This window comes from Phyllobates terribilis, unplaced genomic scaffold, assembly GCF_046119375.1.
Source record: "Phyllobates terribilis strain yellow unplaced genomic scaffold, ASM4611937v1 Scaffold_2__4_contigs__length_985480577, whole genome shotgun sequence".
NCBI classification, from domain to species: domain Eukaryota; kingdom Metazoa; phylum Chordata; class Amphibia; order Anura; family Dendrobatidae; genus Phyllobates; species Phyllobates terribilis.
Window position 1 is genome coordinate 254,937,628 of NW_027362762.1, and position 72,089 is coordinate 255,009,716.

The following is a 72,089-nucleotide window of genomic DNA, read 5'->3' on the forward strand; positions in this document are numbered from 1 at the left end:
CCACTGCTTCTGCCTCCTCAACCTCCTCTCGGTCTTCCACCTGCACCCAAAGCCTGTCTGGTCATGCCACAAGCTTTCTAACTGCGCAGAAGGGATCCTGCACACCTCCTTACTATTCTGGCAGTAGGGCTCAACGTCATCAGGCGGTTTTTACTTTGAAATGTCTGGGAAATGTGAGTCACACAGCTGAGGAGTTGTGGTCAGCTCTGGAGAACCAATTTCATGAATGGTTGTCTCCACTGGACCAGAAACCAGGGAAGGCCGTGTGCGACAATGCTGCAAACCTGGGTGCGGCCCTTCGCCGGGGCAATGTCACACACGTGCCTTGTATGGCTCACGTGTTGAACCTGGTTGACCAGCAATTTTTAGCCCACTATCCCAGACTAGATGGCCTTCTGCAGAGGGCACGGTCGCTGTGTGCTCACTTCCGCCGTTCGCATCCCGCAGCTCAGCGATTTACATCTCTACAGAAGTCGTTGGGCCTGCCACTTCACCGGCTAAAATGCGATGTGCCTACCCGGTGGAATTCAACTCTGCACATGTTGCAGTGACTGTGGCAGCACCGACAAGCCCTGGTGCAATGCTTTCTGATGTATAGCCTGGGCCAACGAGATCCAGAGGTGGGGCAAATCACGCTGGAGGAGTGGTCTCAGATCAGGGACCTATGCACCCTTCTGCACAGTTTTGAAATGGCGACGAAGATGTTTAGTGCTGACGATGCCATTATCAGCATGACTATTCCGGTGACTTACATGCTGGAGCACATGTTAAACAGAATTCGGAGTCAGGTGGTGGCACAAGAGGAGGTGGAGGAAGTAGAGGAGGAGGAGTTGTATGCGGAAGGGCTAACATCTGCAAGGTCCAGACGGTCGGCAGCACCAAGGCGGCAGGCATGTGAGGGTGGGGGAGATGGTTTTACCAGGGCGCATGGTAGCAGCCAAACTAGTGAGGAAGGTGCGGGAGCCCAGGAAGAAGTGGAGGACGAACTGATGGAAGACTCATCAGATGAGGGAGACCTTGATCACATTTCTGTTGTGCGAGGTTGAGGGGAGAGGACAGAGGAAATAATCATGATTGTTACCTCGCCACCAACACAACAGGGACTTGGTGCTCCTGGATGCGCAACACACATGAGTGCCTTCTTGCTGCACTACCTGCAACATGACCCTCGAATTGTGAGAATTAGAAATAATCCTGACTACTGGGTTGCCACACTGTTAGATCCCCGGTACAAAAGTAAATTTGCAGAAATTATTCCTGCCATAGAAAGGGATGCACGCATGCAGGAGTATCAGCAGAGACTGTTGCAGAATCTTACATGTGCTTTTCCACAAAACACCAGTGGTGCACGTAGTGAATCTCACAGTTCCAACTTGCCAACCATGGGACCGTGAAGTGTTCAGCACTCAAACCATAACAGAACCACAGTATCTGCTGGTAACATCAATTTTGCGGAATCATTTCACCACTTTTTTAGCCCATCCTTTGCAAGGCCACAGGAGACAAGAAGTTTGACACATAGTCAACGCCTAGAGACGATGGTACAGGAGTATCTCCAAGTAAACATTGAAGCCATGACTGTGTCACTGGACCCTTGCTCTTTTTGGGCTTCCAATCTGGATAAATGGCCGGAGCTAGCCACTTACGCCTTGGAGATCTTGTCATGCCCCGCAGTCAGCGTTCTGTCTGAACGTGTGTTCAGCGCTGCTGGTGGTGTGCTGACAGATATGCGCACGCGGCTCTCCACTGATAATGTAGACAGACTCACGTTCATAAAGATGAACAAATCATGGATCCGAAACGACTCTTCTACCCCTGTGTCATCCTGGGGAGAGTAAAAGCTTGATGATTGGTTAAAATCACCCTACCAACCGTTTTAAGCTTTCAAATTACTAATCATGTTTATCTGTATCTTGGATGGAAAATAATTTGGGCTTTGTAGCAGTGTGCAGCACTGATTCTATTAGGCCATCTATAATAAGCTCCACCAGATTTAAAATTACTAATCATGTTTATCTGTATCTTGGCTGGAAAATAATTTGGGCTTTGTAGCAGTGTGCAGCACTGATCCTATTAGGCCATCTATACTAAGCTCCACCAGATTTAAAATTTATAATAATTTTTAGCTGCATCTAGCCCGGAAAATAATTATGGGGCTCCGAGATGCGCAAGACACATAAGTGCCTTCTTGCTGCACTACCTGCAACATGACCCTCATATTGTCAGAATTCGAAGTAATCATGACTACTGGGTTGCCACACTCTTAGATCCCCCAAACTTTTCGATCAACCTTTTCATTTTAATAAAGACCAAAAAAATGGTCATTTTTGAAATTATAAGCATTAGCAGGTTATTAGAAACTGAAATCAAACAGTTTTCAACTCAAAACTTTATTCTAGGTGATGTTACATTTTCACATAGGACCCCTTGTTCGAAAGGAGCTTCTGAACTCTATCGTCCATTGAATTTGTCAGGTTTTGGATGGTTTCTGCTTCAATTGTTTTGCATGAGGACAGAATACCCTCCCAGAGGTGTTGCTTAGATGTGAATTGCCTCCCGCCATCATAGACACTCCTTTTGATGATGCTCCAGAGGTTCTGAATGGGGTAGAGGTCAAGGGAGCATGGGGGTCACACCATAAGTTTGTCCCCTTTTATGCCCATATCAGCCAGAGATGCAGATGTTTTATGTGCAGCATGAGATGGTGCATTATCATGCAAAAAAATGATCTTGCTGTGAAATACACGGTTCTTCTTCTTGAACCATGGCAGGAAGTGCTGTTTGAGAAAATCCACATACATTATGGAGTTCATCTTTAGCGCCTTCAGGGTTCCTAAAGGGGCCGACAATCTCTCTCCCCATGATTACAGCCCAAAACATTACTCCACCTCCTCCTTGTTGGCGCTGTAGCCGTGTTTGCGTGGGGTGTCCATCAACCAGCCATCCTCCACTCCATCCATCTGGACCATCGAGCGCTGCACGGCACTCATCCGTGAACAAAACAGTTTTGAAATCAGTCTTCATGTAATGTTTAGCCCACTGGAGCCGTTTCTGCTTGTGTGAAGTGGATAGAGGAGGTCGACAGGATGGCGTATGCACAGCTGCAAACCTCTGAAGGACCCTGCATCTTGTTGTTTGGGTGACGTTGGAGGCACCAGCAGCTTCAAAAACTTGTCTGCTGCTATGACAAGGCTTTTTTGCCGCTGGTCTTTTAACCTGACGTAATTGCCTGTAGGAAAGAGTCCTCAATTTGCCCTTATCAGCACGCACACGTGTGTACTGTGAATCAGCTACATACTTCTTGATTTGATTGCCAAGACACTTCATCCTGATCATCGCACAATGTTGATTGTAGTCATGCCTTGACCTAAACACTCCACAATTTGTTGCTTCTCAGCAGCCGACACATCCTTTTTCTTTCCCATTTTGGCAGAAAATGTAGGCTGCTTAATAATGTGAGACAGCCTTCTTAAGTAGTCTTGCCTTTCATTGGACACACCTGCCAAACTAATTAGCACAGGTGTCTGCAATTGCTTACAGTGATATAAAGAGCCCTGACACACATCACCATCAATGAGTTTAACTGACAAACAAACAAATTCTTCCCTTATCACTCCTAAGCACTTTTTGCATAATAATTTGGAACACAGTGTACATGTGCTTTTCCACAAAACACCAGTGGTTCACGTAGTGAATCTTACAGTTCTAACTTGCCAACCGTGGTCTGTATGGAGTTGTTCAATAAAGGGCCCAAAATTAAGATAACATAGATGGGAGAGGTCTCTATGAATAGGAATTCCTAAGTATTTGATACCCTGTGAGGGCCAGGCAAAGGGAAAGTTGGACTGGATGGAATCCTATATGGATTTGGGGAGGGAGACATCGAGGGCCTCAGACTTCGCTGCATTGATTTTAAAATTTGACCATGTAACAAAGTGATCTATTTCAGCCATAACAGCATGGATGGATATATGTGATTCAGTGATATATACTAGGACATCATCAGCAAATAGAAAGCACTTGTACTCGGTGCCTCCCACCTCAATCCACCTAATATTGGGGTTATGGCGAATTGATGAGAGCAGGTGCTCCGTCACTAGGATGTATAAGAGAGGGGAAAGAGGACATCCCTGCCTTGTCCCATTGGTGATTGTGAAAGGTGATGAAAATGTTCTGATGCACCCCCTGGGCCTTGGGACACCAGGAGCCGGACCCTTTTTGGTGGATGCTGGTGGTTGTAGTCTTCGTGGCGGCGACCCGGTTCCGTGGCTCAGGGTGGTCAAACCAGTGGCGGAACTATTTATGTGGTTTTGATGTTTAAATGTCCGACTACGCCACCCGTGGATTGCGGTCAGAGTGAACCACCGCTGCAGGGCAGACCGCTGAGGCTGGTGTTGTGGGTGCAGCAGAGCGTAGCATAACTCCCCACGGGAGGAGTATAGCCTCAGGGCAGTGTATGCGGAGGATGGGGGTGATGGTGCAGGGCAGCAGCAGTAATGACACGGAGTCAGTGATGCAGTCCAGGGCCTTTACTCACAGTTCTTATTATCCAGACCACGTCTGCAGGTAACGGCTGCCCACGTCGTACTGTGCTCACCAGGTGAGGGGCTCAGACAACTCCCAGATAACTTTGGAGCGCTTCACAGGACCCCCTTTGTGTGTCCTTTGTCTGGCCTTTCTTACCAACCCTTCTGTCCGGCTGCCTCGGGCCTCCTCTTGGTAAACTTGGCGCCAGTTTCCCTGACCCTATGTGGTGCCTTCCTAGCGGGTGTAGCGAGGGGCTGCGCCACATAAAATGTCAGAGCCTCCGGTTTCTAGCTGAGGGTCGTTTCCTGCCTCCACTAGTTTCGGGGACCGGTCTCCCCCTTTGGCCTGACCCCTCCACGCATGTGGATTTGGGCGTGCGGTGGCGACTCGCCCGTCCGCACCCCTGGGATCCCTTCATTCCTCGTTCCTGGAGCCTTCTCCGCTCCTCTTCCTTCCTTCTCCCTCTTCCAGGCCTGGGCCTCTGTTACTAGGCCCGCCTCCGGAGCAGAGCTCATGCAGAGCCCCTGCTCCCTGCTACTTCTGCTCAGACTTCTCTGCACTGAACTAAGATGGTGCCCACCTTTTATACTCCCTTCTCAATGCACCCAGGAACTGCTTCCTCCCTGCTCCTGCACTACGGGGTTCCCCTCCTCAGTGTTCCCTCCCCCCACTCCAGCCAGGGACAGGGACTGTCATGCCCATCTCAGAGGCATATTGGTCGCCCTGCCCCACGGCAATGTGGTGTAATGCATGCAGGTGTCGGGTCCTGATCCACACTCCATCCTTACCTGAGAGTGAGATATCACACCTCTGGGTGAGGTGCAATACCTCTGTAGCAACGGAGTCCTCAGGGTGCTACAGTTCCATTTATCTTCAGCCTAGGTGACGTATTGTGATACAGGGCCGTGATTTTGGCTATAAAAGGGTCCCCTAGACCCCTACCCCAAGCTTTTTATGAGAATCATATATGGCGTGCCAGGAGACTCTATGGAATGCTTTCTCAGCATCCAACGAGAGTATCTGATTACAAATTTTTAACTGCATCTAGCCCAGGAAATACTTTGTGCCTAGTAGCAGTGTCTGCTAGTCAGCGGATTATCCTGGCTGTTAAGCAAGCTACACCACCTGTAGTTTGGACACTTATTTTTTTCAAAGGAAATGCTTCGGGACCACGGGATACTCAGTGAAGAGCATCAGGAGGCACCCCAAGGCATAGGGGCTGGGACTGGCAGTAGGATGCCTTGCGGTGGACAGCCGAGCTCGATCCTTATAAAAGCTATTTAACTGCAGCAGCTTTAGTGGACGCTACTGGAGCTGGAATTACGCGGCTGCTGGCATGAGACTTGCCCTCCAATAGATCCTTGTAAATGGATTTAAAGTGTATTCATTCAAATTAGAGAGACAATTTAAATTAAAAAGCTTAGAGCTGCCTCCACCACAGGGGGGCTCGCTCGACCCACCAGCGAACAGGCACCAGTATTGGGAGAGGGGGCTGGCCGTCAGGGTTCACCGCGGCTCTGGCACAAACCCGGCGACACGGAGGTGACACGGGCAGGAGCGGACTGAACGTGTCGGCTTCTCACTTTTTGGATTTTAGAAGGGCATGACATGCCTATATTTGTGTCTCCCCCTCCTTTCACTCCTCTGCCTCTTTTCTTTTCGCATGACTATATGTACTTGTCACTTTTCCATGTGTCTGTTGTGTCTTCTGAGCAGTTTGTCAGCTTTTGGACACCTTTGAAGGTGTTTTCTATGTGTTTCTATGTGTTTTTGTTTGCCTGCCATTGGTTTTAACGGTGTTCGAAGGTGTTCGACGAACAGTTTGACGAACAGTTCGGCGAACACATGGGTGTTCGACGAACCGAACCGAACTCGAACACTACGGAGGTGGCTCAACACTAGTCCTGATCTGAACCTGACCATTCCAAAACACGTGTGGGGAATTCTGAAGAGACAAGTTGAGCATCATTCTCCATCCAGCAAAGGGGCTTAAGACAATATTGACTGTCAGTTTACTGCATTTAAATACATAACTTTAAAGGGGTTTTGCATGTAGTCTTAACTCAGATTGGCAAAGATTTTATTGTCAAAGTAACACATTTTATTTTAGTGCTTCTTTAAGTTTAAGCTCTTTTGTCGCAACACTTTCAGCATAGAAGTCAACCTTGTAACTAACTTGAGAAAAATCTATAAAATCAGACAATTAGGCGTTATCTAGACTTTTACACAATGGGAATATTTTTTTAACTGTATATGCATCTGATAACCTTTTTATTTTGCATATACAAAGAAAACAAATCCTCAAAGGAGACATATAGCACAATATTTTGTTCTCTTTAATGTTGACCTTTTCCTCTTCATTGGTTAAATATGTAAAACTGGCAATCTTTTTTATGTAAAACAAGTAATTATTTGTTGGCCATAAGCTTACTATAAATAACTGTAAAGGTTACCTGCATTGAAATCAGACATTTATAAAAATGTGTTGATTTTTCTTTTTCCTGGCTTTATTTCCTTTTAATTGCTGCTGTAAAAATAGCAAACGTGCTTAAGATTCTGGTCAGAATTCACTGAGAATGTTCACAAACACAGAGCTTAAATGAGTTGTCCGGTATAAATTGATAAGTCTGCAGTCACTCAGTGTGACTGCAGACTTATGAATCTCCCAATGCATGCACTGTGTGCTGCGAGGATTTGCCAGTTTCTGAGCCTGGACCTGCTGGTAAGTATGAGTTATGCATACTCCCGGCCAGAGACCATCTAGTGTGCATGGCCTTGCTCCATACACTTTTATTGAGGAAGGCCGTGCCGATTGGACGGCAGTGTCACTAGATGGGGCAGGGTCTCACTTAATATAAGTGTATGGAGCAAGGCCGAACCCACTAAACCCACTAGAGCATACATACCCACAAGTGCTGGCTCAGAAGATGGCGAATCCTTGCAGCACACAGTGCGTTCACTGGAGGGATTCATAAGTCTGTAGTCACATAGAGTGATTGCCAACTTATCAATTTATATCGTACAACATTTTTAAACCAACAGTTTGCAAAGGTGTGAATTTGGTGTGAATTAAAATACCTATTGTTGGTTGACTTTATGTTTATTTTCCTTCTGACTTGCAGTATTATTATTGAAACAAATTGCAACTTGTGAATTCTGTTTCAGAGACCAGAGACCAAAAAGCAAGATCCTGTAGAAATAAAGGATTGCCTTCTGTCCACATTAGTCCACTTAAAAAGGCGTTTAGTGCACTACGCAAAGCAGTAGTCCAAACGTTTCCTACTGCCTGCTACCAAGCACGCACCAGCCCATTTCCCTCGCTGTTCTTTTGATGACAGCCAGCTTTCTGTTCACATTAGTCCACTTAAAAAGGCATTTAGTGCACTACACAAAGCAGTAGTCCAAACATTTCCTACTGCCTGCTACCAAGCATGCACAAGGCCATTTTCCCTGCTTTTTTTTTGGTGACAGCCTGCCTTCTGTCCACATTAGTACACTTAAAAAGGCATTTAGTGCCCAACGCAAAGCAGTAGTCCAAACATTTCCTACTGCCTGCTACCAAGCATGCACCAGCCCATTTCCCCCTGCTATTTTTGAGGTAACAACCTGCTTTCTGTCCACATTAGTGCACTTAAAAAGGGGTTTAGTGCACTATGCAAAGCAGTAGTCCAAACATTTCCTACTGACTGCTACCTAGCACGCACCAGGCCATTTTCCCTGCTGTTTTTGGGGTGACAGCCTGCCTTCTGTCAACATTAGTCCACTTAAAAAGGCGTTTAGTGCACTACGCAAAGTAGTAGTCCAAACATTTCCTACTGCCTGCTACCAAGCACGCACCAGCCCATTTTCCCCGCTGTTTTTGGGGTGACAGCCTGCCTTCTGTCCACATTAGTCAATTTAAAAAGGTGTTTAGTGAACAACGCAAAGCAGTAGTCCAAACATTTCCTACTGCTAGCTACAAAGCTCGCACCAGGCCATTTTCCCCGCTGTTTTTGGGGTGACAGCCTGCCTTCTGTCCACATTAGTACACTTAAAAAGGCATTTAGTGCACTACGCAAAGCAGTAGTCTAAACATTTCCTTCTTCCTGCTACCAAGCATGCACCAGGCCATTTTACCCACTATTTTGACTGTTACAGCTAGCTTGGCTTGTGCCATCAACATCTGAAAATCTGTCAACAAAACCCAAAATGCCAAAAAAGCCTGTTGTTAAGGGATGTGGACGTGGACATGGTGTTGTCAGTGGTACGCGAGAAGGCACTCAGTCTGTGTCAGGTCAGAAGAAGCTTGATGCATCCACTATGTTCCTGGAAAAATTTTCCGGTCTGAAATGTAAACATGTGTGGAAGACAGAAAAGCGAGAGCAGATTCTGTCTTGGATAGCAGACAAGGCCTCTACGCAATTGCCAAGCAGCAACAAATCTTCCACGACCACACAGTCTACTGTCGATACACAGAAGGCTGGCCCATCCAATCCTGAAGCATGTTCTCCTTCCTCCGGCCATTATCAGTCACAGTAGACATATGACCCCAAGCTTGGCCACTCCGAGGATCTGTTTGGTGCGTATCCTTTGATTGGCTCTGGCCTATCACCGTGCAGCATTGAAGAGGGACAAGAGGAGGTGGCGTGCATTGATGCTCAAGTATTTGAGGACCTACGGTCAGAAGAAAGCCACCTGGAGGAGCATCATTTACAGTACTGTCTCCAGAGGTGGAGGCTGATGATGATGAGACACAGTTGCCATCAGGTCAGCCTACAATGTCAACTGGGAAGCAGGATGAGATGGAAGATGAGGTGGTCGATGATGAGTCCACTGATCCGACCTGAACTGTTGGCATTCATAGCCATGACAGCAATACAGAGGAAGTTGGATATGTAGCACCAACACAGGCACCAAGGGGTCATGGTTTGCCTAGAGTGAGCACTAGGTCAAGTGTTCCCAAGAGCACCCCCGCTGTGCACCAAGTCAGGGCAAAGGGGCCGTTCAGCTGCTGTGTGGAATTTTTTTTCTGAAAGTCCGTTAGAGAAATACAATGTAGTCTGTAGCTTCTGCCATACCAAGTTGAGCAGAGGCCAGGGCAAAGGCAACCTGAGCACCATCAGTATGCTAAACCACATGGCAGCAAAGCACCCCATAGGTGGGCGGAACACCAGGGTATCAAATCTGTGACTGCGGGTCAAACCAATACCATGTCGCCTGGGCTATGTCCTTCAGAATCAGCTGTTCAGGAAGCAGGTGCTCATACCTCCTGCCCGCAAGCTGCGGTTGCTCACACACAACAAACATCAACCACATCCACTTCCTTGTCCCAGCAAAGCGTCCACTTATCCATGCCTGAGAGCTTGGAATTAAAGCATAAATACCCAGCCACGCACCCACAGGCACAAATACTAATCTCGAACATTGCCAAATTATTAGCTGTGGAGATGTTGCCATTTAGGCTTGTGGGAACACAGTCTTTCCATTATCTCTTGGCTGTGGCTGCCCCACGATACAGTGTTCACTATTTTCCCCCGTGTGTTGTCCCTGCGTTACACAAGCATGTGTTAAACAGTCTGCACCGTGCTCTCACCAATGCTCTAACCAGGAAGGTCCACCTAACAAGAGACACCTGGAAAAGTTGTTGTGGACAGAGATGATACATTTCTGTCATGGCACACTGGGTGAACCTGGTGAAGGGTGGGACAAAGGCGCAAACTGGAACATCACACATCCTACCCATGCCAAGAATAGCGGGCCAAACTTCTGTCAGGGTTTCTGCCTCTTCATATTCCACTTTCTCTTTCCCCTCTTCCTGCTCCTCATCCTCTGCTGAATTACCCTCCCCATCACTGCCAAGCTGGGATCTGTGCAGCAGCGCATTGGCAAAGCGGCAACACACTCTGCTGAAGCTGATCTGTTTAGATCAGAAAGCACACACTGCAGCAGAGCTGTGGCAAGCTTTAAAACAACAGACCAATCAGTGGCTCTCCCTCCTGCACATGCAACCCGGTCTGGTGGTCTGCTATAATGGGCGTAACCTGGTGGTAGCTTTAAAGGTCGGAAAGCTGGTACAAGTGCCATGTATGGCTCATGTGCTGAACCTAGTTGTTCAGAAATTTCTGAAAACTTCCCGTGACTTGCCATACCTACTTGAGAAGGTCTGCCGTATTAGCTCCCATTTCTGCCATTCCTCTTCTGCTTTTGCAGCACTGTACGAGCATGAATTTGCCAAGTCACTGACTCATGTGCGACCTGACCACAGGGTGGAAGTCAACCTATCACATGTTAGTGAAGATTAGTGAACAGCAGAAGGCAGTAGCTGAATTCCAGCTTCAACATGCCCGTCAGACTGAGAGTCAGCCACCACACATAACAACTGTTGAGTGGGTGTGGATCGCTGACATTTGTGAGGTTCTTGAGAACTTTGAGTACTGCACCAACCTCATGAGCGGTGATCAGGCTATTATCAGCGTAACCATCCCGCTACTGTGTCTCTTGAAACAATCACTGCATAATCTCAAAGAGGAAGCTTTGAATGCCCAGCATGTTGGTATGGAGCCAGATTTCCCAATGGGTGATACTACCCAGCCCAGCCAATTTTCTGAAGCAACATTGGGTGATGAGGAGGAAGATGAGGAGAATGAGGAGGGAGAGTACTTGTTTTTCTGTGCTACTGAGGGGACTCATAATGCTACAGAGGGGCCACCCAACCCAAGCTTCAGGTCTGACCAGCCTGGATGGCCTGGAGAGGAGGAGGCGGAGGAGGCGAGTAAGCATGAGGAGAGGATGGGTACTGTTACTACTGTTGGGGACACAAATATTTGCCTTTTTGCAGCTTGGCCCACATGGCACAGTTCATGTCTAAGTGTCTGTGGCAAGACTCTCGCGTAATACACATTTTATTCAACAACCTATACTGGTTGGCCGCCTTTCTTGATCCACAGTACAAAATTTCCCTTCTCTCCTTTTGGAGTCAACAAAGAGTTTTAGAATGGCATCGTTCAAGAGGGCCGTTGTAGATCAGTTGTTGAAAACATCACCCTCAGACAATGCTGGTGGCAGTGGTACCAGCTCTTTTCAACACCAAGGGATAATGGGGAGAGACACGAACACCAGCTCCAACAGAGGTAGGGGTAAAATGTGCGCAAATTGGGCAATTTTCAATAAACAAGCACAACAGCAAGGGCTATCTGTTCCTGTATCAATGCCAAGGAGGGATAAGTTTCAGAACATGGTCAAGGGGTACTTAAGTGACCATATGTGCTTCCTTTCTGACGCTTCAGTTCCCTTTAATTACTAGGTGTCTAAGCTGAACACTTGGCCTGACCTCTCCTTATATGCCATGGAGGTACTGGTCTGCCCGGCTGCTAGTGTGGTGTCTGAGCATGTTTTCAGTTCCGCAGGGGCAATCATCACTGATAGGCGCACAAGCCTCTCCAGGGAAATTGCAGACAGACTTACTCTGATTAAATTCAACAAGTACTGGATCCCTCCAGATGACAGCAAGCCAACCTAAATTCACCAAAAATGCAGATTCATGCTACTGCTGTTAATGTCACCCCCTTCCCATAAAAACTCATTTCCTTCCTTCGTCAACCATGACTCAGCCCATAGGGCTAATTTTTACAAACCCTTTGCACATTGTGCAGTGGGCAAACAAGGACAGTATTCCTACTCCAGCATAACCACTATTTGTGATTGGAGGCCCTGGGGATGGTGGCTTCCTGCGTCAACCATAACTCAGCCCATAGGGCTAATTTTTACAAACCCTATGCACATAGTGCAGTGGACACATCTGGAATGTACAGTGGTCCTACCAAACTAATATTTGTCATTGGAGGTCCTTGTCACAGGTTGTGCCACATTGTGACTGAGATAGGGGATACATATTCAATAGAAATGTACTGTCAGTCACCCTATTTGGCAATAAATCATGCCTAGCTTGTGTCACATTGTGACTGAGATAGGGGATACATATTCAATAGAAATTTACACTAACTGTTGATGACCGACTGATGGCCCTCTGAAAACTTGAATTGAGGGCCACCACTACTACAGTACTCCATCGTAGATAATGTTTGTCAAGGGAGTCCCTTGTCATGGAATCTTCCTGCATCTATGACACAGCACCCAGGAGTAATTTTTGGAGATACGATGCACATTCTGCACTGTACCAAGTAGCACAGTATCAAGAAGTCTTCTCCTCCTATATAATCTGGGGAATATTGACAATCAAAATCTTTGAGCCATTTGGGAAGCTTCTCCAACCCATCCTAGAGGGTCGGGCACCATATATCCTTTGTTCATTGACTTGCACAAGTGATATATTTGAGCTCGTCATCCAGTTGACTAATGCAGCTTTATTTTTTCGGTTCACAGAGTTAAGCCAAACCTGAGGATTGCAGGCCTCAGTCACTGCTACCTTCTAGTACTCCATGTCTCTTTACCTTTTTCTCTGTAGTCCATGAAGGCCTGCTGCACAAAGTCTCCTCTTAACAGTTGTTGTAGAGATGTGTCTGCTGCTAGAACTCTGTGTGGCATTGACCTGGTCTCTAATCTGAGCTGCTGTTAACCTGTGATTTCTGAGGCTGGTGACTTGGATAAACTTATCCTCAGAAGCAGAGGTGACTCTTGGTCTTCCTTTCCTGGGGCGGTCCTCATGTGAGCCAATTTCTTTGTAGCGCTTGATGGTTTTTGCAACTGCACTTGGGGACACTTTCAAAGTTTGCCCAATTTTTCGGACTGACTGACCTTCATTTCTCAAAGTAATGATGGCCACTAGTTTTTCTTTACTTAGCTGCTTTTTTCTTGCCATAATACAAAATCTAACAGTCTATTCAGTTGAACTATCAGCTGTGTATCCACCAGACTTCTGCACAACACAACAGATGGTCCCAATCCCATTTATAAGGCAAGAAATCCCACTTATTAAACCTGACAGGGCACACCTGTGAAGTGACTACCTCTTGAAGCTCATCAAGAAAATGCCAAGAGAGTACAAAGCAGTCATCAAAGCAAAAGGTGGCTACTTTGAAGAACCTAGAATATAAGACATATTTTCAGTTGTTTCACACTTTTTTGTTAAGTATATAATTCCACATGTGTTAATTCATAGGTTTGATGCCTTAATTGTGAATGTACAATTTTCATAGTCATGAAAATACAGAAAAATCTTTAAATGACATGGTGTGTCCAAACTTTTGGTCTGTACTCTGTGCACATTTAATAAATACTTTTTTTTCACCAAAATTCACCCTTTCCCAAAAATGACCTAATATGACCATAAAACCATATATGACACTGTATTACTGTGGCGTGTGTGGATGTAAAATTTGACTAGTAAGACAGAAGTGCAAAAAAAATAATTTTCTTTCCCTTCACAAAAATGATTGCAAAAAAATGCACAAACGTTATACAGACACTTGTGAAAAGTAAGCACTTTCTCTGACATTGATTACTGAACTGTGCTGTCTTGATTTTACTTTTTAATGCATTAAGAGTTAAAAAAATGTATAAATATAGATCAAATGCAACAGGACTGATGCCAACTAAACTATCTCACTAACCAATCACACTGGGTATGGGACTCCTGCTAGCATCTATCCTATCATCTCTCGCTCTCTCTTTATAAATTGAATCTTTATATCATTTCCAGACTTCTTCTCTGTAGTATTTGTCCAATGTTTAGGGCTGTCTGTTGTTGAACTGTGAGCTCTGACAAACTCACACTATCTTAAAATCACCCCAACATGGCTGCTGCATTCATTGTTTAGCCTTTTATACAGGCAATAATAGCCCATCTTGATTATCTGTGCTATATCATCTGACGTGATAGCTGCAAAGTTTTATGGGGAAGCCTGTGAAGTTTTACCTGAGGTCATGTGGGTCTTCTGTGATTAATGCATTCTTCTACCACTTGTAAAAAGTCGTTGTGCATTTTTTTGCGATTTGTGCTAATCAAATCTCAATCACACATTGCTTGACCTGGGACCTGCAAATTTAATAAAATGTGGCCTAAATTTGATTTACATTGCATTATCTCTAGTGACAAACAATATGACTACACCTATTTTTGTAAATTTTGTTTATTTATTTTTTTAATGGCAATTGAAACAAAGCACAAAAATATTAATTTCTAAGACATTAATAGGAGGCTAGTTGTATGCTTTCAGTTGAAATATTGTTTTTCCATGATGTGCAACACATGAGCAAATTATGATTATATCAAAAAACACATGTAAACAGTTTAAAATAATAAAATATCTTTTCAAATGTGAATTTCCTCTTAGTATCTACATTCTTTGAGTGTCATGATATGACGCTGTGTATTGGATCTGTTTTAATTTGCCCGAACAGATGTGTATAAATATACTAACAACCAGAAGCAGAATTTTAACACACCCAAATATAGTACATTAGACATCGAATATAGGGTATTCCAATTTATCTATAATATAACCGGAGATGCGTGTCTCTGTCTGAAGCCTTTGTAGACTACGCAAGCGTGACACACCTGCGCAGTCTGGCTCCAGACAGAAGAACTCATCAAGCCGTTACAGGTAATAGGAGTGTGTATGGCGCTGGAGATCACGGTATGCGTAGACACTGAACACACACCACGATCTCTGGCACCATACTTACATACTTACGTGACCGAGAGGAGCATTGCCACAGCGCTTCTCTTCGCCGGAGACCGGGGCAAAAGTGAGGTGTCGGAATCGGCACATGCGCATAGCGCTATCCGGCGCCATTTTACTGAAGGCACATTTGCAGTGTGTCTTCAGCAAAATGGCACCAGACAGTTCGGTATGAGCACACGCATACTCCACCGCTGCACTCCTCCCCCGGCCTCCGGCAGAACAGGACACAGCGTTGGAGCACAGGGAAGAAAGGTGAGTATAAGTGTTTATTTTTTTTGTATGTGTGCAGCGTGAAAGGGATGAGGAGTGCCATACATACCAGGATTGGTGGGTGAGGGGGCCATACATACCAAGATTGGGAGATGAGGGGTGCCATACATACCAGGATTGGGGGGTGAGGAGTGCCATGCATACCAGGATTGGGGGATGAGGGGTACCAAGCATACCAGGATAGGGGGATGAGGGGTACCAAGCATACTAGGATTGAGGTATGAGGGGCACCATACATACCAGGATTGTTGGGTGAGGGGACCATGCATACAAGGATTGGGAATGAGGGGTACTATGCTTACCAGGATTGGGTTGAAGGGTGCAATGGATGCCAGGATTGGGGATCAGGGGTGCCATGCATACCAGGATAGGGATGAGGGGGTGTCATGCATACCAGGATAGGTATGAAGGGTACCATGCATACCAGTATAGGGATGTGGGGGGGCCATGCATACCAGGATTCAGAATAGGGGCTATGCTTACCAGGATAGGGATGAGGGGTACTATCCATACCAGGATATGGGGTTCCATGCATACCAGGATTGGGTATGAAGAGAGTCATGCATTCCAGGATGAGGGATGAAGGGTGCCATGCATACCAGGGTTGGGGGTGATGGGTGCCATGCATACCAGGATTGGGGGTGAGGGGACCATGCATACCAGGATTGGAGGTGATGGGTGCCATGCATACCAGGATTGGGGGTGAGGGGTGCCATGCATACCAGAATTGGCAGATGAGGGGTGCCATGCATACCAGGATTGGGGGTGAGGGGTGCCATGCATACCAGGATTGAGGGTGAAGGGTGCCATACATTCCAGGAGGGGGATGATGGGTGTCATGCATACCAGGATGGGGATGAGGGGTGCCATGCATATTAGGATAGGGATGAGGGGTGCCATGCATACCAGGATTGGGGGTGAGGGGTGCCATGCATACCAGAATTGGCAGGTGAGGGGTGCCATGTATACCAGGATTGGGGATGAGGGGTGCCATGCATACCAGGATTGAGGGTGAAGGGTGCCATACATTCCAGGATGGGGATAATGGGTGCCATTCATACCAGGATGGGGATGAGAGGTGCCATGCATATTAGGATAGGGATGAGGGGTGCCATGCATACCAAGATAGGGATGAGGGGTGCCATGCATACCAGGATAGGATGGTGGGGACAGGATGGGGGCAGCACAAATACCAGGAGGTGGCAGCACATACCAGCATGGGAGACCATATACCAATAAAAATGCTCGCCACCCGGGTGTAGAACAGGTTCAATAGCTAGTTAAATTACGTTCAAAAACAGCTGTGCTTGTTCTAGGAAGACAAAGGCAACAGTATCCATCTAATATTCCACTTACCAATGCAGAACCTGCAGAGTGGCTCATGGTCTTTATTTACATTTAATCGGCATTTGACCATTTAGTGACCACAATGGTCATGTGCCTTTCAATTGGCATCTTCATTAAGTAATGAGGGCTATGATGCTAGTATCTTAGCACTTGACCTTTTGAGCCACATATTAACTATAGCCAACATGTAAGCAGAGACCATATCTTTTTTCAATAATTTCACACCATAAATGTTTGTCTTGTTGTTTAAATGTTTTTTTGTTGGTGATTGTTATAGTATCTTTCTCACAACCTTGTCATAGATACAATAATAGATCAATATAATTAACATGTATTTTGTTACACTCACCACTGTAATACTGGCATGACCTTTCCCCATTTTGATCTACTTTAAATAAACAGCTAAAAAATATGGTTATTATTGTGTATGTAACTGTTGGTTTATCAGATTGAAGAGCTGACTTGAAATGTCAAGGCTGCATAATAATTAGAATCACTTTTCTCACATGTCAGGGGATGAATCCAATTGTACATCAGGTTGTAGGGGTTATTTTGAAATGTTTTTACTATTCATAAGCGTACGGTGTAAGCTTTGTCAGTGCATAAGAGAACACAGATGTCTGCACATTTATAAAAGTTTCCTTAAGTGTTGTGAAATATTCAGCAAGGCTATTCTGAAGAGTTATTGAAGTAATGTTAATGGCTGAAAGACCTGCATATTATATTCTTTCATTGCAGAGCAGTCGTTACAGACTCTACAGATTTCTACACTTATGGTCAGTGTACTCATCCTATTCTTTCTATGTTTTCTTTCTTTCAATGCTTGAAAACATTTTTCATTCTTTTATTGATTTAAAAATATAAAGGTAAACGGAACTTTCTATATCACCCCCTCATACTTTCAACCTTTCTGAACCTTTCTATTCATCATTCATACTGTGTTTTCTTTAGTAAGGCACCTCTGCAATAAAAATTCAGATTCCAGTATGTAAGAGAACATGATGACCATTCATAGAAATATGTTCAAAAAAGAAAACATCTATTCTACCAAGGTTAAATGTTTCCTTATGAAATACACATTTTAATACATTTTTGTACAAAAAAAAAGAAAAAACACACAATGTTAAAAGCAACATTTGCAATATGGATCTCGTCAAGGGCACATAACTTCACTACATAGAGAAATAATTGAAAAGTGAATTAACATTTGCGTCACATCTTTTTTTTACATGCAGAGGAATAGGATGCGCTTATTGTATTTGATGAATAACATAATATAGGCATTGCTAACGTTAAGAGCATTAATTTATGATTAAATACATATTTAAACATTTTTTGGTTCCTGTGATTTTATTGTTATTCATTTAATGCAGAATAATAGTAATTATTGTATAGTTTAAAATAATTAAAAAAATTATTATGTAATCACAGGTAATAGCTAGTGATGATCGAGCATACTCGCAAGTACTCGGTATTCGCCCGAGCATCTCAGTACTCGAGATGCTCGGAGCTCGCTGAGTACTTGCGAGATGCTCGGGAGGATGCTCGGGTCCCTTCCCTGCATGTTTGGTGTTCTTTAGAGTGCCAATCAACATGCAGGGATTGCCTGCCACTCACTGTAATGCCGCAGCCATGTTGGTTGTTACATGGCCGCACAGCGTCATCAGGTCTATTTCAGACATGGCGCCGCTGTGCTCGTCAGTCTACTGCGCAATCAGGCAGTGTAGGGAGAGGTGCTGCTGAGCTAGGGGTATATTTAGTTGTGCATTAGGTAGTGTTGGGAGAAAACAAGTACACTACACATATCCATCTCAACAAACAGTCATTCTGAGGACTAATCCATCTGCAGAGATATCAGGCAGGTAGTGTATATACAGTTATATGAAAAAGTTTGGGCACCCCTATTAATCTTAAGCTTAATGTTTTATAAAAATTGGTGTTTTTGCAACAGCTATTTCAGTTTGATATATGTAATAACTGTTGGACACAGTAATGTTTCTGCCTTGAAATGAGGTTTATTGTACTAACAGAAAATGTGCAATCTGCATTCAAACAAAATTTGACAGGTGCATAAGTATGGGCACCTCACCAGAAAAGTGACATTAATATTTAGTAGGTCCTCCTTTTGCAAAAATAACAGCCTCTAGTCGCTTCCTGTAGCTTTTAATGAGTTCCTGGATCCTGGATGAAGGTATTTTTGACCATTCCTCTTTACAAAACAATTCCTGTTCAGTTAAGTTTGATGGTCGCCGAGCATGGACAGCCCTCTTCAAATGATCCCACAGATGTTCAATGATATTCAGGTCTGGGGACTGGGATGGCCATTCCAGAACATTGTAATTGTTCCTCTGCATGAATGCCTGAGTAGATTTGGAGCGGTGTTTTGGATCATTGTCTTGCTGAAAGATCCATCCCCTGCGTAACTTCAACTCTATCACTGATTCTTGAACATTATTGTCAAGAATCTGCTGATACTGAGTGGAATCATGCGTCCCTCAACTTTAACAAGATTCCCGGTGCCGGCATTGGCCCCACAGCCCCAAAGCATGAAGGAACCTCCACCAAATTTTACTGTGGGTAGCATGTGTTTTTCTTGGAATGCTGTGTTTTTTTGCCGCCATGCATAACGCCTTTTTGTATGACCAAACAACTCAATCTTGGTTTCATCAGTCCAGAGGACCTTCTTCCAAAAAGAAATTGGCTTCTCCAAATGTGCTTTGGCATACCTCAGCCGACTCTGTTTGTGGCGTGCTTGCAGAAAAGGCTTCTTTCGCATCACTCTCCCATACAGCTTCTCCTTGTGCAAAGTGCGTTGTATAGTTGACCGATGCACAGTGACACCATCTGCAGCAAGTTGATGCTGCAGCTCTCTGGAGGTGGTCTGAGGATTGTCCTTGACTGATCTCACCATTCTTCTTCTCTACCTTTCTGATGTTTTTCTTGGCCTGCCACTTCTGGCCTTAACAAGAACTGTCCCTGTGTTCTTCCATTTCCTTACTATGTTCCTCACAGTGGAAACTGACAGGTTAAATCTCTGAGACAGCTTTTTGTATCCTTCCCCTGAACAACTATGTTGAATAATCTTTGTTTTCAGATCATTTGACAGTTGTTTTGAGGAGCCCATGATGCCACTCTTCAGAGGAGATTCAAACAGGAGAACAACTTGCAAGTGGCCACTTTAAGTAGCTTTTCTCATGATTGCATACACCTGGCTATGAAGTTCAAAGCTCAATGAGGTTACAAAACCAAAAAAAGTGCTTTAGTACGTCAGTAAAAAGTAGGTAGGAGTATTTAAAACAAGAAAATGAGAAGGGTGCCCATACTTATGCACCTGTCAAATTTTGATTGAATGCAGATTGCACATTTTCTGTTAGTACAATAAACCTCATTTCAAGGCAGAAACATTACTGTGTCCAACAGTTATTACATATATCAAACTGAAATAGCTGTTGCAAAAACACCAATTTTTATAAAACATTAAGCTTAAGATTAATAGGGGTGCCCAAACTTTTTCATATGACTGTAGCAGACTGCAGTGCATATAGCACAAGAGGCTCCATTCCAGTTCTGCCTTCTGCTGCTGTTAGATATTTCTAGAAATAGGCCCAGGTCTCAGGGGCAAGGAATAATTTTTTGGGCTCTTAATCCTCATTATTTGTTAAAAAGCAATCCAGAGAACACTGTTTTTCTGCACCATTTGCTTGTTGGCACTGCAGAATACATCCAGGTCCTTTACATATTACAGCGCTAAAAATCCAGCCATTTAAAACTGTATTTTGTCTGTCACGCGGATCACATATAATTGCGCTGAAAATAGTGCCATTTTTGGTCTTCATTCAAATTCATTTGTGTCAGCAAAGTTTTTGACACCGATTTGCTATTCAAATTACTTACCTACAGGCCAGGTATTTAAAACTGTGGTTTGTCCGTCACACGGATCACGTATACGTTTTCTGAAAATTCTGCCATTTCTGGCCTCCATTCTAATTTTTTTTCAGTGATATTGTTCTCCATTTAAAATGGGCAAGGCGCGTGGCAAGGGTTGGGGAACTGGACGTGATGGTGATGGTGCATGCAGAGGCCGAGTCCGAGGCCGTGGGCAAGCTGAAATTGTGCCACAACAAACACCCACGTTTTCTCGCATGACCTTCCTGTCCCAATTCCTAGGGGAACGCTGCACACCACTATTGAACCTAGAGCAGTGTCAAAGGTTGTTGGTTGGATAGCGGATAATGCTTCCAGTCACTTTACCACCACCACCACCACCACCTTGTCTTCCACACAGTCAAGTCTCAGTAGCCATGAGTCTGGACTGTATATTTCTCACCCTGATCCTCCTTCCTCCAACCATGCCGAGTGCCCGGAGACAACTGATCCCACAATAGAACACTCCAAAGAGCTGTTCGCTTTTCCATTTATAGATTCGGGCCACTCGCCAAGTCCACTTGAAGCGGGGCAAGAGGAGATCGCATGTAGCGATGCACAAATATTTGAGCATATACGGTGACACGAAGGCGACGGTGGGAAAGTGTCACAAGAGGTGCACGATGATGAGACACAATTGCCAGAAAGTCAGGAGGAGAACCAGGATGCGAAAGTGGAAGACGAGGTGGTGGATGATATAGTAACTAAACCAACCTGGCAGGAGGACATGCAGAGCGAGGACAGCAGCACACAGGGGGAGGGAGGCAGAGCACCCCAACAGGCAGGAAGAAGCAGTGAGGTGGCCGCATACAGAAGGCAGGCAACCATTCCCCGTAACATCAACACGAAGGAAGTTGCCAGAACAACTGTTAGGTCTTCCCCAGTCTGGTTGTTTTTTAAGGCCATTTGCACCACGTGCCAGGCCAGCATCAGCAGGGGTGGCAAAACAACCAGCCTGACCACCACCAGCATGATCAGGCACATGGCAGCATAGAACCCAATTTTGTTGGCCGAATCTCAGGGTCAAGGAACAGTGTCTGCGAGTGGTACCACTGATTCTTCCGCTGTTGTGCATGCTAGTCAATCCCCTGTCCATGGTGCATGCGAAGATGCCTCCTGCCTTGCACCTATCATTGCACACTCTCAAGTAGCAGCATCAGGAAGCATGTCCACGTCCTTGTACCAGCGCAGCGTTCAGTTGTCCATACCCCAGTCCTTGGAACGCATGCGCAAATACGTAGCCAATGCCCCACAGGCCACACTACTAAATTCTCACATTTCCCGACTGCTTGCGCTTAAAATGTTGCCTTTTAGGCTCATGGAGACGGAAGCATTCCGCAACCTGATGGCGGCGGCCATCCCTCGGTACTCGGTCCCAAGCCGCCTCTATTTCTCCCCGTGTGCCGCCCCTGCATTACACAAGCACGTCTCCCAAAACATTAGCCGTGCCCTCAACATCGCAGTTACCAGGAAAGTCCACCTAACTACGGACACGTGGACAAGTGTTTGTTGGCAGGGACGCTACATCTCGCTGACAGCACACTGGGTTAACATAGCGGAAGTCGGGACCCAGTCGGACCTTGGGACGGAACACGTCCTCCCGACTCCAAGGATTGCGAGCCCTAGGTCAATCAGGGTTGCCCCCACAGTCTACAGCTCTGGCAACTCATTCTCCTCAGCCTTCTCCTCCTTTTTAGCATCCATCTCCGAAATGACCACATCAGTCACAAGCTGGAAGCACTGCAGCACTGCCTCGGCCAAGCGGCACAGGTTGTGCTGAAGCTAATATGCTTAGGTGACAAACTGCACAATGCTGAAGAGTTGTGGACAGCTCTGAAAGAGCAGGCAGATCTGTGGCTCACACCGCTGAACCTACAGCCAGGCATGGTGGTGTGTGATAATGGCTGGAACCAGGTGGTGGCTTTGGGGCGAGGCGAGCTCACACACGTATCATGCCTGGCCCGTGTGCTTAACCTCATGGTTCAGCGGTTTCTCAAATCCTACCCGGAGCTGCCAGATCTGCTCCTTAAAGTATGCCACCTGTGTGTCCATTTTAGCAAGTCACCTACAGCTTCCACCGCCCTTTCCATGTTTCAGCAGCGTTTGCAGCTTCCGGCTCACAGACTGGTGTGTGATGTCCCCACGCGTTGGAACTCTACACTGCAGATGTTGGGAAGGATTTGTCAGCAGAAGAGTCCAGTTGCTGACTGCCAGCATCAACAAGGCCGTTGGTATTCAGTTCAGACTCCACACATAAGACCTCAAGAGTGGACATAGATGTCAGACACATGAACTATCGTCCAAAACTTTGAGCACTCCACAAAGATGGTGAGCGGCGATGACGCCATAATCAGCTTCACCATCCCACTTCTCTGTATTCTGAAATGCTATCTGCTGAAAATCAAAAAGGTACATTGCAGGCGGAGAATGATGAGATGTAGCAAGGAACCATACAGGGTGATAACACACAGCCCAGCCTTATCTCATCCCAACGTGGATTGGGTGACAATGAGGAAGAGGAGGAGGAAGAACTAGAGCTAGTTTCATGCTCTATAGACGGTACTACCTGCACAGCTGTCATACCGTCTATTCAGCGTGGATGGCCTGAGGACAGAGAGGAGGAGGAGGAGGAGGAGAGCATGGTCAGTCGTACTCTTGGTGAGGACACGGAAGTCTTGCCTGATAGCAGTCTGGCACGCATGGCTGAGTTTATGTTACGCTGCCTTTCCCGTGACCTTCGCGTTCTCAAAATTTTGGGTGACAGTCATTACTGGTTGTTGACAATTCTAGACCAACGCTACAAGGAGAACTTTATATCTCTTATTCCTGGGGCGGACAGGTCTACAAAAATGGGGCAGTACCTGAAGGCCCTTGTTGCGGAACTATTAAAAAAACTCCCAACTGAAAACGCTGGCAGCAGAGGTCACAGTTCATTGGACAACCAAGGAGTACAGGTGAGAGAGACACAACTTCAATGCAGCAGAGGCAGGGGAACACTGTCAAAGTTCTGGGAGAATTTTCTCAGCCCCTCCCATCCCACAGGAAATGAGGCGCGGTGTACTCTCACAAGGAGTGCACAGTTTGGGAAGATGCTGAGGGAGTACCTTGCCGACTGTACTAATGTCCTCCGTGATTCCTTTGTGACTTATAATTATTGGGTATTCAAGCTGGATACGTGGAATAACTGGCTCTCTGTGCCTTGGAGGTCCTGGCCTGCCCTGCCGCCAGCGTTATATCAGAACGGGTTTTTAGTGCCGCTGGTGGAATTAGAACTGATAAGTGCATCCTCCTGTCAACTGAAAATGCTGACAGGCTGACTCATATAAAAACGAACAAGGGCTGTTTAGGGCCAGACTTCTCAACACCACCGAATGATAGTAGAGCAACATAAACTCAAATCCAGTGTCTTTTATTTTGAGGTGTATTCCCATGCACCTCTTCACACCCACACATGGGTATATGCTTCCTGATTTTGTCTGTTTGCTCTTGTCCTCCTCCTTCTCCTCATCCTCCACCACCATATCACAAGGGTGACCGAGGTCCGTGATACAACACACACATAATTTTTTTAAATGGTGTTTATGATGCCCGTGAAAAATTTTTTTTATACAGTATGTTCATGTATACCCCCCAGGTCACCCCATACACTTAGTGCTTGAGCATTACAAGTATAGGAGACCCGCTCCTTTCTAATTGGAACATTTTTTTTCATGAGGCCCTCCTCCACGTCTCTTCTAAGGGGCATTGGAGTGCCTCCCAATTTTTGGCAACCCTTGCATTCACTGCATAGGCAAACAGAATGGAAGACCCACTTCCTAATAATGGAAACATTGTTTTCAGGAGGCCCTCTGACCTCCACATCACTTCCAAGGGGCATTGTATAGGAGACCCACTATTTAGTAATGGGAACAATAAAACATAGCCGTCTGATGGCTCTCTAAGAATAGTGAGGGCCAACTGCTGGCCCTTTAAGAATAGTAAAGGCCGCCTGATGGCTCTATAAAAATAGGCTTTGTGACTTTCACAGTCCCTCCTTCATAAATGAAACGCGATGTGTCTGATTATATCTCACACACCATGTGGCCAGATAAGGTTGTAAAATGTTAAATGACATTTCCTGGTGAATGCATTTGTCACGGTTGAAAGCAATGCAAAAGTGAAAAAATGCATCAAAACGCTAAGTGTGAACATAGCCCAAGGTGTGGAGGAGTATTTTTGTTTTTTGGTTGTTTATTTTACTTTATATACAAGTCATTACCCTGGAAAGGATGTTCCTTAAAATATTTCCCAGGAAAGTCCGCAAAAGTGGCTTAATACCTCTGACAACGTTGTTGACAGAAGAGACCTGGAAGTCAGAAATGCTTACAGGGTACTTCCCCATGCTGTTTCCATGTCATTTGAGCACTGTTCCCATCGATTTGGGCAATTTTTAGGCCCTCTTCAGACCTCCTTGGGAAGAAAAATGCTTGAGTTTCCCATAGACTTACATTGGGCTCGTTGCTCTGGTCGAGCACCCGAGTATTCCAATGTGCTCGACCGAAGCATCGAGCAACCAAGCATTTTAGAGCTCGCCCATCACTAGTAATAGCAAATTTTCACCTATCCCAAGGATATGTGATAACTTTCTAACTTGGTACAAGCCCTTTGCTATGTATTTTTCTGCAAAAAAATGCTCTCTTGGCAGTAAAAACGCTGTGAGCAATGCTAATTTTTCTATGCTTTCGCAGCATTTTTCGCAGCATTTTTATTGTGTTTATTGCAGCGTTTTTTAGATGCGGATTACATGTGTGCATATACATTGAATGTTTAACCCCTTCACGACATGCGGCATACATGTACGTTCCATTTTGTGTCTCCCCTTTGATGCGCGCTCCGGCACTGAATCCTTTCCTGACTCATGCCAGCTGATCTGATCAGCTATTATATGCCCCTATCTGCCTCGGGTGGAATCGCCATCCACGCGCGGCTACTACTAACATGTTAAATGCCGCTGTCAATCTCCGATAGTGGCATTTAACATGGCCGCGTCAGAGGCTCGTCACAGACCATGCCCATCGGCACGCCTGTCACATGATCGAGTGCTGCCGATGGGTTGTCATGACAACTCGAGGTTTGCAGGAGACCCCTACGATAGTCATAGCCGATAAGCAGGTAATCACTATTTCAGATAACCAGCCCCGCTGGCAATAAATTTGCACCTAAATTCTATTCTTCTTTCTCTCCAGCCAGGGGATGACCGCAACCTAGGTTACCCATACACATCGAAAACAACTATGGACCTACATCAATTACTACTAAAAGCTACGATCACTACTTCCTCAGTTTTTTTCTCTATTTACTATTACAATTATTTTTACGTAATTTTTACCTCCTCCACTTATATGTTTTAACTCTGCTAATAAAATCATGTGTGTTTTTAGAATTTTGTGCTCTTCCATTAGTTTATTTTATTCATTTTATTTTTTATTCCTACATATCCAGCACATTGTACATCCTAAATATCCCCTTATTACACTTTGACAACCCGTGGTACTTGACTTACTTGTGGCAGGTACGAATATGTAGACCTACTAGTGCCACTATTTTATACTAGCTATTGAGCCCGTTCTATGCCTGGATGGCGGGCATTTTTATCGGTATATGCTGCCCCCATCCTGTTATGTGGTGCCCCCATCCTGGTATACGCTGCCCCCATCCTGTTATGTGCAGCCCCCATACTGCGCCCCCGATCCTGTTATGTGCTGTCCCCATCCTGTTTTGTGCATCCCCATCCTGTTATGTGCGGCCCCCATCCAGTTATGTGCGGCCCCCATTCTGTTATGTGCAGCCCCTATACTGTTATGTGCAGCCATTATCCTGTTATATGCTGCCCCCATCCTGTTATGTGCAGCCCCCATCATGTTATGTGCAGCCCCCATCCTGCATCCTCATCTTGTTATGTGCTACCCCATCCTGTTATGTGCTGCACCCATCCTGTGCCACCATCCTGGTATGTGCAGCCAGCATCCTGTTATGTGCAGCCCCCATCCTGTTATGTGCAGCCCCCATCCTCTTTTGTGCTGCCCCCCATCCTTCGCCCCTTCCTTTTTTGTGCTGCCTCATCCTCTTTTCTGCTGCCCCCATCCTGCACCCTCATCCTATTATGTGCTACCCCATCCTGTTATATGCTGCCCCCATCCTGTTATGTGCTATGTCCATCCTGCGCCCCATCCTGTTATGTGCTGCCCCCATCCTGTTTTATGCTTCCCCCATCCTCTTTTGTGCTGCCCCCATCCTGTTCCCCCATCCAGAGGCCAGGGGAGTAGTGTGGCACCGGAGTACATGCATGCCCACACTGCAAATGTGTCTTCACTAAAATGCCGCCGGATAGTGTGCTATGATCATGCGCTGATTCCAGCACCGCATTCCTCCCCCAGCCTCCGGCCTGAACAGAGGCGTTGCGGCAACACTCCTCCCAGTTAGGTATGTACTTACGGTTCCGGAGATCGTGGTATGTGTTCAGTGCCTACGCATACTGCAATCTGCGGCGCCAAATACTCCTCTTATCTGTGAAAGCTTGCTCAGTCTGTAGAGGCTTCGGACAGATGGACACATCCATGATTATATTATATATATCCCCCAATTCTGTTAATATCCCCCATCCTGGTATATATGCCCCCCCCTTCCTATTACACTGTGTTCCAAATTATTATGCAAATAATATTTTCTCAGATTTTCCCAAATTACCTATATGAATTGCAGTCATTGTAATTTTCCAGTCAAATAACTATTAGAGTACAATTGAAAGGTTTTTGTACAAACTGCCTATGATAACAGTATATTTTTAAAAAAATAAAAATCTCAAACTGCACTCAAAATGCATGTTCTAAATTATTATGCACAGCAGTTTTCAACCTTTTCATTTTAATAAAGAACAAAAAAATGGTCATTTTTGAAATTATAAGCATTAGCAGGTTATTACAAACTTAAATCAAACAGTTTTCAACTCAAAACTTTATTCTAGGTGATGTTACATTTGCACATAGGACCACTTGTTCAAAAGGAGCTTCTGAACTTCCGCGTCCATTGAATTTGTCAGGTTTTGGATGGTTTCTGCTTCCAATTGTTTTGCATGAGGACACAATACCCTCCCAGAGCTGTTGCTTAGATGTGAACTGCCTCCCGCCATCATAGACACTCCTTTTGATGATGCTCCAGAGGTTCTCAATGGGGTTGAGGTCAGGGGAGCATGGGTGTCACACCATAAGTTTGTCCTCTTTTATGACCATATCAGCCAGAGATGCAGATGTGTTATGTGCAGCATGAGACGGGGCATTATCATGCATGAAATGATCTCGATGGTCCAGATGGATGGAGTGGAGGATGGCTGGTTGATGGACACCCAATGCAAACACGGCTACGGCGCTAACAAAGGGGAGGTGGAGTAATGTTTTTGGCTGGAATCATGGGGAGAGAGATTGTCGGCCCTTTTAGGATCCCTGAAGGGGTAAAGATGAACTCCATAATGTATCTTGAGTTTCTCAAACAGCACTTCCTTCCATGGTTCAAGAAGAAGAACTGTGCATTCCGTAGCAAGATCATTTTCATGCATGATAATGCCCAGTCTCATGCTGCAAATAACACATCTGCATCTCTGGCTGCTATGGGCATAAAAGGGGACAAACTTATGGTGTGGCACCCATGCTCCCCTGACCTCAACCCCATTGAGAACCTCTGGAGCATCATCAAAAGGAGTGTCTATGATGGCGGGAGGCAGTTCACATCTAAGCAACAGCTCAGGGAGGGTATTCTGTCCTCGTGCACAACAATTGAAGCAGAAACCAACCAAAACCTGACAAATTCAATGGACGAGAGAGTTCAGAAGCTCATTTCGAACAAGCGGTCCTATGTGCAAATGTAACATCACCTAGAATAAAGTTTTGGGTTGAAAACTGTTTGATTTAAGTTTGTAATAACCTGCTAATGCTTATAATTTCAAAAATTACCATTTTTTTGTTCTTTATTAAAATGAAAAGGTTGAAAACTCTGCTGTGCATAATAATTTGGAACATGCATTTTGAGTGCAGTTTGAGTCTTTTATTTTTTTAAAAATATACTGTTATCATAGGCAGTTTGTACAAAAACCTTTCAATTGTACTCTAATAGTTATTTGACTGGAAAATTACAATGACTGCAATTCATATAGGTAATTTGGGAAAATCTGAGAAAATATTATTTGCATAATAATTTGGAACACAGTGTATACGTGACCCCCATCCCCATCCTGGTATGTATGGCACCACTCCATCCTAGTATGCATGGCACCCCTCCATCCTGGTATACATGGCACCCATTCATCCTGGTATACATGACACCCCTGATCCCATCTTGGTATGCATGGCACCCCTCCATCCTGATAGGCATGGCACCCCTCATCCTGGTGTGCATGGCACCCCTGATCCCCATCCTAGCATGCATGGCACCCCTCCATCCTGATAGGCATGGCACCCCTCATCCTGGTGTGCATGGCACCCCTGATCCCCATCCTAGCATGCATGGCACCCATCCATTCTGGTATTCAAGGCACCTCTCATCCTGGCATGCATGGCATCCCTCATCTCCATTCTTATATGCATGGCACCCCTCCATCCTGGTATGCATGGCACCCCATCCATCCTGGTATGCATGCCATCCCTCCATCCTGGTATGCATGGCACCCATCCATCCTGGTATGCATGGCACCCCTCTATCCTGGTATGCATGGCACTGCTCTATCCTGGTATGCATGGTGCTCCTCTATCCTGGCATGCATGGCACCCCTCATCTCCATCCTGGTATGCATGGCACCCCTCCATCTTAGTATGCATGGCATACTTCATCCTGGTATGCATGGCACCCCTCCATCCTGGTATGCATGGTACCCCTGATCTCCATCCTTGTATGAATGGTACCCCTGATCTCCATCTTGGTAAGTATGGCACCCCTCATCCTGGTATCCATGGCACCCCTGATCCCCAACCCTGGTATGCATGGCACCCCTGATCTCCATCCTGGTATGCAAGGTGCCCCTCATCCCGGTATGGATGGCACCCCTCATCCTGGTATGCATAGCACCCTCATCCTTATCCGGGTATACAAGGCTCCCCTCGTCCTTATCCTTGTATGCATGCCACTCCTCATCCTTATCCGGGTATGCATGGTACCCCTCTTCCTGGTATGCATGGCACCCCTCATCCCTATCTTGGTATGCATGACACTCCTCATCCCTATCCTGGTATGCATGGCACCCCTCACCTTATCCTGGTATGCATGGCACCCCTCATCCCTATCCTGGTATGCAATGCCTCCCTCATCCTTATACTGGTATGCATGGCACCCCTCATTCCTATTCTGGTATGCATGACACCCTTCATCCATATCCTGCTATGCATGGCACCCCTCATTCCTATCCTGGCATGCATGGCACCCCTCATCCCTATCCTGGTATGCATAGCACCCCTCATACCTATCCTGGCATGCATGGCAAACCTTCATCCTTATATGCATGGCACCCCTCATCCCCATCACACTGCGCACAAAAAAAAAACTACTTCTACTTACCTTTCTTCCCTGTGCTCCAGTGCTGCATCCCATTCTGCTGCCAGCACTGATCTCACCTTGTGAGCCGCGCATGATGCCCTCACAAGGTGATATGAGCTGCCTGAATAGTCCTCCGGAGGCCGGGGTAGGAGTGTGGCACCAGAGTACGCGCATGCCCCTGCCGAGCTGTCCGGTGCCATTTTATTAAAGACACACTGCAAATGGGTCTTCACTAAAATGGCGCCGGATAGCGCGCTATGCGCATGCGCTGATTCCGACCCTGCACTCCTCCCCTGCTCTCCGGCCCGAATAGAGGAGCTGCGGCAACACTCCTCCTGGTCAGGTATGTACTTATGGTGCCGTAGATCGCGGTATGCGTTCAGTGCCTATGGATACCACTATCTCCGGCGCCATATACTCCTCTTACCTGTAACGGCTGGGTGTGTTCTTCTGTCTGGAGCCAGACTGCACGGTGCATTGCGCTTGCACAGTCTATAGAGGCTTCGGACAGACAAACACATTCCTGACTATATTATAGATATATGTTTTACCATTTGGTAGAAAAAAAAACAATTGTGGAATTGCACTTTTTTTGCAATTTTACCGCACTTTGATTTTTTTTTCCCGTTTTCAAGTACACTATAAGGTAAAACCAAAGGTGTTGTTCAAAAGTACAACTCGTCCCACATTAAACAAACCCGAATACGGCTATATTGACAGAAAAATAAAAAAGTTATGGCTCTGGGAAAAAGGGGAGCAAAAAACTAAAGCTCAAAAATGAAAAATGGCCATAGCGTGAAGGGGTTAATAAAGTTTGTTTTGATCACCAAACATATTTAAAAAATGCTGTGAAAAACACCTTTGTAATTTATGCTGTTTTTTCACTTTTTCGTTATTTTCCTTGGGTGAAAAAAACACTGAAAGAATTGACATGCTACATATGTAAAAAACGCTACAGTTCTCAAATTCAATCAGGAAAAAAAACAAGTTTGTTTATGAGATTTCTGAAATCTAACATGCTTTGCTTGTACTATAAAAGGCAACTTTTAATTTGCATAAAAAACAGCAAAAAAAACCCTGCTGCAAAAACACATTGAGAATGCTTCAAAAATAATAGCCTTTCAAGTCATCTAATATATAAAGCTGAATGTGTGTGTGTATGTATGTATGTATGTATGTGTGTATGTCTGGGATTGGCATCTGCACCGTCGCAGCTACAGCCACAAAATTTTGCACAGTCACACGTCTGGACCCCGAGAGCGTCATAGGCTATGTTGTGAGGTGAAATTTTAACCCCGCTCATTCCAATTCACCAAACAATTTCGCCCTTATCAGCACACACAAAACTCATCTCACAAAGATTTATCAGGCTGCCAATAGCAACCAATCACAGCTCAGCTTCTATTTTGCTACAGTTAATTAATCTGAGCTGTGATTGGTTATTATAGGCAACAAAGGACATTCTCAGTATAACAAAGCTTGTGTAAGGTAATAAGATGTCAGTTAGGGTGTGTTTGTGGAAAGGGTGATGTCAGTCACATTGCTTCTATGTGAGAGGATATAGAAACTGCCAGTTACAGACTATTTTTACCACAATAATGTCTCATAAGAAAAGGAATTTCATGGCACGAATGTCAGCTGATGCGAAAAGAAAAGCTGCATTACGGGCCAATGAAAAATATGAAGACCGAGAAACAAAGCTGACACACATGAGAACAGCAGCTGCTTCCTTAAGAGCCAATGAACTTTCTGAGCAGAGGGAAGTGAGGCTTGCAGACATGAAAAGAAGAGCTGCTTCCTCAAGAGCCAATGAACTTTCTGAGGACAGGGAAGCGAGGCTTTCAGACATGAAAACAAGAGCTGCTTCCTCAAGAGCCAATGAACTTTCTGAGGAGAGGGAAGCGAGGCTTGTGGACATGAAAACCAGAGCTGCTTCCTCAAGGGCCAATGAACTTTCTGAGCAGAGGGAAGCGAGGCTTGCAGACATGAAAACAAGAACTGCTTCCTCAAGAGCCAATGAACTTTCTGAGGAGAGGGAAGCGACGCTTGCAGATAAGAGAGGAAGAGATGCTACCTCAAGGGCCATTGAGTCATCTCAGCAGAGAGAAGGCCGATTTGCCACTAAGAGAATTGCTATTTCTTCCACCAGGGCACAGGAAATGGTTGGAGATTTGAAACATGCTGCCTTTTGTTACCAGTCAGACATAAACTATCAGGTTAATCCTAAAGTTCAGATAGGAAAAATGGATGTGGTCTGCATGTACTGCAGTGCCCTGAAATGGAAAGATGAACCGCCAGGTTTATGCTGTGCAAATCGCAAGATAAACCTTCCACCTCTCCTGTCACCACTAGATCCTCTAAAGTCTCTGATGACAGGTACCAGTACAATAAAAAAGCATTTCTTGGACAACATTAGGAAGTACAACTCCTGCTTCCAAATGACATCATTTGATGCAACAAAAGAAATGTTTACAACAGGATGCCGACATTTAAAGTTCAAGGACAGGTTTACCACTCAATTGGCTCACTGCTTCCATTACAAGGAGAAGAACCTCAATTTCTTTAACTCTTCTTTATGGGAAATGCAGAAGCAGAGGCTCAGCAGCACTTTTTTGCAGCACTTCCTTCACTCCAACAATCTATATGTTCAACTTTTCAAGACTGCACTTGAATGCATGTGAAATGATGATTACAAGGTTGTCATTCGAGCTGACAAAACACCACAAGGTGAACATCAGCGACATTCAAATGCTCCCACATTTGATGAGGTAGCCATCTTGATTGTAGGTAATGATTTTCAAATCCGTGACATTGTGCTTCAGAAAAGGAACAATAGTTTGCAACGAGTAGCAGAAACTCACAGGTCCTATGATACTCTGCAATATCCAAACATCTTTTGGCAGGGACAGGATGGCTATCACTTTGGAATACCTCAGACAGATCCTACAACAGGCAACCCTTCAGGAAAAAAAGTGTCTGCCATGGACTTCTATGCATATAGGATCATGACAAGATTTGCAGAGGAAAATCCCATTTTTAAATGCAAACACCTCTTCCACCAATTTATTGTTGACTTGTATGCAAAGATTGAGAGTGAATGTCTTTTATATATCCGACTAAATCAAAAGAAGCTCAGGGCAGAGGAATATATTCACCTTAGAGATGCTTTTGCAAATGATGCTGAGCCAAAAGAGTTGGGGAAAATGGTTATTCTTCCATCAACTGTCACTGGAAGCCCACGACACATGCATGAATACACACAGGATGCAATGGCTTATGTGAGAAAGTATAGCCGCCCAGATCTTTTCATCACCTTTACTTGCAATCCTGCCTGAGAGGAAATTGGAGGGCACCTGTTGCCGGGCCAAAAAAAAAGGGAATCGACATGACCTTATTGCTCGGGTTTTCAAGCAGAAACTTTCAAAAATGACTAATCTCATCACAAAAACACATATTTATGGTGAGACGCAGTGCTGGATGTATTCAGTTGAATGGCAAAAAAGAGGCCTTCCTCACGCCCACATCTTGATGTGGCTGAAGCAACAAATACAGCCTACCGAAATTGACAATATCATCAGTGCCGAATTGCCAGACCCTCAGATTGACCCATTGCTGTTTGACACCATCACAAAAAACATGATCCATGGTCCGTGAGGGAGTCTGAGCAAAAATTTTCCCTGTATGATTGATGGCAGGTGTTCAAATCATTACCCACGATCCCTGGTCCAAGAAACCCAAACAGGACAAGATGGATATCCAGTCTACCGAAGAAGAAAGCCAGGGGATGGTGGTTTCATATCAAAGCTCAAAATGCATGTTGGATCATCACTCCAAGAGATAGAAATTGACAACAGGTGGGTAGTGCGTTACAACCCTTTGCTCTCAAAAATCTTCCAGGCCCACATAAATGTCGAATCTTGCCACTCTGTGAAATCAATCAAGTATATCTGCAAATATGTCCACAAAGGAAGTGATCAAGTAGTTTTTGAACTCCAGAAAAATGGACCTATTTTATTGATGAAGTGGAGGCATTCCAGATGGGCAGGTACATAAGCAGCAATGAAGCTGTTTGGAGAATACTAGGATTCTCATTCATGAGCGCTACCCACCAGTTGTGCATCTGAGTGTGCACTTTGATAATGGACAAAGAATTTACTTTAACCCAGCAAACGTGCAGAAGCAGCTCCTAACACCACCTAAGACGACCCTCTTGGCATTTTTTGAGCTGTGTAAACCAGACCCTTTTGCAAAAACAATTCTCTACTGTGATTTACCAAAGTACTACACTTGGAATGCCTCCAGAAAAACACTGGAACGGAGGAAACTGGGGCTTGATATTGAAGGCTATCCAGGGGTGAAAGCAACTGATACTCTTGGTCGCATCTACACTGTTCATCCGTCAAATGCAGAGTGCTTCTACCTGCACATGTTACTTCATGTTGTCAAAGGCCCTACATCATTTTCTGACCTGAAGACCGTCGGAGGCCATGTGTGTGAAACATTCAGGGAAGCTTGCCAAATAAAAGGTCTTTTGGAAAATGATGGACACTGGGACATGACCCTCAGTGAAGCAGCAGCCACACAAACCCCAAAGCGACTAAGACACCTCTTTGCTATTATTCTAACAAGCCGTAGCATTTCAAATCCTCTTGAGATTTGGACAAAGTACAAAACTGATCTCAGTGAGGACATCCTCATGCAGATTAGAAGGGAAAATCCTCAGCAACTCATCAACTTCACTGAGGAAATGTTCAATGAAACTTTAATGCTCCTTGAAGATCAATGCATAGCAATGTCAGGAAAAGCCTTACAGTTGCTTGGTTTGCCTGCTCCTATAAGAAATCCTGAAGGCATCCAAATGGGTATGGAGATTTTCCTAGAAACAAACTACAATATTGATGAACTGACAGCATTTGTGTCTCAGAACGAGTCAATATTGGTACCACTTAAAATATCCTGCGCTGGTAACGTTTAGGCCGTATAGAAGAAGGGGGAGGGTTTTTTAAGGACCAGATATGAACAGTAGGAGAGGATGATAAAAATGTGTTTATTTTTATTTAGGATAATAATCTCACATAAAATTGACGTTAAATAACATAGACACTTAAAATATTAAAATAATTTAATAGGGGTTGATGGTGGGTATTTTGTTGTAGAGGCTCTGTGTATATTCTTGTACTAGTGGCCTTGTGGGTTTCCAGGCCAGTTTTAGAGGGGTTGTAGTCCGGATGGTACCTTGGTGTAAAAAAGGCAGGGGGGGGGAGAGGGGGAAAGGAGGGGTTAATGACTAGATAGTGACCAGTATGATTGGAATGGCTAATCTCCCTAGTGGAAGAGGTGATTTACCTGTTGTCGGTCAGATAGGATATCCAAGTGTGGATGGCTGGTACTTTGGGCGATGATCGTTGCTGGTTAAGGCAGCGGGGTTAGGAGTAGCCGCTAGTGGATATAGAGTATTGTTAGTTAAACCGATAACACAGTAGAGAGGGTCAAAATGGACCATAAGAAGAAGTGCAGTATGTACCAGTGAAGAAGGAGGACTCTGTGTGGGTGACAGGGCTGCACTTGATGGTGTCTGCCATCTTGATGGTTGTCCGGTTCCGGGCAATGGATGGCTGTTGTGAATCGCAGTGCCTGAGGCTACTTGCTGCTGTTGCCGAATAGTATATAGGTGTGTACGTGTATGGGGTCTGTGGGGCACAGCTAAGAAAATACGTATTTACCTGTAGGAGGTGCTGTGTAGGTCCCAGGTTAGCTGTGCTGGTAACTGGGCTCTTGATTGATGCTGTCCTATGCTGGGTGATGGACCGCTGTTTATATATCAAGAGGCTTTAAAGGGTGCTATGGAATTAAATGTCAGTCAAAAAAGGCAAATATGGATCCGAATTGGTAGGGGGAGGGCATGCACAATACAGATAAGAAAATTAGGGTTACCTGTTAGGTAAGAGCACTGAGAGTCTGCTGGTTCCTTGGACACACTGGTAGTGTGGATAGCAGTGGGGAACCAGTGTATGTGCTCTAGGTAAATACACTGAGGATCTATTTGTTCCTCTTGGACACTTTCGTGTTGATCATGGGAGATGTGCAGTCTGGTGTGTGTGCAAGAAGGTGCACACGATGGTACAGTCTTGGATATTAGATGTCACCGTGGGAGCGGAGCTCCATACTTACAGTTGGTTGTCTGTCAGGACTGACAGGAGTTCGTTAGCGTCTAGCTATAGGTGCTCCCCAAGTCTCGGTTGGCAGTGGGGGAGAGAGTGGGGGAGCGGTAGGGTATAGAGGTGAGTCGCGAAGGGAGTGTGACAGGGTCCCGGCCGGAGACCAGCTGTTCTCCCTTGCGCTAAGCGTCTTTGGTCCCTGTCAGCCACCGTACCGGTACGGGTCACGTGCGCGCTGTCACGTGCACTGACGTCACGCAGGTCCTACTGCATTGACCCAAGGCGCCAATCCAAGGTCCTTTCCGCCCTCCACAGACCGTCGACGGAGGGCGATTAGCGCAAGGGGGAACAGCTGGTCTCCGGCCGGGACCCTGTCACACTCCCTGCGCGACTCACCTCTATACCCTACCGCTCCCCCACTCTCTTCCCCACTGCCAACCGAGACTTGGGGAGCACCTATAGCTAGATGCTAACGAACTCCTGTCAGTCCTGACAGACAACCAACTGTAAGTACGGAGCTCCGCTCCCACGGTGACATCTAATATCCAAGACTGTACCATCGTGTGCACCTTCTTGCACACACACCAGACTGCACATCTCCAATGATCAATACGAAAGTGTCCAAGAGGAACAAATAGATCCTCAGTGTATTTACCTAGAGCACATACACCGCTTCCCCACTGCTATCCACACTACTAGTGTGTCCAAGGAACCAGCAGACTCTCAGTGCTCTTACCTAACAGGTAACCCTAATTTTCTTATCTGTATTGTGCATGCCCTCCCCCTACCAATTCGGATCCATATTTGCCTTTTTTGACTTACATTTAGTTCCATAGCACCCTTTAAAGCCTCTTGATATATAAACAGCGGTCCATCACCCAGCATAGGACAGCATCAATCAAGAGCCCAGTTACCAGCACAGCTACCCTGGGACCTACACAGCACCTCCTACAGAAAAATACGTATTTTCTTAGCTGTGCCCCACAGACCCCATACACGTACACACCTATATACTATTCGCCAACAGCAGCAAGTAGCCTCAGGCACTGCGATTCACAACAGCCGTCCATTGCCCGGAACCGGACAACCATCAAGACGGCAGACACCATCAAGTGCAGCCCTGTCACCCACACAGAGTCCTCCTTCTTCACGGGTAAATACTGCACTTCTTCTTATGGTCCATTTTGACCCTCTCTACTGTGTTATAGATTTAACTAACAATACTCTAGATCCACTAGCGGCTACTCCTAACCCTGCTGCCTTAACCAGCAACGATCATCACCCAAAGTACCAGCCATCCACACTTGGATATCCTATCTGACCGACAACAGGTAAATCACCTCTTCCACTAGGGAGATTAGCCATTCCAATCATACTGGTCACTATCTTGTCATTAACCCCTCCTTTCCCCCTCCACCCCCCCCCCCCCCCGCCTTTTTTACACCCAGGTACCATCCAGACTACAACCCCTCTAAAACTGGCCTGGAAACCCACAAGGCCACTAGTACAAGAATATACACAGAGCCTCTACAACAAAATACCCACCATCAGCCCCTATTTTATTACTTTAATATTTTAAGTGTCTATGTTATTTAACGTCAATTTTATGTGAGATTATTATCCTAAATAAAAATAAACACATTTTTATCATCCTCTCCTACTGTTCATATCTTGTCCCTAAAAAACCCTCCCCCTTCTTCTATACGGCATAAACGTTACCAGCGCAGGATATTTTAAGTACTTTCATTTTAACAATTGGACTCTTCCAATATTGTCAACCTGTGGTTGGTTGTCTATCCCTTGCAGCAGGTAATATCCAGGCCTACCTACCAAGCGCCTACACACAATTTTATTTGTCAATATTGGTACCAGATCAAAGGGACGACCATGAATACATTTTAAGTTTCAGTGAAACCAACAAAGGTGGGATTGTCTTCCTTGATGCTCCAGGTGGAACAGGAAAGACATTGGTAATCAACTTGCTCTTGGCAAAATTTCGACCACAAAAAAAGATTGCACTTGCAGTGGCATCTTCTGGAATTGCAGCTACGCTTTTAAAAGATGGCAGTACAGCACATTTTACATTCAAACTACCACTTAACCTGTCTCATAATGACAGCCCCACAATGTGATATTGCCAAGGGATCAGGACTGGCCAAATTGCTTCAAAAATGCAGTGACATCATTTGGGATGAATGCACCATGTCACACAAAAGGGCTCTGGAAGCAGTGGACAGACTACTGCAAAACCTGCGTAGCAACAAATATATCATGGGTGGAGTAGTTGTTGCTTTGGAAGGTGACTTCCGCCAAACACTACCTGTTAATCCAATATCAACCCCTGCAGATGAACTGAATGCCTGTCTCAAAGCATCGTACCTTTGGAGAAAAGTAAAGAAAACATCACTGAACACAAACATGAGGGTCTACATGAAAGGCGATGTTTCTGCTGGACTGTTTTCGAGCCAGCTGTTGACTATTGGAGATGGCAAGGAACCAGTAAACTTAACCATTGGACAGATCACCTTCCCAAGCAACTTTTGTTGCATTGTGACTTCCATTGAGGAGTTGAAAGCAAAGGTTTTTCCAAACATTCAACTCCACTTCTAAAATTCCGTCTGGCTGTGTGAAAGGGCTATTCTAGCTCCCAAAAATGACATTGTCAACAAGATCAAGCTTCAAATTCTAAATCTGCTTCCAGGTGTGTGCACAAGCTACAAGTCAGTGGATACAGTAATAGACCCTGCTCAAGCATTATTTTATCCAACTGAGTTCCTCAATTCCTTGGAGCCACAAGGACTTCCTCCTAACAACCTCTTTCTAAAACCTGGAGCACCTATTCTGCTATTGAGAAATTTGAATCCACCAAAGCTGTGTAATGGAACAAGAGTCTTGTTTAAGAACTAGTGTTGAGCGACCACTAAAATGCTTGTGTGCTCGAAGCTCGGGCCGATCTCACCGTGATACTCGGGTGCTCGACCCGAGCAATGAGCCCAATGTTAGTCTATGGGAGACCCGAGCATTTTTGCGGCTGCACCCCCGGCAGTCTGAAGAAAGCCTAAAAAGTGCCCAAAACGATAGTGACAGTGTTCAAATGACATGGGGACAGCATGGGGATCGCCCCAGGAAGCATTTCTCACCCCGAGGTCACTGCTTTCAACAACGTGGTCAGAGGTATTAAGCCACGTTTACGGGCTCACAATAAAACGTTCAAAAACGAAACTGAAACTGTTTTCCTGTGAAATATGTTAAGGAACTTTCTTTTCAGGGTAAAGACTTGTGTATAAGGTAAAATAAATAACCAAAAACAAAAATACTCCTCCACACCTTGGGCTATGTTCACAAGTAGCATTTTTTATGCGTTTTTGCACTTTTGTATTGCTTTCAACCGTGACAAATGCATTCACCGGGAAATGTCATTTTAACATTTTACAATCTTATCTGGCCATGTGCTGTGTGACACATGCATACAGTGCTGAAAAGAAATGGGAACAGCATGGGGAAGACCCCTGGAAGCACCTCTGACACACAGATCACTGCCTAAAAGTGTGCCCATCAGAAGTGTTCCTTGCCGCATCAGAAGAAGCAGACTTGCAACTATCCCCGTGCAAGTCCTTGTTCCAGGGCAGTGTTCAATTGTACCTCTCCTATTCCTTACAATGCAAGCGCAGGTATGCAGCCTGCCACCCACCCACCCCCAGGCTGCAGTACCATACTGCTAGCTTGCTTGCACTTGAAATTGGGCCTTTTAGGCATGTGGAGGCAGACCCCAGTGACCAGGTCATGGCTGTGTCGGCGGCCTGGTATCCATACTCAGACCCCAGCCACCCGGCAGCCGGGTGTCCATGCTCGGTCCCCAGCCGCCAGGGGGCGGCCGGGTGTCCATACTTGGTCCCCAGCTGTCCCGCGGTCGGGTGCCCACACGGTCCCCAGCCGCCTGGGGGCGGCCGGGTGTCCATAAACGGTCCCCAGCAACCCCTATTTCTCCTGTGAACTTCCCTCACACTTTTCTTAGCCTGGCCTGCTTTAGGGCAGCATTGGACGAGCCCACCAGAGAACCAGACTCCTCCGGTGGGCCCTGGCTTCTCCATCAGGGGAGTTGAGAGTGCCAAGGTGAGGATCATGATGATGATGATAGAAGTTAGCATCTGCTTTGTTTTCTTGAAATGCAAGCGTAAGTATGCAACCTGCCATGCACCCACCCCCAGGCTGCAATACCATACTGCTAGCTTGCTTGCACTTTAAATTCTGCCTTTTAGGCATGTGGAGGCAGACGCCAGCCACCATGTCATGGCTCCGTCGGCAGCCTGGTATCCATACTCAGTCCCCAGCTGCCCGGCGGCCAGGTGTCCACGCTCGGTCCCCAGCCGTCAGGGGGTGGCCAGGTGTCCATACTCGGTCCTCAGCCGCCCCGTGGCCAGGTGCACACACACAGTCCCCAGCCGTCTGGGGGTGGCCGGGTGTCCATAAACGGGCCCCAGCCACCCCTATTTCTACTGGGAACTTCCCCTACACTTTTCTTAGCCTGGCCTGCTTTAGGCCAGCATTGGACGAGCCCACCAGAGAACCAGACTCCTCCAGTGGGCCCTGGTTCTCCATCAGGGTAGTTGAGAGTGCCAAGGTGAGAAGCATAATGATGATGATAGAAGTTAGCATCTACTTTGTTTTCTTGGAATGCAAGCGTAAGTGTGCAACCTGCCACCCACCCACCCCCATGCTGCAATACCATACTGCTAGCTTGCTTGCACTTGAAATTGGGCCTTTTAGGCATGTGGAGGCAGACGCCGGCCACCATGTCATGGCTGCTTCGGCGGCCTGGTGTCCATACTCGGTCCCCAGCCGCCCCACGGCCGGGTGCCCACACACGGTCCCCAGCCACCTGGGGATGGCCGGGTGTCCATAAACTGTCCCCAGCAGCCCCTATTTGAAGGACAGCCTAACCACAAACACTTGGAAAAGTGAATGTGGCCAGTGATGGTCCATCTGACTGACGCCTTCACACTGGGTTAATATTGTGGAAGCCGGGACACAGTTGGACACTGGGTTGCAACACGTCCTCCAGACATAGAGGATTGCGGGTCCTGGGTCAATCAGGTTTCAACACAAAGTTCAGAAGGTAGACAGCAGCAGTGGTCAGCCTCCTACACAACGAGTAAATTATTCATGATCATGAGGCCATCCATCTCCTTAGCTTTCTGTTCCTTGGAATGCAAGCGCATGTATGTAGCAGTGGCTAGGCCTGAGGTGGTCAGCGTTTTGGCACATATCCTACCTCCTTTGAGGATTGCTGGATGTTTTCCTGCTACTATCCTAGTTCTATGACTCCCATTTAAACAAAGCTTCAGGTGATGAATGTCGGATGAGGTGGTGGCAAAGGAGAAAGAGCAGGAGGAACAGGGACCATTTACATGAATATCAGGCCAGTCAATTACACATGTCTTGTAGGATATGTTTCTGTACCAAAAGGAGCGGTTCGGTTACACAGTTATAGGGCATACAGTGAGTGCAATGCCTACCAAAAATTTCGAGGCACTCCAATGCACCTTGGAAGTGACATGAAGGTCAGAGGGCCTTAACTAAACCATTTTTTCCATTTATAGCAATTGGGTCTCCTGTACACTGTTGGCCTAAGCAGTGAATGGAAGGCTTTCCAAAAAATATGAGGAACTGCAATGCCCCTTGAAACAGACGTGGATTACAGCATACCATAAACCTTCTACCCATTATTGGGGAGTGGGTCTCCCTTAGTGTTTGCCTAAGCATTGAAATGCAAAATCTGACTAAAATTAGGAGGAAATGCAATGCCCCTTGGAAGAGTCGTGAAGTTAGAGGTAATTAAAAACAACATTTCAATGCCCCTTGGAAGAGACGTGGAGGTCACAGTAGCTTAACAAGACGGTTTTAATGCCCCTTGGAAGAGTGGTGGAACTTACAGTGGAATAAAAAGACAATATCAATGCCCCGTGGAAGAGATGTGTAGGTCACAGTAGCTTAACAAGATGGTTTTAATGCCCATTGGAAGAATGGTGGAGGTCGCAGTTGAATAAAAAGACAATATCAATGCCCCTTGGAAGAGTGGTGGAGGTCGCAGTAGCTTAACAAGACGGTTTTAATGGTGGAGGTCGCAGTAGTTAACAATACGGTTATAATGCCCCTTGGTGAAGTGGTGGAGGTCGCAGTAGCTTAGCAAGACAGTTTTAATGCCCCTAGGAAGAGACTTGGAGGTCAGAGTGGTTTAACAAGATGGTTTTAATGCCACTTGGAAGAGTGGAGGAGGTTGCAGTGGCTTAACAAGACGGTTTTAATGCCCCTTTGAAGAGATGTGGAGGTTGCAGTAGCTTAACAAGACGGTTTTATTGCCCCTTGGAAGAGTGGTGGAGGTCACAGTAGCTTAACAACACGGTTTAAATGCCCTTTGGAAAAGTGGTGGAGGTCGCAGTAGCTTAACAAGACGGTTTTAATGCCCCTTGGAAGAGACGTGGAGGTCTGAGTGGTTTAACAAGATGGTTTTAATGCCTCTTGGAAAAGTGGTGGAGGTCGCAGTAGCTTAACAAGACGGTATTAATGCCCCTTGGAAGAGAGGTGGAGGTCTGAGTGGTTTAACAAGACGGTTTTAATGCCTCTTTAAAAAGTGGTGGAGGTCGCAGAAGCTTAACAAGACGGTATTAATGCCCCTTGGAAGAGACGTGGAGGTTGCAGTAGCTTAACAAGACGGTTTTCATGCCCCTTGGAAGAGTGGTGGAGGTCACAGTAGCTTAACAACACGGTTTAAATGCCCCTTGGAAGAGACGTGGAGGTCACAGTGGAATAAAAAGACAATATCAATGCCCCTTGGAAGAGTGGTGGTGGTCGCAGTAGCTTAACAAGACAATTTAATGCCTCTTGGAAAAGTGGTGGAGGTCGCAGTAGCTTAACAAGATGGTTTTTATGCCCCTTGGAAGAAACGTGGAGGTCTGAGTGGTTTAACAAGACGGTTTTAATGCCTCTTGGAAAAGTGGTGGAGGTCGCAGTAGCTTAACAAGACGGTATTAGTGCCCCTTGGAAGAGAAGTGGAGGTCAGAGTGGTTTAACAAGATGGTTTTAATGCCCATTGGAAAAGTGGTGGAGGTCGCAGTGGCTTAAAAAGATGGTTTTCATGCCCCTTGGAAGAGCGGTGGAGGTCACCGTAGCTTAACAAGATGATTTTAATGCCCCTTGGAAGAGTGGTGTAGGTCGCAGTAGCTTAACAAGAGAGTTTAAATGCCCCTTGGTAGAGTGGTGGAGGTTGCAGTAGCTTAACAAGACGGTTTTTATTCCCCTTGTAAGAGACGTGGAGGTCGCAGTAGCTTAACAAAATGGTTTTAATTACCCTTGGGAGAGTGGTGGAGGTCACAGTAGCTTAACAAGATGGTTTAAATGCCCCTTGGAAGAGACTTGGAGGTCACAGTGGAATAAAAAGACAATATCAATGCACCTTGGAAGAGTGGTGGAGGTCGTAGTGGAATAAAAAGACAATATCAATGTCCCTTGGAAAAGAGGTGGAGGTCACAGTAGCTTAACAAGACGGTTTTAATGCCCCTTGGAAAAGTGGTGGAGGTCGCAGCATCTTAACAAGACGGTTTTTATGCCCCTTGGAAGAGACGTGGAGGTCTGAGTGGTTTAACAAGACGGTTTTAATGCCCCTTGGAAAAGTGGTGGATGTCGCAGTAGCTTAACAAGGTGGTTTTAATGCCTCTTAGAAGAGACGAGGAGGTCAGAGTGACTTAACAAGATGGTTTTAATGCCCCTTGGAAAAGTGGTGGAGGTCGCAGTAGCTTAACTAGATGGTTTTTATGCCCCTTGGAAAAGACGCGGAGGTCTGAGTGGTTTAACAAGACGGTTTAAATGCCCCTTGGAAACGTGGTGGAGGTCGCAGTAGCTTAACAAGACGGTTTTTATGCCCCTTGGAAAAGACGTGGAGGTCTGAGTGGTTTAACAAGATGGTTTTAATGCCTCTTGGAAAAGTGATGGAGGTCGCAGTAGCTTAACAAGACGATATTAATGCCCCTTGGAAGGGACGTGGAGATCTGAGTGGTTTAACAAGATGGTTTTAATGCCTCTTTAAAAAGTGGTGGAGGTCGCAGAAGCTTAACAAGTCGGTATTAATGCCCCTTGGAAGAGATGTGGAGGTTGCAGTAGCTTAACAAGATGGTTTTCATGCCCCTTGGAAGAGTGGTGGAGGTCACAGTAGCTTAACAACACGGTTTAAATGCCCCTTGGAAGAGACGTGGAGGTCACAGTGGAATAAAAAGACAATATCAATGCCCCTTGGAAGAGTGGTGGATGTCACAGTAGCTTAACAAGACAATTTTAATGCCTCTTGGAAAAGTGGTGAAGGTCAGAGTAGTTTAACAAGCTGGTTTTAATGCCCCTTGGAAAAGTGGTGGAGGTCGCAGTAGCTTAACTAGACTGTTTTAATGCCCCTTGGTAGAGCGCTGGAGGTCGTAGTAGCTTAATATGACGGTTTTAATGCCCCTTGGAAGAGTGGTGGTGGTCGCAGTAGCTTAACAAGACAGTTTAAATGCCCCTTGGAAGTGTGGTGGAGGTCTCAGTAGCTTAACAAACAGTTTAAATGCCCCGTGGAAAAGTGGTGGAGGTCGCAGTAGCTTAACAAGATGGTTTTAATGCCTCTTGGAAGAGACGTGGAGGTCAGAGTGGTTTAACAAGATGGTTTTAATGCCCCTTGGAAAAGTAATGGAGGTCGCAGTAGCTTAACTAGACGGTTTTAATGCCCCTTGGAAGTGTGGTGGAGGTCTCAGTAGCTTAACAAGACAGTTTAAATGCCCCGAGGAAAAGTGGTGGAGGTTACCGTAGCTTAACAAGATGATTTTAATGCCCCTTGGAAGAGTGGCGTAGGTCGCAGTAGCTTAACAAGAGAGTTTAAATGCCCCTTGGTAGAGTGGTGGAGGTTGCAGTAGCTTAACAAGACGGTTTTAATTCCCCTTGTAAGAGACGTGGAGGTCGCAGTAGCTTAACAAAATGGTTTTAATTACCCTTGGGAGAGTGGTGGAGGTCACAGTAGCTTAACAAGATGGTTTAAATGCCCCTTGGAAGAGACTTGGAGGTCACAGTGGAATAAAAAGACAATATCAATGCACCTTGGAAAAGTGGTGGAGGTCGTAGTGGAATAAAAAGACAATATCAATGTCCCTTGGAAAAGAGGTGGAGGTCACAGTAGCTTAACAAGACGGTTTTAATGCCCCTTGGAAAAGTGGTGGAGGTCGCAGCATCTTAACAAGACGGTTTTTATGCCCCTTGGAAGAGACGTGGAGGTCTGAGTGGTTTAACAAGACGGATTTAATGCCCCTTGGAAAAGTGGTGGATGTCGCAGTAGCTTAACAAGGCTGTTTTAATGCCTCTTAGAAGAGACGAGGAGGTCAGAGTGATTTAACAAGATGGTTTTAATGCCCCTTGGAAAAGTGGTGGAGGTCGCAGTAGCTTAACTAGATGGTTTTTATACCCCTTGGAAAAGACGCGGAGGTCTGAGTGGATTAACAAGACGGTTTTAATGACCCTTGGAAAAGTGGTGGAGGTCTCAGTAGCTTAACTAGACCGTTTTAATGCCCCTTGGAAGAGCGGTGGAGGTCGCAGTAGCTTAACAAGACAGTTTTAATGCCCCTTGGAAGAGTGGTGGAGGTCGCAGTAGCTTAACAAGACAGTTTAAATGCCCCGTGGAAAAGTGGTGGAGGTCGCAGTACCTTAACAAGACGGTTTTAATGCCCCTTGGAAAAGTTGTGGAGGTCACAGCAGCTTAACAAGACAATTTTAATGCCCCGTGGAAGAGTGGTGGAGGTCGCAGTTGCTTAACAAGAGAGTTTAAATGCCCCATGGAAGAGTGGTGGAGGTCGTAGTTGCTTAACAAGACGGTTTTAATGCCCCATGAAAGAGACGTGGAGGTCGCAGTAGCTTAACAATATGGTTTTAATGCCCGTTGGGAGAGTGGTGGAGGTCACAGTAGCTTAACAAGATTTTTTAAATGCCCCTTGGAAGAGACTTGGAGGTCACAGTGTAATAAGAAGACAATATCAATGCCTCTTGGAAGACTGGTGGGAGTCGCAGTTGAATAAAAAGCCGATATCAATGCCCCTTGGAAAAGTGGTGGAGGTCACAGTAGCTTCACAAGACGGTTTTAATGCCCCTTGGGAAAGTGGTGGAGGTCGCAGTAGCTTAACAAGATGGTTTTTATGCCCCTTGGAAGAGACGTGGGGGTCTGAGTGGTTTAACAAGACGGTTTTAAAGCCCCTTGGAAAATTGGTGGAGGTCGCAGTAGCTTAACAAGATGGTTTTAATGGCCCTTGGAAGAGACGTGGAGGTCAGAGTGGTTTAACAAGATGGTTTTAATGCCCCTTGGAAAAGTAATGGAGGTCGCAGTAGCTTAAATAGATGGTTTTAATGCCCCTTGGAAGAGTGGAGGAGGTCGCAGTAGCTTAACAAGATGGTTTTAATGCCCCTTGGAAGTGTGGTGGAGGTATCAGTAGCTTAACAAGACAGTTTAAATGCCCCGAGGAAATGTGGTGGAGGTCACCGTAGCTTAACAAGATGATTTTAATGCCCCTTGGAAGAGTGGTGTAGGTCGCAGTAGCTTAACAAGAGAGTTTAAATGCCCCTTGGTACAGTGGTGGAGGATGCAGTAGCTTAACAAGACGGATTTAATTCCCCTTGGAAGAGATGTGGAGGTCGCAGTAGCTTAACTACATGGTTTTCATGCCCCTTGGGAGAGTGGTGGAGGTCACAGTAGCTTAACAAGATGGTTTAAATGCCCCTTGGAAGAGAATTGGAAGTCATAGTGGAATAAAAAGACAATATTAATGCCCCTTGGAAGAGTGGTGGAGGTCGCAGTGGAATAAAAAGACAATATCAATGCCCCTTAGAAAAGTGGTGGAGGTCACAGTAGCTTAACAAGACTGTTTTAATGCCCTTGGAAAAGTGGTGGAGGTCGCAGGAGCTTTACAAGACGGTTTTAATGCCCCTTGGAAGAGACGTGGAGGTCAGAGTGGATTAACAAGACTGTTTTAATGCCCCTTGGAAAAGTGGTGGAGGTCGCAGTAGCTTAACAAGGCAGTTTTAATACCCCTTGGAAGAGCGGTGGAGTTCGCAGTAGCTTAACAAGATGTTTTTATTGCCCCTTGGAAGAGTGGTGGAGGTCACAGTAGCTTAACAAGACAGTTTTAATTCCCCTTGGAATTGCGGTGGAGGTCGCAGTAGCTTAATAAGACGGTTTAATTGCCCCTTGGAAGAGACGTGGAGGTCAAAGTGATTTAACAAGACGGTTTTAATGCCCCTTGGAAAAGTGGTGGAGGTCGCAGTAGCTTAATAAGACGGTTTAATTGCCCCTTGGAAGAGACGTGGAGGTCAAAGTGGTTTAACAAGACGGTTTTAATGCCCCTTGGAAAAGTGGTGGGGGTCACAGTAGCTAAACAAGACGGTTTTTATGCCCCTTGGAAGAGCGGTGGAGGTCGAAGTAGCTTAACAAGACGGTTTTAATGCCCCTTGGAGGAGTGGTGGAGGTCGCAGTAGCTTAACAAGACGGTTTTAATGCCCCTTGGAAGAGATGTGGAGGTCAGAGTGGTTTAACAAGATGGTATTAATGCCCCTTGGAAGAGTGGTGGAAGTCACAGTAACTTATCAAGATAGTTTAAATGCCCCTTGAAAGAGACGTGGAGGTCACAGTTGAAAAAAAAGACAATATCAATGCCCCTTGGAAGGGTGGTGAAGGTTGCAGTGGAATAAAAAGACAATATCAATGCCCTTTGGAGGAGTAGTGGAGGTCGCAGTAGCTTAACAAAACGGTTTTAATCCCCCTTGTAAGAGACGTGGAGGTCAGAGTGGTTAAACAATACGGTTTTAATGCCCCTTGGAAGAGTGGTGGAGGTCCCAGTAGTTTAACAAGACATTTTTAATGCCCCTTGGAAAAGTGGTGGAGGTCACAGTAGCGTAGCAAGACAGTTTTAATGCCCCTTAGAAGAGTGGTGGTCACAGTAGCTTAGCAAGACAGTTTTAATGCCCCTTGGAAGAATGGTGGAGGTCGCAGTTGAATAAAAAGACAATATCAATGCCCCTTGGGAGAGTGGTGGAGTTTGCATTATCTTAACAAGACGGTTTTAATGCCCCTTGGCAAAGTGGTGGAGGTTGCAGTAGCTTAACAAGACGGTTTTAATGCCCTTTGGAAGACACGTGGAGGTTAGAGTGGTTTAACAAGACAGTTTTAATGCCCCTTGGAAGAGTGGTGGAGGTAACAGTAGCTTAACAAGATGGTTTTAATGCCCCTTGGAAGAGTGGTGGAGGTCACAGTAGCTTAACAAGACAGTTTAAATGCCCCTTGGAATAGTGGTGTAGGTCACAGTGGTTTAACAAGATGGTTTGATGCCCCTTGGAAGAGTGGTGGAGGTCACAGTAGCTTAACAAGACATTTCAATGCCCCTTGGAAAAGTGGTGGAGGTCACAGTAGCTGAACAAGACTGTTTAAATGCCCCTTGGAAGAGACGTGGAGGTCACAGTGGAATAAAAAGACAATATTATTGCCGTTTGGAAGAGTCGTGGAGGTCGCAGTGGAATAAAAAGACAATATCGATGCCCCTTGGAAGAGACGTGGAGGTCATAGTAACTTAACAAGACAGTTTTAATGCTCCTTGGAATTGCGGTGGAGGTAACAGTAGCTTAACAAGATGGTTTAATGCCCCTTGGAAGAGTGGTGGAGGTCACTGTAGCTTAACAAGACAGTTTAAATGCCCCTTGGAATAGTGGTGGAGGTCAGAGTAGCTTAACAACACAGTTTTAATGCCCCTTGGAAGAGACGTGGAGGTCACAGTGGTTTAACAAGATCGTTTGATGACCCTTGGAAGAGACGTGGAGGTCACAGTGGTTTAACAAGATCGTTTGATGACCCTTGGAAGAGTTTTGGAGGTCACAGTAGCTTAACAAGACATTTTATTGCCCCTTGGAAGAGTGGTGGAGGTCACAGTAGCTTAACAAGACGGTTTTAATGCCCCTTGGAAGAGACATGGAGGTCAGAGTGGTTTAAGAAAATGGTTTTAATGCCACTTGGAAAAGTGCTGGAGGTCGCAGTAGCTTAACAAGACAGTTTTAATGCCCCTTGGAAGAGACGTGGAGGTCACAATGGTTTAACAAGATCGTTTGATGCCCCTTGGAAGAGGGGTGGAGGTCACAGTAGCTTAACAAGACATTTTAATGTCCCCTTGGAAGAGTGGTGGAGGTCACAGTAGCTGAACAAGACGGTTTAAATGCCCCTTGGAAGAGACGTGGAGGTCACAGTGGAATAAAAAGACAATGTCAATGCCCTTTGGAAGAGTCGTGGAGGTCGCAGTGGAATAAAAAGACAATATCGATGCCCCTTTGAAGAGACGTGGAGGTCGCAGTAGCTTTACAAGACAGTTTTAATGCCCCTTGGAAGAGCGGTGGAGGTGGCAGTAACTTAACAAGACGGTTTTACTTCCCCTTGAAAGAGTGGTGGAGGTCGCAGTAGCTTAAAAAGACGGTTTTAATGCCCATTGGAAGAGACATAGAGGTCAAAGTGCTTTAATAAGACGGTTTTAATGCCCCTTGGAAAAGTGGTGGAGGTCACAGAAGCTTAACAAGACAGTTTTAATGCCCCTTGGAAAAGAGGTGGAGGTCACAGTAGCTTAACAAGACAGTTTTAATGCCCCTTGGAAGAGACTTGGAGGTAAGAGTGGTTAAACAAGACGGTGTTATTGCCCCTTGGAAGAGTGGTGGAGGTCACAGTAGCTTAACAAGACGGTTTTAATGCCCCTTGGAAGAGACATGGAGGTCAGACTGGTTTAAGAAGACGGTTTTAATGCCCCTTGGTAAAGTGGTGGAGGTCACAGTATCTTAACAAGACAGTTTTAATGCCCCTTGGAAGAGACGTGGAGGTCAGAGTGGTTAAACAAGACGGTTTTATTGCCCCTTGGAAGAGTGGTGGAGGTCACAGTAGCTTAACAAGACGGTTTAAATGCCCCTTGGAAAAGATGTGGAGGTCACAATGGAATAAAAATACAACATCAATGCCCCTTAGAAGCGTGGTGGAGGAAGTTGTAGCTTAACAAGACGGTTTTAATGCCCCTTGGAAAAGTGTTGGAGTTCGCAGAAGCTTAACAAGACGGTTTAAATGCCCCTTGGAAGAGCGGTGGAGGTGAGAGTGTTTTAACAAGATGGTTTTAATGCCTCCCCACTGGAAAAGAAGTGGAGGTCACAGTGGAATAAAAAGACAATATCAATGCCCCTTAGATGAGTGGTGGAGGTCGTAGTAGCTTAACAAGACGGTTTAAATGCCCCTTGGAAAGGATGTGGAGGTCACAATGGAATAAAAATACAACATCAATGCCCCTTATAAGCATGGTGGAGGTAGTAGTAGCTTAACAAGACTGTTTTAATGCCCCTTGGAAAAGTGTTGGAGTTCGCAGAAGCTTAACAAGATGGTTTTAATGCCCCTTGGAAGAGCCGTGGAGGTGAGAGTGTTTTAACAAGACGGTTTTAATGCCACCCCCTTGGAAAAGACGTGGAGGTCACAGTGGAATAAAAAGACAATATCAATGCCCTTAGATAAGTGGTGGAGGTCGTAGTAGCTTAACAAGATGGTTTTAATGCCCCTTGGAAGAGTGGCGGAGGTCACAGTAACTTAACAAGACAGTTCAAATGTCTCTTGGAAGAGACTTGGAGGTCACAGGAGAATAAAAAGACAATTTCAATGCCCCTTGGAAGAGTGGTGCAGGTCCCAGTGGAATAAAAAGACAATATCCATGATCCTTAGTAGAGTGGTGGAGGTCGTAGTAGCTTAACAAGACGGTTTTAATGCCCCTTTGAAGAGACTTGGAGGTCAGAGTGGTTTAACAAGACGGTTTTAATGTCCCTTGGAAAAGTGGTGGAGGTCACCGTAGTTAACAAGACGGTTTTAATGCCCTTTGGAAGAGTGGTGGAGGTCACAGTAGCTTAGCAATACGGTTTTAATGCCCCTTGGAAGAGACTTGGAGGTCAGAGTGGTTTAACAAGACGGTTTTAATGCCACTTGGAAAAGTGCTGGAGGTCATAGTAGTTAACAAGACGGTTTTAATGCCTCTTGGAAGAGTGGTGGAGGTCACAGTAGCTTAACAAGACAGTTCTAATGCCCCTTGGAAGAGACATGTAGGTCAGAGTGGTTTAACTAGACGGTTTTAATGCCCCTAGGAAGAGTGGTGGAGGTCACAGTAGATTAACAAGACGGTTTAAATGCCCCTTGGAAAAGACGTGGAGGTCACAGTGGAATAAAAAGACAATATCAATGCCCCTTGGAAGAGTGGTGGAGGTCGCAGTGGATTAAAAAGACAATATCAATACCCCTTGGAAGAGTGGTGGAGGTCTCAGTAGCTTAACACGACGTTTTTAATGCCCCTTGGAAGAGACGTCGAGGTCAGAGTGGTTTAACAAGATGGCTTTAATGCCCCTTGGAAGAGTGGTGGAGGTCGCAGTAGCTTAACAAGATGGTTTTAATGCCCCTTGGAAGAGTGGTGGAGGTCGCAGTGGAATAAAAAGACAATATCAATGCCCTTTGGAAGAGTGGTGGAGGTCACAGTAGCTTAACAAGATGGTTTTAATGCCCCTTGGAAAAGTGGTGGAGATCGCAGGAGCTTAATAAGATGGTTTTAATGCCCCTTGTAAAAGACGTGGAGGTCAGAGTTGTTTAACAAGACGGTTTTATTGCCCCTTGGAAGAGTTGTGGAGGTCACAGTAGCTTAACAAGACAGTTTTAATGCCCCTTGGGAGAGTTGTGGAGATCACAGTAGCTTAACAAGACAGTTAATGCCCTTTGGAAAATACGTGGAGGTAAAAGTGTTTTAACAAGATGGTTTTAATGCCCCTTGGAAGAGAGTTGGACGTCACAGTAGCTTAACTAGACGGTTTTAATGCCCCTTGGAAGAGTGGTGGATGTCACAGTAGCTGAACAAGACGGTTTAATTGCCCCTTGGAAGAGACGTGGAGTTTACAGTGGAATAAAAAGACAATATCAATGCCCATTGGAAGAGTGGTGGAGGTGGCAGTGGAATAAAAAGACAATATTAATGCCCCTTGGAAGAGTGGTGGAGGTCGCAGAAGCTTAACAAGACGGTTTTAATGCCCCTTGGAAAAGTGGTGGACGTCGCATTAGCTCAACAAAATGGTTTTAATGCCCCTTGGAAGAGACGTGGAGGTACAAGGGGTTTAACAAGATGGTTTTAATGCCACTTGGAAGAGTGTTGGAGGTCACAGTAGCTTAACAAGATGGTTTTAATGCCTCTTGGAAGAGTGGTGGAGGTCACAGTAGCTTAACAAGATAGTTTTAGTGCCCCTTACAAGAGCCATGCAGTACAGCATATTAAAAACATTATTCCCATTTTTGGGGTGTGGGTCTCCCATAGTCTTTGCCTATGCCTTCCATGCAAAAGCTGCCAAAAATTCGGACGGAGGAACTTGCAATGCTGACAACATGGACCACAGTCACCCTGGTGCTGTAGTGGTTGTGGAGGCTGAGGATAAATAGAAGAACTTAAAGCATCCGAAATGAGGAAGCGTATACCCATGTGTGGTTGTGAAGCGGTGCATGGGAATACACCTCCCGAAATAACACAGTGGATTTGACTCTATGTTACTCTGCTGTCATTTGGTGGTGATGAGAAGTCTGGCCCAATCCAGCCCTTGTTCATTTTGATAAGGGTCAGCTTTTCAGCATTGTCAGTTGACAGGCGAGTGCGCTTATCAGTTATAATTCCCCCACCGGCACTAAAAACACACTCCGATAACACGCTAGTGGAAGGACAGGCCTGTACCTCCAAGGCGTACAGAGCGAGTTCATTCCAAGTGTCCAGCTTGGATACCCAATAATTAAAAGGCACAGAGGAATGACGGAGGACGCTGGTACAGTCGGCAAGGTACTCCCTCACCATCTTTTGAAACTTTCCACTCCTTGTGAGAGTATCCCGCGCCTCAGGGCCTGTAAGCTGGGCGGGTCTCAGAAAACTGTCCCAGAACGTTGACAGTGTTCCCCTGCCTCTGCAGAATTGGAGTTGCGTTTCTCTCGCCTGTACGCCTCTGCCGCTAGCGTGTTCAGATGGGATTTTTTTTTAACAATTCTGCAGCAAGGGCCTTCTGGTACTGCCCCATTTTTGTAGACCTCTCCACCTCAGGATTAAGAGAGTGAAAGTTCTACTTGTATCGGGGCTCTAAAAGTGTCACCAACCAGTAATGACTGTCACCCAACATTTTTACAATGCGAGGGTACCGGTTAAGGCAGCATAACATAAAGTCAGCCATGCGCGCCAGACTGGTAATGGGCAAGACTTCCGTGTCCTCACCAAGATGACGACTGACCATGCTCTCCTCCTCCTCCCCCTCCTCCTCCTCCCCCCTGTCCTCAGGCCACCCACGCTTAACCGATGGTATGACAGTTGTAGAGGTACTACCGTCTTCAGCGCATGATACCAGCTCCTGTTCTTCCTCCTCCTCCTCTCCCTCATTGTCCCCCAATGCACGTTGGGATGAGATGAGGCTGGGCTGTGTGTAATCGCCTGTTACGGCTTCTTGATCCATCTTATCATACTCTGGCTGCAAAGCCTCCTCTTTAATTCTCTGCAGAGAGTGTTGCAAGAGACAGACAAGTGAAATGCTGAGACTAATGATGGCGTCATCGCCACTCACCATCTTGGTGGATTCCTCAAAGTTTGTAAGGATGGTACATATGTCAGACATCCAGGTCCACTCCTGAGGTCTTATGTGTGGAGTCTGACCTGAATATTGACGACTTTGTTGCAGCTGGTACTCCACAACTGCTTTCTTCTGCTCACAAATCGTTTGCAACATGTGGAGGGTAGAATTCCAATGTGAGGGTACATCACACACCAGTCGGTGTGCCAGAAGCTGCAAACGCTGCTGCAGCACAGCAGGGGCGGCGGAAGCTGTAGCCGACTTGCGAAAATGAGCTGACAGGTGGCGTACTTTGACGAGCAGATCTGGTAACTCGGGGTATGATTTAAGAAACCGCTGAACCACGAGGTTAAGCACATGAGCCAGGCATGGAACGTGTGTGATCTCGCCTCTTCACAGAGCAGCCACCAGGTTACGGCCATTGTCACACACGACCATGCATAGATGTAGGTTCAGCGGTCTCAGCCACAGATCTCCCTGCTCTTTCACAGCTGTCCACAACTCACAAGTAGAGATGAGCGGTGTTCGACTTGAACTGTTCGCCAATCTCAAATTCGAGCTGTTTTGGGCGGTGTTCGAGCCGTTCGGCGAACACGAACGATTTGAAAAAAATTCGGCTTTTCGAGGTTATGTTCGATAACTGTTCGTGCACCAAAATCATAACTGGATTTTTTCTCAGAAATGATGAAAATTAATGTTAATACCAGATTGAGTGTACAGCGGGGCGGGGGGAGGGGCAGGGGATGGATCTCTGCCGGAATAATGAAGATCTCCATTTTTTTTTTCTCTTTCCCGCATTTACAGTCGGGAGGTGCAATCTGTCAGCCTATCAGCAGCGCACACACGGAGCGAAGTGCTTTTTTTCACACAAGCAAGGGCATGTGTCATTGGCAGTGTATGTCACATGTCCTTGCCCTATAAGACCCAGCCATTTTCCCTGTCGCCACCATTTTCTCACTGCTGCAGCTGCGTGTTAGACGGCACCGCTGTTGCTGTGTGCGCTATACCTTGTTAATTTCAAGCCAATTTTCGCACAAATCTACAGATAGCTTGGGAGTAGGGAATAGTTGTGATTGCAGTCCTTTTAAGGACTAGGTTACAGCATTTCCTATGACTTTTATCAGGCACGTCTGTGCTCTTAAATAGATAGGTTGGGAGTAAAGACTAATTGTAATTGCAGTCCTTTTCAGGACTAAGTTAGATCAGTTCCTATCAGTTTTTGCCAGGCAGGTCTGTGCCAGTGCTGTGCAAGTTTTTTTCACAGCATTTGGCTAAATCTAGCAAAGCTAATCCTTTTTGGCCTATTGCAGAGTGTGTTAGTCAGTGGAGTAGCCTATCTGTGTTGCAAGCTACACCACCTGTGTATAGAATACCAATTTTTTTACTGCACCTAGTGATGTAAAACATTTTGGGCATAGCATCATTCTATTAGTCCATCTATACTGACCTCCATAAGGTTGCAAATTGAATATAATTTTTTTCTGCATCTTCCTCTGAAAAAATATTTGGGCTTCTAGCTGTGTGTGGGACTTGTTCTATTAGTCCATCTATACTGACCTCCATCAGGTTGCAAATTGAATATAATTTTTTTCTGCATCTAGCTCTGAAAAAATATTTGGCCTTCTAGCAGTGTGTGGGACTTGTTCTATTAGTCCATCTATACTGACCTCCATCAGGTTGCAAATTGAATATAATATTATTCTGCATCTAGCTCTGAAAAAATATTTGGCCTTCTAGCAGTGTGTGGGACTTGTTCTATTAGTCCATCTATACTGACCTCCATCAGGTTGCAAATTGAATATAATATTTTTCTGCATCTAGCTCTGAAAAAATATTTGGCCTTCTAGCAGTGTGTGGGACTTGGTCTATTAGTTCATCTATACTGACCTCCATCAGGTTGCAAATTGAATATAATATTTTTCTGCATCTAGCTCTGAAAAAATATTTGGGCTTCTAGCAGTGTGTGGGACTTGTTCTATTAGTCCATCTATACTGACCTCCATCAGGTTGCAAATTGAATATAATATTTTTCTGCATCTAGCTCTGAAAAAATATTTGGCCTTTTAGCAGTGTGTGGGACTTGTTCTATTAGTCCATCTATACTGACCTCCATCAGGTTGCAAATTGAATATACTATTTTTCTGCATCTAGCTCTGAAAAAATATTTTGCCTTCTAGCAGTGTGTGGGACATGTTCTATTAGTTCATCTATACTGACCTCCATCACGTTGCAAATTGAATATAATTTTTTTCTGCATCTAGCTCTGAAAAAATATTTGGCCTTCTAGCTGTGTGTGGGACTTGTTCTATTAGTCCATCTATACTGACCTCCATCAGGTTGCAAATTGAATATAATTTTTTTCTGCATCTAACCCAGACAATAGTTTTGGCCTAATTCCACAGTTTGGCCTCTCAGCTCTGCTCGGTTCCCATCCATTGTTTTTTTGTGCAAACAACTCCAGAGTTGTGAATTAGTTAACCACCAAAATGAGTGGAAAAAGGCCTGCTGCTGGTGGAAACGGGAATAGGCGTGTTGGGAAGGGAAAAAAAGGTTGTGTCCGTGGAGTAGGTGTTAAAGCAACAGTAACATCTGCAGAAGAAAGACCGTCTTCCAGCAATACTAAAATGTCTACTTCTTTTAGCGGACAATGTGATAAGATCCCTTTCTTACGGCCACGCCAATCGCTACAAATTCAAGATGAGGCACAAAAACAGCAGGTGCTTCAACGGATATCAAGTGCTCCTTTAAGTGGGCTCTCCTCCACATCAACTTCAACATCACAAATACTCCAGTCCTCAGAGGTGTCACCCCAATCACACTTGCTTCCTCACAGCTCCCAAATCTCCAGCTGCCCGTCTGAGTATGAGGTAGAACAGATGGTTGAGTCTGCAGAGCTGTTTACTCATACTATAGCTTGGGAATCAGAGGTTGGCTCCAGCGCTTCTGTGAATCCAGACGAGGAAATGATCTGCACTGATGCCCAGAACCTTTATGAGTCGGATCCAGGACCAGACGCAGAAGGTTCTGACCATAATGTAGACCCTCATTCCCAAACTGTAACTCCTGTTGGTGGAGACAATGAGGAAGACGATGATGAGACTCAAATACCTGATGGAGCGACAACTTTAGTTTTTTGTCAGTGCAGGAACAGGATGGCTCTGAGGACGACGGGTGTGATTACACACAGGGTGATGATGATGAGGTTGGAGATCCCACTTACTGTCAACCCACAGTCAGCCAAGAGATGAGGTCAGCAGAGGAGGTGGAGGAGGATGCTAGTGATGACGAGGTCAGGTTGCGCCTTCCTGGACAGAGACGTAGTACTGGAAGCACGTCAACAACTGCATCCTCAAACACAACTCTGCCTCTGAACACAAGTCGTGGTGGCTCTTCAGGTTGCATGGGTGCTAAGCCTTGCATAGCCTTGGCATTTTTTCAGATCGATAAAGATGACCCAACTCATGTTATCTGTAACATTTGTCAACAAAAGCTAAGTAGAGGCCAAAAAATACATAGTTTGAGTACTTCATGCAAGAACAGGCACATGGACATGAAGCATAAGTTGCAGTGGGAAGCTCACTGTGCTACAAAGTGGCCTAGCCGGCCGGGCCAACCACCGTCTGCCCCATCTTGTGCATCTGTGGCCTCTTCATCCTCTGTGACTGGGGGGACAGCAGTCACACCTGTTTTGGGACGCAGACCTGCCACCTCTTTACCCGCAACAGCCAGCGTGATTGGCAGGTCATCATTTTCTTTGGAGGTGGTAACACCAGCTGGTGTTGAGCGCTGTACGACATCGATAGCACCACCTTTGGATCAAGGCAACCTAACATGTCCGCCTGCATCTTCCTCACAGACCGGCAGTTTGCTGGGGACACCCTTATCTACCCCGTCTAAGCACAACAGCCAGCCCTCAGTCCCTCAGATGTGGACAAGTAAAAGACCATTTCCTCCTACCCTTGAGAAAGCTAAGAGGTTGAATTTCACCATCTGCAAGCTCTTGGCTACAGAAATGCTGCCTTTCCGCCTAGTGGACACAGAGGATTTTCGAGACCTTATGTCCGTCGCAGTGCCCCAGTACCAGATGCCCAGTCGGCACTACTTCTCAAAGAAAGGTGTGCCTGCGCTCCACCAGCATGTCACACACAACATCACGGCTTCTTTGAGAAAGTCTGTGTGTGACAGGGTGCATTTCACCACAGACACTTGGATGAGTAGGCAAGGACAGGGGCGTTACATGTCGCTGACTGGGCAATGGGTAACTATGGTGACAGCAGGACAAGGGGCTGCTGTCCAAGTCTTGCCGTCCCCACGAGTTGTGCGTCAATCCTCTTTATGTCAAAGTTCCTCCACTGCTTCTGCCTCCTCAACCTCCTCTTGGTCCTCCACCTGCACCCAAAGCCTGTCTGGTCATGCTACAGGCTTTCTAACTGCGGAGAAGGGATCCTGCTCACCTCCTTACTTTGCTGTCAGCAGGGCTCAACATCATCAGGCGGTTTTTACTTTGAAATGTCTGGGAAATGTGAGTCACATAGCTGAGGAGTTGTGGTCAGCTCTGGAGAACCAATTTCATGAATGGTTGTCTCCACTGGACCTGAAACCAGGGAAGGCCGTGTGTGACAATGCTGCAAACCTGGGTGCGGCACTTTTCCGGGGCAATGTCACACACGTGCCTTGTATGGCTCACGTGTTGAACCTGGTTGTCCAGCAATTTTTAGCCCACTATCCCGGACTAGATGGCCTTCTGCAGAGGGCACGGTCACTGTGTGCTCACTTCCGCTGTTCGCATCCCGCAGCTCAGCGACTTACATCTCTACAGAAGTCGTTGGGCCTGCCACTTCACCGGCTAAAATGCGATGTGCCTACCCGGTGGAATTCAACTCTGCACATGTTGCAGCGACTGTGGCAGCACCGACAAGCCCTGGTGCAATACGTTCTGATGTATAGCCTGGGCCAACGGGATCCAGAGGTGGGGCAAATCACGCTGGAGGAGTGGTCTCAGATCAGGGACCTATGCACCCTTCTGCACAGTTTTGAAATGGCAACGAAGATGTTTAGTGCTGACGATGCCATTATCAGCATGAATATTCCGGTGATTTACATGCTGGAGTACATGTTAAACAGAATTCGGAGTCAGGTGGTAGCACACGAGGAGGTAGAGGAAGTAGAGGAGGAGGAGTTGTATGCGGAAGGGCTAACATCTGCAAGGTCTAGACGGTCGGCAGCACCAAGGCGGCAGGCATGTGAGGGTGGGGGAGATGGCTTTACCAGGGCGCATGGTAGCAGACAAACTAGTGAAGAAGGTGCAGCAGCCCAGGAAGAAGTGGAGGACGAACTGATGGAAGACTCATCAGATGAGGGAGACCTTGATCACATTTCTGTTATGCGAGGTTGGGGGGAGAGGACAGAGGAAGGAAGCATGATTGTTACCTCGCCACCAACACAACAGGGACTTGGTACTCCTGGATGCACAAGACACATGAGTGCCTTCTTGCTGCACTACCTGCATCATGACCCTCGAATTGGGAGAATTAGAAATAATCCTGACTACTGGGTTGCCACACTGTTAGATCCCCGGTACAAAAGTAAATTTGCAGAAATAATTCCTGCCATAGAAAGGGATGCACGCATGGAGGAGTATCAGCAGAGTCTGTTGCAGAATCTTACATGTGCTTTTCCACAAAACACCAGTGGTGCACGTAGTGAATCTCACAGTTCCAACTTGCCAACCGTGGGACCGTCGAGTGTTCAGCACTCAAACCATAACAGAAACACAGTATCTGCTGGTAACATCAATTTTTCGGAATCAGTTCACCACTTTTTTAGCTCATCCTTTGCAAGGCCACAGGAGACAAGAAGTCTGACACATAGTCAACGCCTAGAGACAATGGTACAGGAGTATATCCAAGTAAACATTGAAGCCATGACTGCGTCACTGGACCCTTGCTATTTTTGGGCTTCCAATCTGGATAAATGGCCGGAGCTCTCCACTTACGCCTTGGAGATCTTGTCATGCCCCGCAGCCAGCGTTCTGTCTGAACGTGTGTTCAGCGCTGCTGGTGGTGTGCTGACAGATATGCGCACGCGGCTCTCCACTGATAATGTAGACAGACTCACGTTCATAAAGATGAACAAATCATGGATCTGAAACGACTTTTTTACCCCTGTGTCATCCTGGGGAGAGTAAAAGCTTGATGATTGGTTAAAATCACCTCACCAACCGTTTTAAGCTTTCAAATTACTAATCATGTTTATCTGTGTCTTGGCTGGAAAATAATTTGGGCTTTGTAGCAGTGTGCAGTACTGATTCTATTAGGCCATCTATACTAAGCTCCACCAGATTTAAAATTAATAATAATTTTTAGCTGCCTCTAGCCCGGAAAATAATTTTGGGGCTCCGAGATGCGCAAGACACATAAGTGCCTTCTTGCTGCATTACCTGCCACATGGACCTCAGATTGTCAGAATTCGAAGTAATCCTGACTACTGGGTTGCCACATTCTTTGATCCCCCACACTCTTCGATCAACCTTTTCATTTTAATAAAGACCAAAAAATTGGTCATTTTTGAAATTATAAGCATTAGCAGGTTAGCAGAAACTGAAATCAAACAGTTTTCAACTCAAAACTTTATTCTAGGTGATGTTACATTTGCACATAGGACCCCTTGTTCGAAAGGAGCTTCTGAACTCTCTCGTCCATTGAATTTGTCAGGTTTTGGATGGTTTCTGCTTCAATTGTTTTGCATGAGGACAGAATACCCTCCCTGAGCTGTTGCTTAGATGTGAACTGCCTCCCGCCATCATAGACACTCCTTTTGCCGATGCTCCAGAGGTTCTGAATGGGGTAGAGGTCAGGAGAGCATGGGGGTCACACCATAAGTTTGTCCCCTTTAATGCCCATATCAGCCAGAGATGCAGATGTGTTATGTGCAGCATGAGACGGTGCATTATCATGCATGAAAATGATCTTGCTGCAGAATACACGGTTCTTCTTCTTGAACCATGGTAGCAAGTGCTGTTTGAGAAACTCCACATACATTATGGAGTTCATCTTTACCCCTTCAGGGATCCTAAAGGGGCTGACAATCTCTCTCCCCATGATTCCAGCTCAAAACATTACTCCACCTCCTCCTTGTTGGCGCTGTAGTCGTGTTTGCGTGGGGTGTCCATCAACCAGCCATCCTCCACTCCATCCATCTGGACCATCGAGCATTGCACGGCACTCATCCGTGAACAAAACAGTTTTGAAATCAGTCTTCATGTAATGTTTGGCCCACTGGAGCCGTTTCTGCTTGTGTGCAGTGGATAGAGGAGGTCGACAGGATGGCGTACGCACAGCTGCAAACCTCTGAAGGACCCTGCATCTTGTTGTTCGGGGGACGTTGGAGGCGCCAGCAGCTTCAAAAACTTGTCTGCTGCTATGACAAGGCTTTTTTGCCGCTGCTCTTTTAACCTGACGTAATTGCCTGTAGGAAAGAGTCCTCAATTTGCCCTTATCAGCACGCACACGTGTGTACTGTGAATAAGCTACATACTTCTTGATTGCCAAGACACTTCATCCTGATCATCGCACAATGTTGATTGTAGTCATGCCTTGACCTAAACAATCCACAATTTGTTGCTTCTCAGCAGCCGACACATCCTTTTTCTTTCCCATTTTGGCAGAAAATGTAGGCTGCTTAATAATGTGGGACAGCGTTCTTAAGTAGTCTTGCCGTTCATTGGGCCCACCTGCCAAACTAATTAGCACAGGTATCTGCAATTGCTTACAGTGATATAAAGAGCCCTGACACACATCACCATCAATGAGTTTAACTGACAAACAAACAAATTCTTCCCTTATCACTCCTAAACACTTTTTGCATAATAATTTGGAACACGGTGTACATGTGCTTTTCCACAAAACACCAGTGGTTCACGTAGTGAATCTTACAGTTCTAACTTCCCAACCGTGGTCTGTATGGAGTTGTTCAATAAAGGGCATAAAATTAAGATAACATAGACGGGAGAGGTCTCTATGAATAGGAATTCCTAAGAATTTGATACCCTGTGAGGGCCAGGCAAAGGGACGGTTGGACTGTATGGAATCCTGTATGGATTTGGGGAGGGAGACATCGAGGGCCTCAGACTTCGCTGTATTGATTTTAAAATTTGACCATGTAACAAAGTGATCTATTTCAGCCATAACAGCAGGGATGGATATATGTGATTGAGTGATATATACTAGGACATCATCAGCAAATAGAGAGCACTTGTACTCGGTGCCTCTCACCTCAATCAACCTAATATTGGGGTTATGACGAATTGATGAGATCAGGTGCTCCGTCACTAGGATGTATAAGAGAGGGGACAGAGGACATTCCTGCCTTGTCCCATTGGTGATTATGAAAGGTGATGAAAATGTTCTGACGCGCCCCCTTGGCCTTGGGACATCCGGAGCCGGACCCTTTTTGGTGGATGCTGGTGGTTGTAGTCTCCGTGGCGGCGACCCGGTTCCATGGCTCAGGGCGGTCAAACCAGTGGCGGAACTATTTATGTGGTTTTGATGTTTAAATGTCCGACTATGCCACCCGTAGATTGCGGTCAGAGTGAACCGCCGCTGCAGGGCTGACCGCTGAGGCTGGTGTTGTGGGTGCAGCAGAGCGTAGCATAACTCCCCACTGGAGGAGTATAGCCTCAGGGCAGTGTATGCGGAGGATGGGGGTGATGGTGCAGGGCAGCAGCAGTAACGACACGGAGTCAGTGATGCATTCCAGGGCCTTTACTCACAGTTCTAATTATCCAGACCACTTCTGCAGGTAACGGCTGCCCACGTCGTACTGTGCTCACCAGGTGAGGGGCTCAGACAACTCCCAGATAACTTTGGAGCGCTTCACAGGACCCCCTTTGTGTGTCCTTTGTCTGGCCTTTCTTACCAACCCTTCTGTCCGGCTGCCTCGGGCCTTCTCTTGGTAAACTTGGCGCCAGTTTCCCTGACCCTATGTGCTGCCCTCCTAGCAGGTGTAGCGAGGGGCTGCACCACATAAAATGTCACAGCCTCCGGTTTCTAGCTGAGGGTCGTTTCCCGCCTCCACTAGTTTCGGGGACCGGTCTCCCCCTTTGGCCTGACCCCTCCACGCAGGTGGATTCGGTCGTGCGGTGGCGACTCGCCCGTTCACACCCCTGGGATCCCTTCGTTCCTGGTTCCTGGAGCCTTCTCCGCTCCTCTTACTTCCTTCTCCCTCTTCCAGGCCTGGGCCTCTGTTATTAGGCCCGCCTCTGGAGCAGAGCTCATGCAGAGCCCCTGCTCCCTGTCACTTCTGCTCAGACTTCTCTGCACTGAACTAAGATGGTGCCCACCTTTTATACTCCCTTCTCAATGCACCCAAGAACTGCTTCCTCCCTGCTCCTGCACTACAGGGTTCCCCTTCCTCAGTGTTCCCTCCCCCCACTCCAGCCAGGGATAGGGACTGTCGTGCCCATCTCAGGGGCATATTGGTCGCCTTGCCCCACGGCAATGTGGTGTAATGCATGCAGGTGTCGGGGTCCTGATCCACACTCCATCCTTACCTGAGAGTGAGATATCACACCTCTGGGTGAGGTGCAATACCTCTGCAGCAACCGAGCCCTCGGGGTGCTACAGTTCCATTTATCTACAGCCTAGGTGAAGCATTGCGATACAGGGCCGTGATTTTGGCTATAAAAGGGTCCCCTAGACCCCTACCCCAAGCTTTTTAAGGGAATAATATATAGCGTGCCAGGAGACTCTATGGAATGCTTTCTCAGCATCCAGCGACAGTATCTAATTACAAATTTTTAACTGCATCTAGCCCAGGAAATACTTTGTGCCTAGTAGCAGTGTCTGCTAGTCAGCGGATTATCCCAGCTGTTAAGCAAGCTACACCACCTGTAGTTCGGACACTTAATTTTTTCAAATGAAATGCTTCGGGGCCACGGGATACTCAGTGAAGAGCATCAGGAGGCACCACAAGGCATAGGGGCTGGGACTGGCGGTAGGACGCCTTGCAGTGGACAGTCGAGCTCGATCCTTATCAAAGCTTTTTAACTGCAGCAGCTTTAGTGGACGCTACTGGAGCTGGAATTACGCGGCTGCTGGCATGAGACTTGCCCTTCAATTGATCCTTGTAAAAGGATTTAAAGTTTATTCATTCAAGTTAGAGAGACAATTTAAATTAAAAAGCTTAGAGCTGCCTCCACCACAGGGGGGCTCACTCGACCCACCAGTGGACAGGCACCAGTATTGGGAGAGGTGGGCTGGCCGTCAGGGTCCACCGCGGCTCTGGCACAAACCTGGCGACACGGAGGTGGCACGGGCAGGAACGGACTGGCTGTGTCGGCTTCTCACTTTTTGGATTTTAGAAGGGCATGACATGCCTATATCTGTGTCTCCCCCTCCTTTTACTCCTCCACCTCTTTTCTTTTCGCATGACTATATGTACTTGTCACTTTTCCATGTGTTAGTTATGTCTTCTGAGCAGTTTGTCAGCTTTTGGACACCTTTGAAGGTGTTTTCTATGTGTTTCTATGTGCTTTTGTTTGCCTGCCATTGGTTTTAACGGTGTTCGAAGGTGTTCGACGAACAGTTCGACGAACAGTTCGGCGAACACAAGGGTGTTCGACGAACAGAACCGAACTCGAACACTACGGGGGTGGCTCAACACTACTGACAAGCAGTGTGAGGTTTATTACCTAAGCTTAAAAGTTTCAGCACAGCCTGTTGCCGCTTGGCTAAGGCAGTACTGCAGTGCTTCCAGCTTGTAACTTATGTGGTGATATCTGAGATGAATGCTGAACCTGAGGAGGAGGAGGATGATGCGCAGGAGCTGTACACTGTGGTGTGGGGCAACTCTGACTGACATAGGGCCCGCAATCCTCGGTGTGGGGAGGATGTGTTCCGTCGCAAGGTCCGACTGGGTCCCGGCTTCCACTGTGTTTACCCAGTGTGCCGTCAGGGAGATGTACCGTCCCTGGCCACAAGTACTTGTCCACGTGTCCGTTGTCAGGAGGACTCTCCCTGTAACTGCTTTGTTGAGGGCACGGCAGATGTTTTGGGACACGTACTTGTGTAGTGCAGGGATGGCAAAACAGTGTCGTCTGGGGACCGAGTACCGAGGGACAGCCACCGCCATAAGGTTGCGGAAGGATCCGTCTCCACGAGCCTAAAAGGCAGCATTTCCATTGCAAGCAGTCGTTAAATGTGCGAATTTAGGACTGTGGCCTGTGGGGCGCTGGCTGCAAAAGGTCTGGGATATGGACAATTGAACGCTGCGGTGGGACGTGGATGTTGATGCTGTTTCTTGAGAAACTGCCATAACAAGTGAAGACTGAGAGGAGGGGGCATTTTTGCATGCGGTATGGACAGGGGACTGCCTTGCACGCACAACAGGTGGTTCTCCTATGAGCAAAACAGTGGAAGAAGCAGTTGTGACACCCGCTGACACTGGTCGGGGACCCTGGAGTTTGCCCAACAAAATCGGGTGCTTTGCTGACATGTGCCTGATTATGCTGGTGGTGGTCAGGCTGGTAGTTTTGTCACCCCTGCTGATGCTGGCATGGCAGGTGGTACAAATGACCTTTTTGGGGTTAACAGCAGAGTCTTTAAAAAAATTCCGGACTCTGGAAGACCTACAGGTTGTACTGGCAACGTCCCTCGTGTTGGTGTTATGGGGAACTGTTGCCCGCCTTCTGTGTGTGGCCACCACACTGCTTCTTCCTGCCTGTTGGGGTACTCTGCCTCCCTCCCCTGTGTGCTGCTGGCCTCGCTCTGCATGTCCTCCTGCCACGTTGGGTCAGTTACTAGATCATCCACCCCCTCCTCCTCTTCCACATGTGCACCACGATCCTCCTCCTCACTTCATGGCAATTGTGTCTCGTCATCGTTCACCTCTTGTGACAAGTTGCCAGCGTCGACTTCCTCTGGCCGTGGCTGTTCAAATATTTGGCTATCGCTACATGGGATCTCCTCTTCCACCACTTCAAGCGGAGCAGGTGAGGTGCACAAATATGGAAATGGACCAGTGAACAGCTCTTCAGAGTGTCCAAGTGTGGGATCAGTTGCTGTCTGACGACACTCGGCATGGTGGGAGGAAGGAGCATCAGGGTGAGGAGGAGTATGCGGTCGAGACTCATGGCTAATAAAACTTGACCGTGTGGAAAACAGACCGGAGGTGGTGGTGCCCAGGTAACTGGAATTATTATCTGCTATCCAATTAACAACCTGTTCACACTGATCAGTTCGCAATACTAGTTTTGTAGTGTGCTTCCCTAGTAATTCGGTCAAGAAGTGGGAGCGAGAAGATGTGGCTTTTGGTTGTGGCACATTTTCACCTTGGCCACGGCCCCGTCCTCTACACGCACCATCACCAGAACGTCCAGTTCCACGTCCCTTGCCACGCGCCTTGCCCTTTGTAAATGAAGTAAAATAGCTTACACTCGCACTATCAATGGAAAAAGGGTAATAAAAAGGAGATTAGAACCGTGGAAGAGGAAAACCACAGTTCTATTTCTCTGGCCTACATCAGAATCTTTTAAACATATATATTTGTGTCTGAACACTGAGCCAGACACTCAATTTTTTTATTTTTAATGTAAAAAAGGCAAAAAGGTGGATAATACAGAGATTTGAACCGTGGAAATGCAAAACCACAGTTCTAGTTATCTGGCCTACTCCAGACTCTTTTAAACAGATATATTTGTGTCTGAACAATCAGGGAGACACTATTACTGTTTTTTTTTTACGGAAAAAAAAGCCAAAAGCAGGATAATACAGAGATTTGAACCGTGGAACTGCAAAACCACAGTTATAGTTATCTGGTCTACACCAAACTCTTTTAAACAGATATATTTGTGTCTGAACAGTCAGGTAGACACTAGTGTTGAGCATTCCGATACTGAAATATCGGGTATTGGCCGATATTCACGGTATAGGAATTCCGATACTTAGTTCCGATACTTTTAGAATATCGGATACCGGAATCGGAAGTTCCCATAATGCAATGAGCCAGTTTCATTTTATTCAGCCAATGAGGATCCTAAGAAGTGTGGGCACATCCTGTTAGGCATGTAGGCATCTTAACTAATGGCATGGCTGTGATTGGCTGCTGAAATGAAGTCATGATGCACTATAAAAGCCGCCGCCGCCATTTTGAGCTCACTCTGCTGTGAATTCAGTTAGGGATAGGACGCTGCTGTTCTGAGGGACAGTTTTAGCTATGTATTTGCTCTATTCTGCTTTACCCAAGCTAGTTTATAAACCGCTGTGCCTTGCAGTGCTAATGCACAGTTCTCTGTGCTGTTCACGGCTGTCTGCAAGGTCTCTGTGTGTGAGTGCAGCTCATGCTGTAGTGTGTGCTTCAGCCACGTCTGGTTGTAGTGCACTCAGCGTGCGTCACTGCCTCATACATTGTCCTTTTTTGTTAATTGATAATTTTTGCTGATTTCTCCTATTAGTGTGGTGGTTCCATCCGTATCCAGCTAGATTGGTTCCATGCACACTATATAGGAGTAGATAGAGAAGCTTTATTTTGCCTTGCAGCGCTAGTGCACAGTGCTCTGCATCTGCACTGTTCACGGCTGTCTGCAACTGTGTGTGAGTGCAGCTCACGCTGTAGTGTGTGCTTCAGCCACGTCTGGTTGTAGTATGCTCAGCGTGCGCCACTGCCTCATACATTGTCCTTTTATGCTAATTGATCATTTTTCCTGATTTCTCCTATTAGTGTGTTGGTTCCATCCCTATCCAGCTAGATTGGTTCCAAACACGCTATATAGGAGTAGATAGAGAAGCCTTTCTGCAGCCTTGTGCCCTGCAGCTCCAGCCAGATTACTATTAGCCTATTTTTTGTAGCCTCATCTATTGCATTGTAGGTTACCTTCCTGCATTGTAATAGCTACAAAAAGTTTGTGATACTATCGGTATTACATCTTTGGGCACATCCATTGTCTTTTTGTGACAAAAAAAAAGCTAAATAAAGTTCACCAAACACTCCACTTTACAGTTGTGTAGGCCACATTAGCTCATATTAAAGTCTAGTCCACACTTTATCAAATTTGTGTTTCTTATACCTGTTAGCTGCTGTTCAGGAATAAGCACACTAAGCCCTTTGTACTTTTCTGCCTATCTTTATCAGTCTACGAAGATGAAGAAGGCAGGGAGTAAGGCATGTGGTCATGGTCGTGGGCGTGGAGCTTCTACAAGGAGAGGACGTGAGGATTCTGTGCCTGCAGGAAGAGGACGTGTGGATTCTGTGCCTGCTGCGCGCACCAGTGACTCAGCATCCCCCAGTTTTACCAGGGAAGAGTCCTTTATGCGCAGCTTTGTAGGAGCTAGCCGTATCCCACTGCTGCGGGAGGACCAAATTGAAGCCGCTGTCGGATGGATTGCAGATCCTCTCAGGTCTTGAGCACTGAAGAGCACCCATCTGTCTCTTCACCACCTGCCAAATTGCCCAGGCAGTCAGAGAGCCCTGGACATGAGCCATCTCTACTTCTGTTCTCTGAATCTCTTAGTTTGGAAACAGGGGGCCAGCTAAGCAGAATTCGAGAATTTGAAGAAGAGGTAGTATGCAGTGATGCGCAACCGTTTTGTCTCTCTGAATCTGAAGAGGCGGGTGGGCCAGTGCCTATGTTCAGCAGCACACCTCAGTACGCATCTGATGATGAGACTCAGGTGCTACTTTCTGGTGCGTACTGTGCTGTCGAGACTACTCAGGAGAAGCAGTTGTTTGAAGAGGGGGGTGTAGATGATGAGGTCCTTGACCCATCATGGCGTGAGGGACAGGAAGGTGGTGGGAGTAGCTCTGAGGAAGAGATTCCCGAAACGGCCCAAAAAGGAGGGAGAGGGAGGGGGCAGACTTGGTTGCCTGTAGCCTCCACTTCGGCACCCATTAGGAGCATGGCTCTTCTAAAACCCAAAGCGGGCGCTCCCAAGACTTGCAGTGCCTGGTCCTTTTTTGACACAGTTGCAGATGACATTTGCTTTGTCAAATGCAAGCTGTGTAATCAGAAGGTGAAAAGAGGGAAAAGTGTCAGCAACCTCAATACCACAAATATGTGGAAACATGTGCGGACCCATCATGTGGTGCAGTTACAAAGACACACTGAAGACCTAGGCCAACCTTCAGCGCCACCTACCACCTATTCAGCTCATGTTGTAGCCTCTTCCTCCAGCTCACACACAGCTGGTTCTGCTTCCTCACAGGATTGCCATGGAAGAACCTCTGGCACTGTTGTACAGAGACACAGTGTAATTCCACCCACAGCACCACGTTCCCTGTCATCCTCACACTCCCAGGCCAGTCTACAGTCATCATTAGCACAGGCATGGGAGAAAAGGCACCCATACTCGGCAAACCACCCCCGAGCACAGGCTCTGAATGCTGGCATTGCAAAACTACTGGCCCTTGAAATGCTATCCTTCAGGCTGGTGGAGACTGACACCTTCCGTAACTTGATGGCATTGGCAGTCCCACAATACAACGTGCCCAGCCGCTTTTATTTCAGCAGGCAAGCCATCCCTGCCCTGCAATAGCATGTGGAGGGAAAAATTAAACATGCGCTACAAAACGCTGTCAGTAGCAAGGTCCACCTGACCACCGATGCGTGGACCAGTAAGCATGGACAGGGACGATACCCTTCCCTCACTGCCCATTGGGTAAATGTTGTGGAGTCGGGTACAGATCTTGAGAGTGGCACTGTACGTGTTCTGCCAACTCCAAGGGTTGCAGGAATCCAGTCTGTACACATTGACTCCTCCTCATACTCCTGTTACTCTGAATCAGCGCTGCAGGAGCCGTCACGGTCTACCTCCACATCGACCCGTGAACGGTTACCTGTTACGACCGATATGAGCACAGCCGTGGCCAAACGTCAACAGGCCGTATTAAAATTAATTTCTTTGGGGAATCGAAGCCACACAGCGCAGGAGCTCTGTAATGCCATCAAGCAGCAGAGCAACATGTGGTTTGTGCCAGCGAATCTCCAGCTAGGCATGGTAGTGTGTGACAATGGCCGAAATCTGGTGGCAGCTCTGGGCCTAGGCAACCTCACTCACATCCCATGTCTGGCACATGTGCTCAACTTGGTTGTGCAGAGTTTTTTGAGGGACTATCCGGATCTTGATGCACTGCTGCAAAAGGTCCGCTTAGAGTGCGCTCACTTGCGGCGTTCCAGCAACGCAAGATCGCGCATTGCAGCTCTGCAGCGCCGATTACGTCTTCCGAAACATCGCATCATATGTGACCTACCCACCAGGTGGAATTCAACGTTACATATGTTAGAGAGGTTGTGTGAGCAGCACGCAGCAGTAATGGAGTACCAGCTGCAGCAGGCGCAAACAAGTCGCAGTCCGTGCCGTTCACACTTCACCACCACTGAGTGGGCCTCTATGAAGGACATTTGGCACGTTTTGCGTTCCTTCGATTATTCCACGCGGATGGCGAGTGCAGATGATGCACTAGTCAGCATTAATATCCCCCTTATCTGCCTGCTTGAAAAAACACTGCAAGCACTAAGGGAGGAGGTTTTGGAAGAGGTGGAGGATAAGGAGTCACAAATGCCATCTGCTTCTGTACAGTCTGTGCAACGTGGTTCCTCACAAAGGCCTAGGCAGGGGACACTTTGTGAGAAGGATGAGGAGGAGTCAATGAAGGAGGAAGACATCTATCCAGAGGAGGGAGGTAAACAATGCTCTAGTAGTCAGTATCTAGGGCGAGGGTGGGGTGATGCAGAGCAGGCAGAGATCATGCCTCAAGCAGGGGACAGCGTTTCTTGGCCAGTTGGCAGTTTGCAGCACATGGTTGATTTCATACTGCAGTGCCTGAGAAACGACCGCCGCATCGCCCACATTCTCAGCACGGCTGATTATTGAGTATCCACTCTCCTAGATGCTCGCTACCGGGACAACTTACAAAGCCTCATAACACCGTTGAACCGGGAGCGTAAAATGTGGGAGTACCAATACGCACTGGTGCATTCCATCATGTTCTCCATTCCACCCGAGAGCAGTGCTGCTAGTGCTTTACAAAGCATCTCAGTGTGTGGAGGCAGTGGAGGAAGCTCTGCACAAAGAGGGAGCAGAAGCATGGCCTCAGCACAAGGCAAGACCAGTATAGCCGAAATGTGGCAAAGTTTTGTGTCCCCGCCACAAATGTCTACACCATCACAGACGGCTCCAGTCAGCAGGAGGCAATGTTTCCGTCAGATGGTGACAGACTACATGTCTTGCCCTCTCAGTGTACTCCCAGACGGCTCTTCCCCTTTCAAGTTTTTGGTCTCTAAGCTGGATACATGGCCAGAGCTTAGCCAGTATGCATTGGAGGTGCTGGCTTGCCCTGATGCTAGTGTATTATCGGAACGCGTCTTTAGTGCCACAGGTGGTGTACTAACAGACCGTCGCATGCGACTATCCTCCGATAACATTGACGGGCCTGGATCTCGCATGAATTTGCCAGTCCTCTTCCAGAATAAATAATTGGTTGGCAACAGTATCCATGTCTCCTGCTGTGTTCATGTTTCTACCACCTGAACTGTAATCCCTGGGCTCCAACACCACCAGTTGCTGCTCAGAAGTGCCATCTGCACAGTCAATGCATGGTTCAGTGTTATTGGGGTTCAGTAACGTCAGCTGATTCCCAGCTGTGTGTCCGGCAAATTCTCCTGCTCTGTCCACATCCACTCTACTACTAATTTAAAACTTGCTCCAATTACACCTTTGGCTCTTCTCTGTTTTTAGTATTATCCCTGAGCTCCAACACCGCCAGTTGCTGCTCAGAAGTGCTGTCTGCACAGTCAACACTTGGTCCAGCGTTATTGGGGTTCAGTAACGTCAGCTGATCCCCAGCTGTGTGTCCGGCAATCAGAGATGAGCGGTGTTCGAATCGCACTGTTCACCAATCTCAAATTCGAGCAGTTTTGAGCGGTGTTCGAGCCGCTCGGCGAACACGAACGATTTGAAAAAAATCCAGCTATTAGAGGTTATGTTCGATAACTGTTCCTGCA